This window comes from Centruroides vittatus, unplaced genomic scaffold (assembly GCF_030686945.1).
Source record: "Centruroides vittatus isolate TY-2023 unplaced genomic scaffold, ASM3068694v2 contig_1112, whole genome shotgun sequence".
NCBI lineage: Eukaryota > Metazoa > Arthropoda > Arachnida > Scorpiones > Buthidae > Centruroides > Centruroides vittatus.
This window is the reverse complement of record NW_027120714.1, coordinates 702,172-755,937: the sequence shown is the minus strand read 5'-3', so window position 1 is coordinate 755,937 and position 53,766 is coordinate 702,172. Positions and strand designations below refer to the sequence as shown.

The window sequence follows — 53,766 nt, the reverse complement described above, 5'->3', positions numbered from 1 at the left end:
CAAAGAATAAAAGAGCATAAATACTCAATAACCTGTGGCAGTGACAGCACGGTCCTAGCGACCTTTGCTAGGCAACAAGATATAACGGTGCATTGGGACAAGGCCTCCATTGTCAGAGCCACTCGATCCAGGCAGGCTATCAAATACTTGGAAAAAATGGAAATACATAAGGCGCACTTATCTACGCTTTGCATCAACCACCGGGATGCGGACGGCCTATCATCAGCCTGGAAATCTCTTGTCGACTAGCATCACGTTTTGACACGGAAAACGGGGCTTAAACCCGTCAATGCGCAGGCGCGGTTTTTTGTAAAATTTCGAACGCCGTTTTCGTAATTTTCGAATTTTGTTCGTTTTTGATACACGTTTTTGATACGGAAAACGGGGCTTAAACCCGTCAATGCGCAAGCGCGGTTGTTTGTAAATTTCGAACGCCTTTTTTTTTTTTTTTTTTTTTGTAATTTCGAATTTTGTTCGTTTTTGATATTTGTTAACTGACGAAGGCTGATTAATGCGGCCGAAAACGTTTTTATTCTAATAAAACTTCCTACTGGATACTTAAAAGGTGTAGTACATTTGAATACAAGCTAGACAGAGGATAAGAGATTTCATGAATACAAAAAAACAGCATTAAGGAAAGCTGTCTCCATTCGGAGATGGCACAAAAGCCCTTCCAGCTCATGATGTGCATCTTTCACATGGCCAACAATGGAAGGGTCTGAGACAGTTCCAGCCTTTATTCTGATGCATGAATGGCCATGCCTATTCCGTAAGTAAACAGACCTCAGAAGATCCTGTATAAGGTTTATGCCTGCCAGAATGAGCCAGATGTTGTCCCCAATCAGATTGACTCTGTCATCCTGTTGATTGGAATACTTGAGTGACTCAGAGTCCAGAATAGGATAAGAGGGCCAGAAAGCAGTCAATGAAGCCTGCCAGGTTAATCAAAAGAGATGGAGAAGATAAATGCTCAGACAAGTGGTGTGAGAATGAAGCAACTATCAGTAATTAGCATTGTGAGCTGGTTATATGTCCACTTAGCTGGAGAGTACACCAAACTAGTTAAACAAACATCAAAAATATTTAATGTAATGAACATTTTTCTTATATCAATCATCTTCGTTACAAACATGTCAGGTATGGACAAAAACATTCATTATATTAAATATTTTTGGTGTTTAACTGGTTTAGTGTACTGATGTGTACTGTTTTTAGATAATATATACCATCCTTTAGGTATTTAATAGCTGAAGAGGTCTGAATAGTCACAGCCTCCACTGTATGAACATTACAGTGGGGGTCAACCTCCATGACCTCACTATAGAGGTGTCCAGGATGACCACACTCAGCACTGGCTGAATGTGAGATTTTGCCACATCAGATCCAACCATCAGCCAGTCAGGCCACTTATTCTCTATTATACAGTATATTGAATATTACTGCCAGGGTGCTCTCTGCAGTAGTATTGTGTCCTTGCAGATTTGCTCTATCAGAGTTGAGGTAGCAATAAAGATGCATGTGCATCAGGTTTCTATCCTGTTGCTGGAGGAAGGAAAAAGCATGTGTAAGAAATGGTTGTTGGTTTGCCATGCCCTGGCAGTGCCCAGATTAAGGTTCCAATGGACTGAAAGACTCCAAGACAGGTGGGAATACTTGAGTGATTCTGAGTCACTCAAGTATTCCAATCAGCAAGATGACAGACAGTGCAACCAGAATAAAATCAATTGCATGAAGCTGGAGTTGATCAAGGAGGGAGAAACTTTGCCTCCATGTATAGTGAATGAGGAAGGCCCAATACAGTTCTCAAAGCTCTGTTTAAAAGAGGCACAATGTGGCACATGGCATTAAGGAGAACCCTCAAAGAACAGGACTCCAAAAGTTCTGCAATAGGACACAGGACAGTGTATTTAAGGCATCATATCAGAGGAACATGAAATGTTTTAGGAAAATGTTATATTAGAGATGCTTGATGATAGTAAAATTTACCAAAAGTGCTTGATTATTGTTGTCATTTGTATATTCATTCATTTAAGTAACACCAAAAGACATTTATCTTTTGTTTTATCAATCACATGAGAAAAAATTGTGTGTGAGATGTTTAACAAATATTTCTTGAGCTCTTTTTGAAAAGTTATGATAGTGAATTGAGAAATTGATTTTGAATTAATAAAACATTTTAATAGCTATAACACTAGAGATTTTAAAATTCAAAATGTTTTATATAAATAATTACTAATGTTTTGACATTTGTAAACAACACAGAACTAAAAATTAAAATCTATCGAATTACAACTTAATCCAGTAGAGAACAAGAATTTAATGATGAACTAATGTTTTCAACCTTATTCAAAGGCCATCATTATGTTTTATCTTTAGAACTTTAGAACCTGATGGATTAAGTTGTAATTTGGTGTGTTTTTATTAAAGTCTACCTATTAAATTTACAAACTGATATTGGCATCATAGAATATAATAATTACATTAAATGTTTTGTTATAAACAAACTAAATGATAGGACTATATAATTAAATATCACAATAAATGACTTTTCATGGAAACTGACTGCATAAAACTTACTACAATATCAGGAAGATTTGGATCCTGATTGATGTTTCTATGTCCATAACCTAAGGAATAATCAAATTCTATAAATTCAGGTGGTCTTAAATGTGATGGCCTTTCTTCTAATGCTTTCTTAAATAATTTACGTCCAAGTTCTAAAAATACCATCATATCATCACTTGCATGAAGAAATAGAAGAGGCACAGTTACGCTGCCAATTTTTGATTCACTATCAAAATTAGTATCACTGTGACGTGTTGGTTCGGAACAGTACACATCAAAAAGTGGCATATGTCGATGAAGAAATGAAAGAGGAAAAGTATACGTAGCATCGGCAATTGTTGTAAAAGGTGCTTCTAAAAATATGGCCATTGGATTATCGTTATTTTTTCCTAATTCTTCAGCAAGTTGTATTACTACACCAGTACCCAAAGAATGGCCCCAAAAAAATATTCTATGTCTCTTTACTTGAGTTTTTAACCACTTATACATTGCTCTTGCGTCTTGAACAAGTCCGCTAACGGATGGAGCTACAAATGACGAATCCCCGTATCCTCGATAATCAAAAGTTATTACATGTGCATCTACCTTTGATTCTGTAAGAACTTTATACAATGAAAGTCTATATTTTGCACCTCTATTTTGTGCATTTCCATGAAAATAAAGAATAACAGGTCTATCATCATCAAATTCATTATCTGGTGAGATGGGTTTATTGCATTTCATAGTAACACTCTTTGGTAACACATGCCAAACTCCTAAGTAAATTCCTGGTTCAGATTCTATATAAAATTGTCTAGTACAGTTTAATTCAAAATTTTTTGGATCCGATAAATAAATATGGAGTGGCCAATTGAGATTGTTCAGAAACACTGCTTGCCGACGTATCCAGGGACAAAAGTAGAACCATATTGGAAAAATGACATACACAAAAAACAAAGACATTCCAATACTTTTCACCATAACCTTAGTATAGTGTTGATTCCACCAACTCTTGCTATTCTTCAATAATTCCATATTTACATTTTTAGTTACATTGTCATTGCAATCAGTTTTTAAAACTGAATATTGTTTTTGCAAAATCCCAACTGAAAAAGAAAATACGTATAAATTAATATTAAATTGAAATATTATATTATATTAATTAAATTTAAATTATTATAAAAATGAAAAAAACCTGTACCATTTGATATCATCATTAATCACAAATATTAATAATTTATGATAAAATTATATGAAATAAAGAAAGGATATCCAAAGACAACATGGAGAAGATCAATCAAAGATGATTGTTAACAATTTGGAGATTTAGAGAGAGATTAAATGAATGACACAGAACAATCGATAGCAGGATCATGAAGGAAGCCCACAAAGTAATTTTCATTGTAATCGTGAGTCCTCTAAAACATACAAACATAATATTAATTTCTGGTTAACAAAAATAAACAACTTATTGTCAAATGTTTTACTATACAGCACAAATTCTTACATCTTAAATCTTCAAAGCAAGCTTCTTCTAGAATAGTAAAAAGTTCTCACAATATATTAACAAAGGAAAAACATTAAGAATATACACACCAAAACAGCAAGAAATTGTTTTAACACATTGTATTATTGATTTCTTCTGCTTCTGTCAGATTGGAAATGAAGTAACAAAGTTATAAACCTTATTTGTGAAGAGATTCTCAAAGTCCAATGTTGTGGAAGTCAATCTTTCCATCCATCTCAAACCTTGTGCAGACATACTCAGAAATTTTCTACTACTACATTCCTGAATACCCATAAATTTCCTTGTGATATCAAGGAGATAGGGGATTTGATTTATTAATCCTTGTTCTTCATGTTTGACAACGACCTATACAGAGTGTGTTGCCACCTTTTCAAAATTGCTGACCCCGACAGGGTCAGAAATTTAGAAAACTTGGCAACACTGTCTCAAACAGGTTGTAACCATTTTTGAAATTTGTTTTGTGTCAGCCAATCTTTATTATATTTACAAGTTCACTTCCTCTTTTTTGGGGCTTTCAATTTTCTTAAGTTGTCATATTAAATAATTAAAATAGAAATTACAAACTTGTAAACTGAAACTGTCACATTTGCTTTACAATAGGTTTGTTCTAACACAAGTCCCTAACCAGTTTGAATTTGAAACTGTATGAGGCATGCGCAATGTCATTTTACAGCCAAGAACTGAACAATGCACATGCCAGTTTTAAACCAGTTAGGTTGGTTCCAACACAAGTCCCTAATATTTGTCAGAGATAAAATTTTAAAATTACATTTTCTGACACTCTTAGCCTAGGGATAAGTTTGGGTAAGGGTGTGAAGTTAAAGTGTTTAACCGTTAAAATAAAATACAGTGGGTGATCGGTTAATGAACATAATCTGTTCCAAGACTTTGTTCGCTATCCGAATTGTTCGTTAACCGATTATCAATTTACCATAGGTTTTTATGGGAATTTGATTAATTCGTTCTGGAGACCCCAAAAAATAAAAAATATATACTTTCTTATTACGTTTATTTATATGTAATAATAAAAATACATATATACACAGTCTTGCATTTTTATTAGTTATGTTTTTTTTCCATTTGTGGGGGTTAAAGAATCTGTCTAATGTCGATTGCTTTTCCCTCTTCTTCAGGATTTTTCAGGAGTAATTAATAGCATTGTAATTGTAGAGATCCCTAAGCCTATTAATCTCAACCTGGTTTGGATGCCATTCTAAGACCATTGTTCTGACATCCTTCCACTTCTTCAAAAGATCTTTAATAGCAGATATCGACATTAATCCTCTTTTTCAGAGGAAAACATATCTTGCCAAGTTTCTTGGTGTTTTTCACTCGAGAGTTCTTGGCGTTCTTTTGTCATCAGATCCGTTTCAGGTTCCATTATGAACTCTTCAATGTTCTTTATTTCTCAGATGTGATTTTTGTTACTCCTTTAGCTGCTTGAATCTTCTTGATTATACTGTATCTTTCTTAGATAAGATTGAACTGTGCCCTACTGTAGACCTGTTTAAGCCATACTGCCTAGCAACATCAGACATCTTCTGCCCACTATCCTTTGCTATTATACTCTCACCTTTCAAAAATAAAAACGACACAAAACTTAACAAGTGCCAGCCTGACAGTCTCGCGAATACTATAAAAAAAATTGTTTCTGTCAGAAAAATAAAAGGCTAAAATTACAAGGGAGAATTTCAAAGTTTGGAGGAACACTATCCGATCAGTATATACTGCGTGAGTGTCGATGTTGATGTCTCCTGCACTCTGAAAAGTTTTGAATTGTTACCTGAAGACAAGGGAAGACCAATAAGTATTCATTATTTTGTCGCTTCTTCTCATGTTTGTTCTGCGAGGTGTTCGTTGTCCGAACGTAAAAGTGTTTGTTATCCAATTTGTTCGTTAACCGATCACCCACTGTACTCGCAAATATTTTTATAAATTCATTTTGTATCATCATAATTTCACAATTTCTACAAAAACTGGACAAATTAATAATTAATCCAGACCATGAATTTAAAAACTGGCTTGTCCAGGTGAAAACCGGCCTGGTGGCAACACTATATACAGACAAAAAAAGGAAATAGGCCAATAAGAGTTGTCAGAATTGGTCATAACAAACATTACTCTTCTCAATTTTGCACAGGATTTTATCAACATAAATATATTTGTATAATATATTCTAATTTTCTAAAAACTGATGATAACAATATCTCATTTTCTCCATAAATAACAATTCTTTTGGTTTGAACCTTAAGTCGGAACATAAAAACAAACCTCAAATCCATTTTTTGAACTGAGGTGATATAGAATAACACTCAAATTATCAAAATATTACATTCCCCATGTATGCCTCAGCATAGAAAAGGCAGATACTCTATAAAAACAAAAGCTTAAGAACAATGTTTAAATGCGAAGGATGCTAACTCGTCTCCCACACTTTTGGAAGTTTTTATCGATTAACTCTTTGCAACCTCTATCCTCTTCCTACAATCATAAGGGTTGTTTTCCCCATTTACTTTAGTTATAATTCAAAAAGTAACTGCTACAGTATATCACTCAATCACACACAATGTTGAACAGCAGCAAAAAGATTAATTCAACTGGAAAAAACATTTTTAATGATCATCAGATTAATGTTCCAAAAATCAAAATTTACAAATACTAATGGACAGAGAATAAAAATAAGCAAACACCAATGTATTTAAATATAAAAAAATGAAAACTTTTTACACTGCTACATCACTGACATGAACAAAATTTATGTTCATTTTGTATCTTTAAAACATTTTAACGTTTATTCGTTTACTTTATTATCCTTTGTAATTATTCAGTTAGTTTATTCAATTCACAAATATTATTGTTTGTTTTACATTGATATATTTCAAATGCTTTTTTATTTAAATTTGTGTATTCCTTTTTGATTGTATCCTGAAGATGATGTATTTAATTGATCCAAAATGTTAGATTTTAAAACAATTTCTTGCTGTTTCGGTGTGTGTATCATAATTTTTGATACAGCCTACATACAACAGAGCATATTAACAACATAGTAACAGCTTGATATTAACATAAAAAAAATTTAAATAATTAAAATCAAATATATAATGTATATATACTCTAGGTACATGTATGCTTCAAATAATTATACAGTACTTAAAAAACAAGTTTAATACTTTGATCTATTAATCTGCTATTGCCAGAAGCAAAATTTAAATGTTCAATTTAAGAAATACGTTAAAAGCTACAGAAATATATTCATACAGGTTTTATATCTGAAAATAAATAAATATATTATTTTCAGATATAAAACCTGTATGAATATATTTCTGTAGCTTTTAACATATTTCTTAAATTGAACATTTAAAATGTTACTTCTAAACTATATATATATATATTTTGTTTTTAATTCATAAAAAATTTGCTATATTATCTCTGAAATAATTTACAATGTAAAATGATAAGATCTTGTAAAACAACTTATAAGTGTCATTCAATTTCTTCAACAAAAACTACAAAAACAGGAAATAAAGCATGTATGTAAATTTTTTTTTATTCAGGTATATAATACCAGGAAACAGCTTATCTATCTACGTTTTTCACCTGCGATTTTATTTGATATTTTAATTTTAAAAAATCTTATAAACTTGAAAAAATTTCCCTGCCATTTATTACTTTTTACTGTAAATTATACTTTTATAAAAATAATACATATTAAAAATACATTAAATTATATGTAAGTCACATTTTAAATTCTGCTACCGCTATACTCTTATACCGAAAGAAAAAATAATCTTTTTAAGTTAATCAAAAAGGTAACAAGCTTAAATAGTTTCTTCGGTTAATGTAACCCTTGGTGCCAAGATGGCAGCTCGTCTCTGATTCCGGCAAGGAAACAGTGGGACGCACATTCTAACCTAACCTATTCTCATAATTTGGTTGCTAATAATTATGGTAATTTATTAGAATAGGTTAGGTTACAATGTGCATCCCACTGTTTCCTTGCCGGAATCCGAGCCACCATCTTGGCACCGAGGATTACATTAACCGTTTCTTTTAATATTTATAATTATAGCAGCATATATAACAATATATCAAATTGCCATCTCTCTTATAGAAAACATTTAATAATAGGCATATTTAAGGCCACCTTGTAATTAATGATAATTAAAATTATTTACACAACACTGATTATTTAAGCATTAATATTGTCAAAAAAAAATATTAGTATTTACATCTTTCATTAGATATGATTTCTTCGTATAAAAAACATAAAAATGTTCTAAAGCGGCAATCAAATGAAACATATTTAAATGTTTTTGAATAAAAAAAGTAGTAATTAAAAATGCTTGGCTTGTTTTTCTAAGTTTATATCTTAAGGAAGCCATGTAAGTTTTAAGGAAAAAATTTTATGATCGTTACTATTTATTAAATAAAACATTTATTACAGCCAGACTCTGGAATATATACACATTGCTTTGCAATCTAATAAATTATTTTAAAATACATCAATATATAACTGCTCAATTAATAAGCATTAAATGAAAAGTTTATATTTATCATTCTAATAAAATTAGTATTTGCTCTATCGATTTTATAACTTTGGAAACACAAAAGTCATTGAATTTATTAACATTTAATCCAGTGTAAATATAGCTAGTTCAATATTAATTTATGTTATAAAAATAAATATAGGAAGCATTTTATTCTAAGATTTTAAGAGATAAGATCATATGCTAAAATAAAATATTTTGTTTAGTTACAGTAATTGTTATTAAACTTTATTAGTTCCTATATTAAATGTTTTTATTGTATTTTAGTTAATAAGTTTTAAATTATTATTTAACTATAAATTTCTCAATTGTCTTTATATTAAAAAACTTTTAATGAGAAGTTATTTTGCTGCTTTTTTTATGAAATAATAATAAAGTAATATGAAATAATATACTGTACATCATTTTGTGATCCTGATACGTTATAAAAGCATTTCATTGATTCTGTAAATAGATAATTTAATTAAAAAACAGATTATCAAAAAATTAAAAAAACAATGGTATAAAAATAACACTGACAACACTAAGTGTTGTTTTCACACCATTGGTTAAAGCACATCTTTTGATGCATTTTCTATTCAATATCGGATACCGGTAATATATTTCAACTTATAATATGGCAGTTTTGTCACTAATGTCCATATTCACAAGCAAGGGTCAAAAGTTAGAAGTTAAGCAATAACTATTCATGTAGTAAAGTGAATGATTTTGGTTAACTTGGTTGCAAATTTGGCCATAACAGCACCAAATGTGAAGAAGTTTATTTATTGTTTCTTTAAGATTAATTTTTTTGGAGGATTTATAATAGCATTTCTCAGCATTTTCATGGCTAGAAACATCATTATGCTTTATTTGTACTTTTAAGCTGACAATACACACAATGTTTACCAAAACCCAAATTACAAATGTTTGCCATTTGGCAAATACGTAGTAGTAAGGATGAATAGTTTGTGGTAAATGTTTGGGACTAACCAAATATGCCCAAATGTTTACAGATGGGAATCGGCAAATGTTCGGACATATCTGGCAAACTCGGAATAAACTCTTTTCACCCACATCAAAGCAGACAAATATTCGTCCCGGAACATACAGAACTGCAATCCAGACATTTGACAAATAGGCACACATGCACATACTTGTTATTTGACAAGCAGTTCAGGAAATATTACATCTACAGGCAAACATTTGTCAGTTGACAAATAATGCATGTGTAGCCAACTTTACATATAATATAAATATAACTGTACTTCTTGTGTTACAAACCTATAAATTTACATATTTTAAACTTATCTTGACAAATTAATATAATGTATATTAAACAATAAATACTAAGACTAATAAATATAAAATATGAATTTTGACGACATGTTAATTAAAAGGAATTTGTTGCAGTCACTAATGTATTTTTTCATTACATAATTTGCTACCAGTTAATATGTAAGTTATTTTAATAGTAAAAACAAATATTATGTATACTTAATGAAGATTTTATTCCAAATACGGTATATGTGACCAGTGTTTTAACAGATGTAATGTGCTCTTCTGGCAGTAAAACAAGACTAACATCCCTCTTTTTGTTAATAAGTGGTATTTCTTTTATCAAATTAAAAATTAAATGAGAAAATTAATCCAGGACATAAGTTTTATTCAAATAAAGTACCATCCCCAAACACCTGACAAATGAACTCGAGTTTATTTTTTTATTCCATTTAAATCTATTTGTTTTTTTTAAAGTAAAAATTAAAAAGTAATGATGATAATATTTTTGTAGTGGCATATTTAAGTTCAAATTTATTTTCATTAAAGTAAATTTGTTTTTAATGTCTAAATTCACAGCACACTTTGATGCTGTTCACAAAAAGAGTGAAGAAATTCTTAAATTTATGAAAAATTCATCATAAGAAAACATCATGGAAATGAAAATGCAACAGAGAAAATCCAAAACAAGTTTGAAACACTGGTTGGAATAATAAAAAAAATTAATTATATTAACCCAAATTTGGACAAGATTTTTATAAAATATTACTTTCTAACTAACTTGTAAGGTTATTCAAATTCTTATGATTGTTTAGCTAATGAGTTTAATTTTAAACAATTTCTCCACCGGACCGCAATAAAAAAATATAAAATTTCAAATAAAACAAGAACTAAAGATACATAAAAAGAAAAAAACAAAATGAAAGCATGGAATAAATAAAAACTTCATTTAAAAACATTATTTGATAACCATACGGATGAATGATTTGGAGCAGACACCATTTTAATTTTGGCTTTTCTATATATATAATGCCCATTATTTTAGTATTATTCACAGCCATATTTTTTTGTACCGGAGAATAATTCCAGGCAGAAATGGTGTTTTAGGCACACGGTAATAACATTGTCGGCAAAAACTTTTTGATAAATTTCTCTAACACTGAGATAGCGCAGTTTTTCTTCTGCTGGAATAATTCCAATTTAATAAGCCAGATGAATAGAATAACATAAATTATTATTATTTTTCATTTTTTAAGTGAAAGTTATATCATATGGTCTTCCATATATCCCATACTATTGAATATATTTTAATGAATATGGAAAATAAATTGAAACTATTATTATTTGCGAAAATCAGTCAAAATGTTTACAATAGAATTAACAGTAGTTAACAATTTGAACAGGAAGACGGCAAGCACAAAAGAAGAGACAGTACGAGTACACAAAATCCGACTTATTACAATGTTGCATTCTGTTTTATCTTAGATAATTTCTTCCTGGTATTAAACCAATTACGACGACAATATTTCCATCAAAAATTCTCTCGAAATACAAAAAAAAAAAAAATGGATCGGACACCATTTTGTACGCTTTCTTTGTTATTTAATTAAGTAAAATGTGTTAAAACGTGCGATACATAAACAATTATTCAATTACGTAACATTACGAAGATTTTAACTTTTAACACCACGCAAATAAAAATGAAATCTCCTAAACCAATTACAAACAAATGAAAATATTTCCAAGTTACGTCACGAGACACCAGCGCGAGCGTATAACAATACAACCATTGTCTATCCTTGTGTTTACAGATATGTCAATTTCGTTTTTAAATTACAAAACTGCTGCGCAGTGCTATAATAGAATTTATAGAGAAATAGGAGGGTGGTATAACGATTTTTCGTTACAAACGCTAATTATTACAGCGAATTTACTGTGAGAGTGGCGATTCCGCGATTAATTGTACTTACCCGTTCGTTGGAATAATGCAAAAACCTTTTTTCCTGCATAATTGAGAGCGTAAGCGAAGAGAGCGAATTGACAGAATTTGCGTTTCGGCATAACCCGCTTTACAGATCGAGGCGATTCATTACTGTCACCAAAAGAAATATGGATTCCGAATCAACCGACCGTTAGCTTTCCTGTACGGCGACCTACTTTACAAGAATTTCGCTTTCTTGACTCATTACTTAACGAGCGGAAACACAAAAAAAATAATCAAAATAACAAATAACACTCCATTTTTTTTTACAAATATTTATATTGTGCACGCATTTTATTTCCTATTTATGGGTCTACCGCGCTATAAATAAATTGTAAATATACGCATTGACAACTGTTTGCGTTGAAATAAAATAATAATTATATATTTTAAATAATTTCTAATAATTTAAAATTTTTTCAATCTATGACTGAAAAATATCGATGTAAAAATATCTGATGTAATTCTTCCGAAAGATAATATTATTACGTTTTTCTTATTTTAAAATAATTTTAAATAATTCGAAATAGTTTTTGATTAACATAAAATTCCCTAGTTGGCCAATCGTCGCCATTTTTATAGGTGTCGTTGACCCTAACTACCGTAATTTAGATGCTATCTCCCTCCCGTACAATAGTTTTTATTATTATTATTATTATTATATTACTACTTAGGAACGAGACCCGACCTACGAACATTAAACCAAATTAGAAATTTTATATTTACATTTATTTTTTGTGATATTTTTACCCAATTAAAACGGCAAATTATGTCGCGTCAATCAAAATATTCTGACTTCCGATTGGTTACTTTAAACTATCGGTGTTAATTTAAAATTTGAAAAGTCAGTTTATTGTATTTAAAGTATTTACTCGAATAATGTTTAATAATAACGAACAGTTACGCTAATTAGATTATTTTAAACTGTTCTACATTAATTTAGAATAAAAACAGTGTAAAATAGTATGGAGTAAGTGTAGACGCTAGTGAATAATTTAATCGAGATCAGAAATTTGGAGTTTAATCATTAAATCCGAATACATTTAATTCTTTTTATTTATATTTTAATTACTTTAAGCATTTAAAAAAAAACTGCATAAATAAGTCAAATCTAGCCTACATCTCCGACGAGATAAGAAACCGCAAAATGTTTCGTACGCTTTAATGAGCAAAATTAAAAATAAATGAATTAGAAATTCCTTGTAAAATCTTGTAAAGATCTCGCTAATGGCCCGAATTATTCCAACGAAAACCGAAAGAAAACGAAAGCGAAGAAAATGCCCAAACGAGGAATAAATTTGACATTTCCCGCTACGGTTTGAGGAAAGGAGAAACGGGTCACGCGATATTAAATTATCTTACGCACGATTTAATAATCTTCCGTTTAAGTCAGTTGGAGATGAGACGATAGCAATTAATTTATTCGAAATTCCGAAAATTTAAATTAAGTTAATAACTTTTCTTTACGATAAATCAGTTTTCTATGAGGGCACTTCAACTTGCCAATAGAGGATCCAGAAACCTTTACGGAAACAATATGCCTTACAAAACTTTCTATTATCAGAAGTACGCGGCTTTACTGAGAAAACCCTCAGGAGGGCAGTTGCATCCTGCAAATCCCCCTAAATCCGTCCCGCAACTGGCTTACTTTGACGTGTAGTGATATACCCGACATACAATGATAAATTATTTGGTATAAGACACCTCTAGAAGCTCGTTGCAACGTGTTGGTGTGTAGTGAAAGCAGTGTTAGGAGGGTAGCGATAATGCTCTCCGCCTTACATTTCAAAAGTATTGAGAAAAGAGGAAGATAAATGGAGCGGATACGTTTAATTTCGCCCTCGAAAGATTTCCATTCTTTCACTTTTCTATCGAGAATAATCTGACCTAGTAGTTTCCGTGGCCTGAAGCCATTTAATTCGATTATGACCCGATCTCGTATACACGCGATGTAGTTCACGATTCAAAATACTATTGTTGATTCTGACCCAGAAGCTGATAGCTTAGTTAATAACGCGAGATATGTATCATATAACTAGGAAACAAGGTAAATGGTCTCTCATTATATAATTAGCAGGAAAATTAAGTGGTGGTTCCTAACGATAACAAATTGAAGGAAGCCACTCCACGCGAAACGCATCCAAACGTAATTTTGTAAAAACATTTTATCCGACGAAAAATCATTATAATTCTAGCGTGTGTATAGGGATAAATCAGTAGCTCTCAACCTTTACTTGACCAAATAAAATTAATAACGGCCACCTCTACACAGTGGTTACTTTTTTAGGAACTTCTTTCGAACAAAAACGCATACCTCCGAACAGCAGCCATTTTTTAATGTTCCGGTTAGTGGCCGTTGTTCGGAGGTTTGACTGTATGAAAGCTAATAAGCGAAACCGATTTTTCTATTTTGCTGTCGTCGTTCATCCGCAATAACTTGAAATTGAGATTGATATTTTATTTAATTTTTTTTGTACCGCGCATTTCTCAATAAATGAGCATTCATTTAGCGAATTTTTCCCGTTCTCATTTTCTAGATAGGCATTTATATATGCTATTTATATCTGGCAAAAGGGTGTTAAACGACAACAACCGAAGAACCGTGGAAGATGGATCGCGCGTAAATATTGTTTTCGTCATCGGCAAGGTTTCTCTAGCATTTTAGCAACTCTTCCTCATTGCCTCCTACCAGGGGTGCACAACTGCATACCCCCTTTCGGAAGTTTCACCCGAATAATGCCGGGTACCTCAGGCAGTAAAAACTTTCGTAAGGCGTATTGTTTCTTTTCTGCATCCTACTAAATATTTCTGGATACATTGTTGCCTTCTACTATTAGCATCTGACCGAAAATATAGTAACAAATGTAGTAACAATATGGTTTGGTTTGAAGGTCGAATAGCTAACTAATTCCGAGTGAAGGGCCGAGGTAGGAAAAAAACCCCATAAAGTTTTTGTGATCGGGCCCTCACCACTCGGCCATTCCAGCTGTGGGCCTGACCGAATCTATGTTTAAAAAGGTGCCTACAGGACGGAGCTGAGTTAAAAATGGAAGAGGTAAAGGCATGGCTAACCGTTAGAATTATTATTTCTTTCTAAAAACTGAAAAATTACGGCGAACAACATTGTAAACTGTGTAGCGACCTAATTGGTATGTGTTATAGTAATAAAATGGTAATTTATGATCCAGAACGAGGAAGCGCAACAGTAATTTGGATGTAAAATGTATCAATTGCTGTTACTGCATCACACAGTAGTAATGGCCGAACCAATTCTTTGTTTTTCATTTCTTTCTTTCATTTTCATAATAAATCTCAACTTCTCCTTACGAGTTAGTAATTATTTATATTTTCAACATAATTCTGCATTGACTATTATTTTAGAAAATGTCTATACGTATATTCAAACCTCGATATTGCGCTATCATCGTAAAATTCTTTCTGTCAATTAATCTTAATTAACAATGCGATTTTAGATCTAATTAATATATCTAATTCCTCTCACGTGAAAAAATTCGGTTTAGCGCCAACGTCAGAGGCGTACAGGCGGTGGCGCTAAATCAAAGTTTGATTGAATTTACTGATTATTACATTATCGAAAGACTTCGCTGTTTATTTTTGGATTTATAACGGAACGTTAACGTTAAAACCGGACTTTAAAGCGTCAGCTTACTTCCATTCCGGATCCCCCAAAGCATGAAAATTACCAGCAGGACCCGCCCGGAATCCACTCCAAAATGATGTTAGTGGATACATTTGGTCCCCTACTGTGAGCCGGCCGAACGCACCGAGAGTGTGATTTAAAAAGGCCCTCTTAATGTCCACAGCAGGCAGAGAGAGAAATCTCAATATATTTTTTTTTATCTCGAAAGTTATGAATCATATAAACGATTCATTGAATCATTTAGGAATTCAGAATTCCATCTCGTTATCTGACCCAGGATCCATCCAACCGTAATCCTACCCGGTGTAGTTTATACATAATTACTAAGATAAATGGTTGAATCCTGTTTTTTATTCTCATTACGTATTCTCGTGATACATCTTAACAGATGAGATGGATCGTTTCGTAGTTTGGCGTAACAATCCGTTCTCTTGGATTGGATCCATTCAGGAAAAGAGCAATCATTGTTAATAGGAAAACGTCTTACAAAGTGACGTCTTCCAAAAATTATGTTCCCGATTAATACATGAAAATACTTTATCAGATTTAGGAAGACACGAGTCCACTTTAGCGTAAATTCGATAAGATCCCGTTTTAGCGTTACAAACGCAATGCTCAAACACGCGAAAGACACAAATTGAAATTAGTTCGAGCGAAAAAATACACATTTATCACGAAATTTAAACGGATTCAAAAATATTTAACAAAATGGGTCCTTCGGATAGTCGCGAAACAAAATATCAGCCTACTATCCTAAAGGTTTTGGGTCTTTCCCGACCCACTCCTATTATTACGAGCAACACAGGTTAGAACGTTGTTCTCTACTCTTCACTCGTGTCAACTCCATCGAGAACAGAGTCTTCGTTTTTTCGACTTGACCTCGTGGGCACTAAGAGTTCAAAGGCCCTCTTAGTGTCCAATTTACGAGTTTAGCCAGGCTCGCGACGAAGTGACGGGGTGGTAAAGGACTAGGCTGGGTATATCGGGTCTTAGTACTTTTACTGAAATCTATCAAGTGGAACAACAAATGAGAATACGATTTTTATCATTTCAACAGGAATTTAAGAAATCATCAAGTAAAATAATACAAAAATCCATTAAAACGTGCCGAAGATAAGAAGGAATTAATTTGATGGTCGAATGGCCAAAGTGGATGGAAGCTATTAAAGGATCCCAGTTCGAGTTCGAATCGATTTTAAAATATTTATTGTTTGACCTCGTCTTTCGCCATGCGGATGCCCCCATTACGAGTCTGGCCCAATCAATTTTAGGTTTTTTTTTTTTACTTTTTCTGCCCCGTAAACATTAAAGCCTTTTCAGCAATCCATTATGGTTCGGACAAACCCACAATGGAACAGCTGAATTTTTCGACTCCTCCGGATTCGATCCCAGGTATCCGAGCGGTAGGCTGTCGCCTTAACCGCATTATAGATAAGAAGGCCTCTTAGTGTCTACAGACGCTACCAAAGAAGTCAAAAATGATTTGTTTTAGTTGTATGAGATATAGCCATGTTTCAAGGAGGCGTGTCTCGGGGTTTTTCTATAGATGGCCTCTTTTAAGTGCTAAATAGTGAGAAAAACTCAAAAAGTCCACTCGGCAAGGTGTTGATCAATGGCGAACCGAGACCAACTACTAGCGTTCAGTGGTTTTATCCACTCCGCCGCTGGTGGGGACTCGGAGAGGACGGAATTTACAAAATAAAATGGAAATGAGCGACGATCTATCTATTGAAAAATCTAAAAAAATATATAGGAATGTTATCTTCTAGAATGAAGAGTTGTTGTACTCGCTCTAAATAACAAATCGTCTCACACGTAAGTGTAAAAATGCATTTGGTACCCACGAAATTAACAGAATAACTTGTGTAGATCCCGTTTGGTACTCGAAATCCGATCATATCGAAGAAATCGAGGCCATTTACCTTTTTGAGACCTCGACGAAATAGAAACGCGATAGAACAAGTAATTTGTAATCGTGTTTTTGGGGCCTCCGTAAATACGAGGCCCGCGCCTTTATTTATAGATGCACAAATTAATTTTAGTGAAAATTTAAGAAATAAAAAGACGAATTTCGACAGAATTAATTAATAGTAAACGACTAAGTCATTTGCACTCGGATTGCCCTCCTTTCCGAATCCTGTTTACTCGCTAGAATTAGGTTAGAGAAAGTAAAATATATATAATAGAAAGTAAGAATTTGTGGGGAAGGAATTGAACAATGATTTTCACGACACTCCGGGATGTTGCAACGAGCTTCTAGAGGTGTCGTAAGATTCTCCGATACCCAATAATTTATATATTGGTGTCGGGTATGACGAACACACCGGTTACGGTGAAGCCTTCGGAGAAATCTCCCGAAGACCATTGTTCTAGAATTAGTGGATACGTATAACCATGAAGTTAGTCATTTTAAATTAAAATATGTATGTGGATTTGGAAGAGTGGTGTCTTACCTTTTCTTGATTTCATTGCTACAGGTAGTCTACGTGAAGAACTAATGTCGATAACAAGCAGAACAGAAAGGTGTTCCCATGACCGTTTTATACGTTATGTGGGTCGTCATAATTCTTTGGGTTTGCGCAAGATGATAACGATCAAAATTCTTAATTCTACATCGTAAATTTCTCTTCCAGATTTATAATTTTCTTCGTGCCACTTCTCATCGTATCCTTCGCGAGACACGAGAAATGTTTAATTTTTCGTCGCTACTAATCAGCGGCGGATTAAAACCTTCCGGGCCCCCCTCTACCTAATTTTACGACATTCTAAATTAAGGTCGAATTGTATGTATGAAATTATTTATAAATTATAATAATATATTTGCAACGGTAAAACTATCTTTTCCCTTAATTTCGGGGTCACTAGTCACGTACAATACCTCGTGTCTAGCGAAGACCCCGTAACGGGCGGACGGTCGAAACGGTTAAGGCATCAGTCCATGGCTCTGGGCCATCCGGAATCAAATTCGGGTCAAACACCAAAGGTATTTTTCGGGGGCGGTTTGTCCCGACATCCGGTCCCCAAAACACTGGTGGGGCCAAAACCCACCAGTGTTTTGGGGCCCAGTCCTTCCTCGGGAACCGAGCCAAGACCAAGATGGGTATATTAAAAAGCCTTCTTAGCGCCCACAAGGCGGAAAGAGAAAGAAGCGGAGAAAAAAAATGGCCCCCTTCATTCGAAGGGAATTTGGTCTATAATGATAAATTTCCATAAAATAATTTCTCGTATGCAGTAGAACCTCCATTAACGGCCGCTACTAAACATCGGCCATTTCCTCACGAACTTCTTTCAAACAAAAATGCGTACAGAATAACGCCAAATGCCACTTTGGATTAAAGCCATTTCTTATAATCCCGTTAGTGGCCGTTGTTCACAGGTTCGACTGTATTTTACTTTTATGTAGTTTCGTCTCCGAAATATAGGAACGAGTGTCTTCGTTGACCACGGACAAAGCTGCAACCTGTCTAATCCGACTGTCCCCGTAAAGTTACGGATGAGCAAGAAACCGAGATCTTCCAGGCTCGGTACTAGCTGACCTCTTTACGCTTCACTCGCCCTTTTGTTTCTTCACTCGAATTTTTGTGCTTCCGACATCTTTTATACGCGTCACGTTCGAATAATTTCTAGAGAAATTAATTTTGTATTTTTACGAAAAGTGTTTGTATAATGGCGAATTGGGAATCATATACAATAATTTGTGGCACCGATTAGGCAAAACAATTAAAAATCAGCAACTTTTCCAATGTAAACTTTGAGACCACGTCTTAGAAACCATGTCTTTTTACCTCGACAGTGGATGATTTTAATTTAGAATTCTAGTTTTTATTCACCAATGTCTTGGGTGTCTTTCTTTGGGTGAGCGCCTGGTTTACTGATTAATATTTTTAATAAGCAAACTGCAATCAAATTAGCACGCGAATCTTTCTGATGTAATATCATCTCACTCGCTTTTTTTATCAGTTGGAATTAGTCTACAGTAAAAAAAAATAATAGATCATTTTAAATTGACAATTCCCGATCCTGGGTCCACCAGTGGCCGAGTTATCATTGGTAGTGGGTTCGCGTATCTAAGGCCTAGATAGAGGTCAATTTCCCTACAAAAGTCCTCCCGGGAGGAATTCTCCTTGACACATACGGCAGCGCAACCAAACCTGATTATAATCCACTTTACCTCCCGGGTGGTCTTAAGTATTATATTCGTGGAATAATTAACACTAGATGCAAGTTTTAGAAATGCAGGCCAGATCTTGACACAACTCTGGTTTTTCTTCTCCGAGCACCTAGCCTCGAGTAGCAATAAGGCGTAGAGAATATCACGTGGTACAGATTCGTTCGGCGAGACCATCCACCGAACTAGCTTGTGATACGTAACACTTCCAATAAATTGGTACTGCTAATAACGTAACTCGTGATTAGCAGTCTGTGCAGGCACACTAGCACAATATATCAGAACTGATACCCAATCTACCAGATGCTAAATTTCCGATTATTTTACGTCAATTATTCTGATGAAACGAAAAAATACATTCGGCTTGCCTGATATGATGACAAACGTATAAAGACGGAGACAATAAAGAGGTTGAGGCCGAAGTTTTAAACGCGAAAACGTGTACGTCGGACGTTTGGCGCCGCTTTCCTGTAAGCCTGGAAGTTCGACAATGGCGTTTGGAATGTCGAGCATGATTCCACCGACTTTCCAAACACCATTGTCAAACTTCTAGGCTTACAGGAAAGCGGCGCCAAACGTCCGACGTACACGTTTTCGCGTTTAAAACTTCGGCCTCAACCTCGCTATTATGCGTCTTCTTCGGGTTTACAAAAACAAACTAGCAACAAGTTGCTCAACTTTTCCGCCGATAGAGCGCTCCCAAACTAACTCCGGTCTTTTTACCAAATTTAAAAACGTTAAGCTCGCTTTGTATCGCGGGGGTCCTAGCTGTAACTTGCTCACCTTGTACTGTACATTCGGCCCTGTACACTAAAATATTCGGTTCTGGGATATTTCACGGACTCGAAACCCCAAGTGACAAATTACCTTCAATTCCCGTAACGAATGAAAGCGAGATTTTCCTTCACCATACATTTATTTACGCATTAAGTAATACATTTATATCAAGAAGAGTACTAAAAAAAATTAACGTACACATTCAACAGAATCTCTCATTTGAAAGCTACACGATCTTCATCTTTTCTTCAAACAACTGGTTCAACGGCAACTGACATGAAAAAAAATCATCGTGATGGCTACGCTCTTAGTGATTACTCGGAATCTTCATGAAGATTGCATCCTTAACTTCGCTTCCTTCAAGAGGCCCTTCAGATAGGATATTTCGTTAGAGAGCTGCTGGACTCGACTTTTCAATTCCTGATTACGTTCTGCCAAAACGGTTTCTTCGGTTTTAATGGCCATCGATTCTTTGCGTTTCTTCTGACGGTACCGAGTGGCCGCGTCTTTGTTCTGTTTGCGCTTACGTTCCCGCCGAAATTCGCCCGCGGGAGGACGACGGTTGGAAACCGATCTCTTGTGATTTTGTGATCTGGTTTTGGTCTTGTGACCGACTTCCGGTATTTCGGATTCTTCTGACATTGCATTGTCCTCGTGCGAATCGAAACGAAAATGAACACACTCTGCTGCTCGTGCTAAATCTGTGTTGGATGAACTACATTGTGCCTCTATTTTATCGTAAGAATCTTTAGAATCTACGGAATCTAATGTTTCCAAACTAGAAACAGATACACTGGGCGATAACTGCGAATGGTTAAAATTGGGTGATAATGTGGGAACATCTACAGAATTTGCTTCTCCCTTTAAATACGATGCTAAATGATCGATTTCTTCGACTATCTCTTTTCCGGGAGATGGATTTTCGGGAGAAACCGATTTATAAAATGATTCCTGCTGATATTCCGGAGACAATGCAAAACTGTTGTCGGGAACTCTACCTCCGGGCGAGTCCGGAGTGGCCGCAAACTCCGACGCCTCTTTGGTCGAGCCATCGTTCTTATCGGATTTAAAATTCAAAACTTCTAAATCGCTTTCCAGTATATCCGATGGAGCGCCCATCATGATGTCCAGAATGGTAGCTGGGTCTTCAATCATCACGTCTAGATCATCCAGAAGACCCGACTGACTTTCTAGATGCATGGTGGACAAGTCCATCTTTTCATCCATCCACTTCGCAAACACGTCTAAAAGTACAAAAAGAAATTCTCAATCAAAACATTTCACTTAATTTATACATTACTTTTTTCTACATCATTGCATCAACAACTTTTAAATTTATTTAGCGCAAAGAATTGAGTTATTGTAATGAAATCGACTGCATGTCAATTTGCATTTTACTTTTGCAAATTCTTATTCTTATTGTTTCATAGTTACTGCTTAAAACTTGTCTAAAACACATTTGGTCGTTTTTTAGCTGTCATTACAGTTTTCGTATTGGAATTTCGAACATTATAAAATTCCGAACCAGGGTTTAATATGTAATGTATACAGAAATAATACAATAATGAATTCCACCAATAACACTGCACCGTCTTATATAAATTACAAGCAGACTGTACAATTCAAAAATGAAAATGTTACCACGGCATTAACATATCGCTTTTGTCTAGTCTCTTATTGCATAAAAAATGCCCACCGGTGGGTGTAGTGGTTCGCGCCTCACCGATGGGCTATGTGGAATTTTCCGGAATAAGACCTATTTTTCAGAATTTCTCTCCGGGAGAAATCACACGTCGCATTGTTGCATTATACCATTCTCGAACAACTTGTTTCTCAAACTACAGCCTCTGGCAATCTGACCTGCAAACATTTGGTCTATCATTTAGACACAAGCCTTTTAGAATAATGGAATAAAAAAAATATTTGTGACTCGCCTACCGGCGACATACGGTATACTTAATTTCACCATCAATCAAAAAGCTTGGGCTATTACCAAACTATACTATTAGTAACCAGCCAACAATGCAAAAAAGAACTTATTTTTTTTTTATCTAACAGATTGTGTTGTATGTTAATAAAAGGATATTTTTGAATGTTCTAAATGACAGAAATTACTCTCATTAGCCTTTCATTACAATAAGATGTACTTATAAACAATAAGCAGTCTTAAATATTTTTCCTCTTAAACAACAATAGCCATAGAAATATGTTATTTTCTCCATTATTTCGTTCATTATTGTGTTGTCGTCGATTAGATAAGGATCTCTCGACAGTCAGAGGAAGTTCGATGATTAATGATTACTTTACGAAAACAGTTTCGTTTTCCTTATGTTGAGATAAATCTGCTAAGAATTTACAAGTTAATATTCAATACTCATTAATGTCGGTATTAATGGTTAGTCTAATAACAACCATTAATACATTAAATTTGATGAGATTCGAAGATATTTCTATCTTATGCTGATTTCTATCCACTAGATTTATTACTATTACCGGTCGATTTCATCAACCTGGGATAAAATTAATAGAGAGAGCATTAAACCCGCTTAATAGCCAGAAGTGTTTTGTCAAACTTCTTTAATGCTAACCAAATATTAAACTGATTTATTTTAAAAATCTAATTTTGAGACATTTTAACAGCTTCTTGAAAGTTAAAATTGAGATGGAAGATTTACAGAGAGTTTAATGAAGAATTGTCGTATATCACAATAAAAATATTGGACTCTTAATGACGTCTTAAAATCAAGAGTGAAGTTTCTTGTGATTTTTCCCCATCTAACTGTTATGCAATCACCTCATATATTTTCATTTTTGAATAAAGTCAGCAAAAAACTCTTCTCTAATTTGTGTAATTTGAGGTTCTTACTAGTTGAGAACTTTGTTCAGTGATATTGCAGTGTTTACTCACACAAGCTATTTTTAAAAGAGACAATCACATCTGACACAACAAAAGCAGAGAGCAGTTAAAGAAGTGGCTCATTTGAGCCAAAGAATGTTGGTGGAATGAACCTTGTATAATAAAAAATTAATTCTTTTAACAAGTTGTCGAAAATGGTGTATCAAGTGCTATTTTATTGAAAGGGTGGGTGGGAAACTGTCCACATGTATTTTTGTTCTATACTTTTGTTAGGTCTACATACACAATTTGCATCTGTTACAGCTCTTCATTCAACAATTCATAATAATAAACGAAGAAGCTGACAAATGGAATTTAAAATTTCTTATCATGAGTATGCCGGGAAAAAAGTACAAAAGCAAATAATAATACTGTGAAGAAATTTTCACAAGGAGGATTGCTCTATTTAAAGATTTATTTATATATATTGTGTTGTATTTAAACATGCTCATTACATATTATTATTATTATTGCATGCACCGTCAAACCTTAAAAATTTTACTGAATAAACGTATCACTTTCAAACATAAGTAAAAATACGAAGTATCAGTTTTCCATAAAACTTTTTAAAGAAAAAATAGACAATTAAAATCATGTCTATTTTTGAAAAATAAATGGACTAAAACCACTTAATATCATTATTTGCTATTATAATTAAATATTCTGCATGAATTAAACTATATGATATAAACAGAAGAATAGTGGTGCTAAAAAATAAATTTTCTAGAAATCTGATGGATTGTTTTTATTTACAAGTTAAACACCTTTGCAATATTAATTACCATCCAGCTCTAGAAAAATGCTGTTCTATTCTGTACAAGGATAGAATTTGATGATGGATGCTAACATCCCAAAAAGACAATTTGCAAATAAAAAATATCCAGCAATGAAAGTTGCATAACTTTCCCAGCTATTATGAGTTTTTATTAAAAAACTCTTTTATATTAAGCAAAAATAAAATTGTGTTGCACCATCTGTTATCAGAATTTATTATAAAAACCTTTTCTTGACTATAAAATGGAAAAAAGCTTAAGTTTGAGGTTACGGGCGAGTTATAAAAAAATGTAAATGTTAATAACAAAAATCTTGATTAAGTCCTACTCCTCTCAAGATACATGACCCCCCCGTTCGACCTTTCATCACCAAACTTTATCATCATCAATGGCCCTCATATACAAGCCACTGTGCCAAATTTAGTTTCTTAATCTTAACCCCAACCTGAGATATTAAGCGAAATAGACACCAACAAGGACACATGGAATTTTTTGTTGGTTTTATGACCTTTTGGGATTTGGGAGGTCTCGGAACGTGGAGATTTGCAAAAAACTCAAAGGGTCAAATTTAACATGATTCCAATACTTTGTTATGTATACATAACAGCTGGAAAAGTAAAATGTATTGGAACTCCTTGAAAACTTTTGAGACATTTTAACAGCTTCTCAATCGAAACATCTTATCGGATATTCTGCATGAATTAAACTATATGATATAAACAGAAGAATAGTGGTGCTAAAAAACAAATTTTCTAGAAATCTGATGGATTGTTTTTATTTACAAGTTAAACACTTTGCAATATTAATTACCATCCAGCTCTTTGTAAATTCCAATCTGCCAAATTATGTACTTTTCTGTTTATTATTGAATTTTAAACTTAAAATATGGTTATGATCGATAAGAAAATAAGATTTATCCTTGATCAGAAACTGATTTCATAATTTTATTAATGTGGTAAATTAATTAAAACTGCAAAGAAAGCAGCATTAATTTTTATTTTTCAGTTTCATATAATTTTTATTATATTTTCTCATTTTAAGACATTTTGTTTTTACTTGTCCAAAACAGAGATGCATCTTATAATTGATGGCACCTTATATTTATAGTCAAAAACAACAGGCACTAGTTGCAACTAACCTTGTGGTGGTGTTTGCACCAGTAATAAATGTTTTTGGTTTATGTTCAATGTTGTGCAAAAATCGCATTGTTTCTTTTTACAATTTTTTGAAAATAACCAAAATCCTAGTCTGCATAGGTATTCAAAGGAGTTTGGTCTGAGCTAAAAAGTTAAAAGTTCCAAATCTTACGTATAAGATTTGGAATTCATAACTAAATAAAAATTTTTAGAATATTAATACAGTAGAGTGTCGTTAATCCGAATCAATTGGGGACTGGGGTTGTTCAATTTAGTGATTTGTTCAAATAACCGATTATGTACGAAAAAATATATTAACTTGTCCGATGTTCAAATTTTTCTCCATTGCATGTCGCTTCGTGTTGAATTTTCGTCAATTTTAAGCCTAACCACAATTTTTATAATAATAATTGAGGCTATTGTATCATTAAAAATTATTTCTTTATTTTGTACAAACAAAATAAATATATTGAAGAATATAAAAACATGAAAATTATACTTTAGAAGTAAATCTAGTATCAAAAACGTTCAATTCAGCATGACACAGTCTGACTGAAAATCGTTCGGATAACCGGCGATTCGGATTACCGGGGTTCGGATTAACGACACTCTACTGTATCTAAATTTTTTCAACATTATCTTTGAATTTTGTTTGTTTACATGAGTTGAGTTTCTCAATTAAAACATGACATATGTATGTTTGTACTTTCACATCTAAATTTGTGAAGTAATTTTTAAATTTATTCTTATAGACAAGCTTTACCAACCTGATTTTGCATCACTGTTGTTTCCATCCACTAAGTCGGATGTTAACAAATCATCAAGAGAACTGCTAAAATCAAAGATGCCGTCGTTGTTGTTGACAGAATTCGCCCAAAGCCCCCACCTCTCCCAATCTAAATCCAATATTTTGCAAGATTCCATTCTTCTCGTCGACGATGCCGAATGATAAACGTGAATAAATATCTGCCAATGGAGCGGCAGGAAAAAGGAAAACTGGAGACACTCCAAAAAACCTAATGTAAAATATACAAGATTTAATTACATAAAACTAAATTATAAATCAGTTTAATAATTAAAATTATTATGATTACTAGGCATTACTTTGAAGACGACAGTAACTCAAATTTTTTGGTTGCCCGATATATCAAGCAATCAAAAAGTGTGATTTTTAAGTGTGAAAATCAAGCGAGATGTAGAAGTGAATAGAAATATTTTATTCAGGAAAGCAAGCACTCTCACAATTTATAATCATTTTCCAATGTTATATACAACTTTGTAAATACCAATCTGCCAAAATGCCTATCTTTAAAGCTAAGAAACATTTCAACTCCATTCTGTTTCAAAATTATCATCTGCAAGTGATTACTTAGGAAAATAATGACACAGTCAGATGATGCAATGCCTGAGAAAATATAGAAAATCGGTAAATTTCCCAAAAAGTTTTGGAGTTTGTGTACTTTGAGATCTTGCTCCCACATAGAACAAGTGTCCTAAAGAAGAAACAAAAAGTGTGAAGTATATGTGAAAACAATACGTCCAGCTTCCAGATTTCTCTTGGTAGGGTAGATGTACCAGTTTTGGCCAGTGTAGTACCAGTTCTGGCCAGAAAACAAATTTAACTTAAAAATATAATCACAAATGAAACAAACTTTTATTGTTAACTGTGTGAACAGTTAACAATAAAAGTTTGTTTCATTGGACAGATTTGAATATACGGTGATTATATTTTTAAGTTAAATTTGTTTCCTGGCCAGAACTGGTACATTACCCTAATCGAACAATTTCTGTCACTTACACAAAACTTGTCTGTCTGTACACTCATGGTTTCAATGAAATAACATTGGAAAAGTGATTGAACTTATTTGTTTACTTGATCTGATAGATCAAGTAAACAAATGGCTATTATTTGCCAATTTTAAAATAAAAAATGAAATTTCAAATTTAAATCCAACAATAAGCTATTCAATTTAAGATTTAACAACATTTATAATTTTGAATATAGACAATTGAACAAATTTACACATTAACATTAAATTTAAGAGAGTTTTGGAATTTTTCATCCATTAGAGCTAGAGACTTGCTGTAAGTTATAATACACAAGACTTTGGATTGTTTCTATGACTGTATTTTAACAGAATAATGACTAATCACAAATTTCCAGCAAACAAATAGACAATTGTTTATTTGTTTGCTGGAAATTTGTGATTAGTCGTTATTCTGTTGAACTGTAGTTCCAGTTTGTGTATGCAGTTTGTTTGACTGTATTTTAGATTAACTTAAGGATATTTATTTTATAATTTTTTAACTTTCACTAAAGTTTATGTACTAACAAAAATGCAATTTCTTATATTATAAATATATATTTTGTATACACAAATTTTTGCTGAACATATTTCAGGATTCAAACAAAACATGAAAATCAAACAATTGTTTTTATTTGAATGTTTTGATAACACAGTACCAAAAATACCCCTTTCATTTGTATGTGTTATTACTATTATTATTCTAATAACTTTCTCAAATCAATTTTGTGTAGTGGATTTGTAAGGTTTTCCTTTATCCTTCAAGCCAAACCCAAGTTCAATTACTTTAATTTTTCCTTTTTAAAACAACTCTTTTCACAGAGATCTCAGAGAACCACTCATCTTTTTTTTTTTTTTTTTTTTTTTTTTTAAGGGGAGAACTAATCATCCATTATTATTCTGTAACAATGAAGCGGTGGGAAAGTTTCGTCTTTTTGGATAATGCACTTAACGAGGATTTTCTTTTTATACAAATTATACACAGCAGAGGTCTTTCATGATAATATATTACTTATGTTAATGATCTATTCAGAAACTCATCAATACGCTTCATTGACTGTATTCGGCACAGGGTATTCAGAGTCAGTAGTTATTTGGACTTCTAAATAAAGATTATTTACTGCCGTCTAAAGCACAGTTTAAGAAATTTGCATAGAAATTAAATATAGTGTTAAAAGATAGTTTGAATACTTGTTTTCTCACAAGTTCAGGCATACAGAATTTTTAAAATCATCATTTTGTGGGGTCACATGTTAATCAAAACATCCAGTTTTCTTTTTCCTTCCGTTTTCTTACCGATTCCTCCCTTATACCAAATTATAATTGTTTCCAAACTTACAAGTGACATAGCCAACCTATAAATTGTCATTTGTTGTTGCTTTATTAAAAATTATGACTTGATCATTTTACCAGATGATTTTGTTTATTATGTGACCATTTATAATATTTCTTCACTTCAACTTACTCTATTATTTATTGTTTTGAAGCAAGTAAATGTATAATATCAGTTTAAATAATTTCAAATAAATCTACTTAATTCTGACAAAAATTTTGCGTATAACTAGATTAATTACAAGCGGAATGATAAGCATATTCAAGTAAATGTCACGGAAATGTTATCGGATAGCAACTAAATAGGACTCTGTGTTCATTGAGTGTGTTCAATATCCTGAAATGTAACCAAATCCTCTTCAAATAATATCAGGAATTCTAGAAATGTAACATAGAAAGCAAGAATTTTTTTCCATAAAATATATCTTTGTAATATAAAATAATAAAGATTCTAGTTTAATGAAAACAACTGGCTCCTACTTGTCAATCCAAAATAACTGGTCAAAAATGACAAACTCATAGCTATGACTCGTTAAGCAAAATCTCATACAGGTTATTTGTAATTTGAGAAAACTTTTCAGCGATGAAGTGTCCATTTCTTCACATTAATCTTTTTAAAGTTCTTTAAACAAATTTTGAATTCTGTTGGATTAATATCAATGTAAGATATTTATCTTGAATCAAATCGAAGCATTGATAAAAATGCTGCAAAGAGTTCAATAACTTCCCTGGCAAAAAAATTTTGAATTGTAGTGGCGCCATCTGTTACGATATTTTATTAAAAATCTTTTTATTATTATTAATCACAATAAAATGACAAAAATCTTGATTTCGAGAACAGACAAGTTTTATAAAACATTGTAAATGCTAATAATGAGTAAAATCTTCATTAAGTCCGGCTCCACTTGAGATACAACATATGACCCTCTATCTTCCTATCCCTTGACTTTTAATCACCAAAATTTAATGGCATCATTCCCCCAATACTCAAACCTACCTGCAAAATTTCAGAAAATTTTGACAAAAAGCACAGAAGTTATTAAGCTTTAAAGTGGGCAAACAAAATTGTGCTCCCATACTAACAACTGCATAGGGAAAAAAATCCCCAAATTTTTTTTGCACTTCAATGTTTCAAGGTTCTATCTAGAATCCAAAAATGTAAAAGTCTTGAATGTCATTTTTTGACCGATTGCCATACTTTTCTTGTTGTTATATATAACAGCAGGAAAAGTAAATATTGAAATATCCTGTGAAAAAAACAACTTATTTTTGCAGACTTATTCTATATATATATATATATATATATATATATAGTAGTTTGGATTAAAAAACAAACTTCATTTAGTTTATACAATGCAAGAGTTTCCTAATGAACAAGGAAATAAAAGCTATATTTACACATATTAATAAAGCATAGCACTCAAATTTCAAACTTTTGTTACTTTTCAAAATATTTAAACACCACCACAGGGTTCACTTTAATAAATACTGGCTTTTGTTTGTTTACACAGAAAATTATGAAATTTCCTAACTATTTTTTAACAAAACTATAAATATTTTAGCATTTCAGAAATTTTTACTGTAAAAATAACTAGCAAATGCAGCAAATAAACTATCCATACAGTTAATAAAGTTGAACTTTGCACTAGTTTCCCATTAGTTTGCTAATTTTACAGTTATTTCCTGTAAAGTACACAATCTAATGACCACTTGATTCCTTAGAAATGCAAAGCCTCCGACCGATCTAATTGCTCCGTTTCTAAATAATAAACAAAGGCTTTAAAAAAATAATGTTGTAATTAAATACTTAATTTTAATTATTATCCAATTTAACTTTAAATTAACAGACTTCGAATTTAATAGACAAAGAAAATTTTTTTAATGCTAATTGGTAAATAGAGCACTCTAAAAGGATGGGTCAATGAGTCGGTATTGGTAGCAGAAACACTCGGTTACATTGTGTAGTTTCTTCGATATGTTTATTAAACTTTAATTCCTGCGTTAAATCTATATTTTGGAAATGTTTTAATGGAGAGTATAAATTACTCAATGTACCGTACATAATATTTTATTCATACAACAGACATTATACATTAAAACGTTGTTAATGTATAATGTATGTTGTAAATTCGTTATTAATGTATATTTGAAAATACATTTTAAACTACAGTGACAGACACAACTTTTCCTAATTATCAATACACAGTGGTTCTCGACCATTAAATTGAGGACCTACTGCATAAATATTAAACACGTCTCTCTCTATTTAAAAAATTTACAAGAAAATAATCTAAGAAATACAGAAATTCAATCTTCTATCCTCATCACACCTTGAGAACAAATGGGATTATGACAAAACATAAATCATTTCCTTAAAAAATTTTGTTTTTTTAAATATAATAATTGCCATCCTGGCTATTTTATTAATGTTTGTCAAATATAAACATGTTTGGCATTAATTAATGTTTGTCTTTAATATCCATAAAATAACATTGCATATTGTCATAAAATTTTAAACATATTTTGAAGGCACTAATCATCATTTGGAAGCCATTGAATTTGAATATTGGGAGAAAAATCAAAATGTCATCAATTTTACAATTTTAACTTGCCTAATCAAAATTTTCCTTATTAAGAATTGATATCTTATCTATTTAATGCAAAAATAGAAATGGAGGAAATGCATTTACATTTTTAGAGCAGAGTTACACACTCAAAAATGTAAATATAGATTATTATGTTTGTTTTATAATTACTGTGCAAATTTAGTATTTATCTGGATAGTTAACATTACAGTTAAATAAGCACTTTCTTTATCAGTTAAGATTGATATAAGCAAATCATGATTATCACAAACCGTTATATTGTCATTAACATATATGCAGCAATAAACATGATATGCTTCTTGGTAATACTGTATAAATGTAAGATTACTAATTACAAAATGAAAAAAAGTCACAATGTTCACAGTAATTTTGCCACTACATACAATAAAGAGCAGGAATAATAATTTTAAATCTCAATCCCTTAAACAATGGCTCTTGACAAAAATTATCTTTTGCAGTAGACATAGCATAATTTTCTAATTAAAAAAAAAAAAACAGGCATTCCAACCTTTTCTACTGCCTTCGTCCTTTGAATTTTTAAAATGCACCTTTGCACCTCCGTAAAAATAAGCTACTTTAATAAAATAAAGTCCTCTTATATTCTGTCAGTGGTCCCAAAACCACGGGCCACCGACTCTTGGGAGTCTGCAAGATACCCGATGGCTTATTTTCTAAAAATGTTTTTACTTAATTACTTGCCAAATATTTTTTATAATGTTATTAAGAGCCATATTAAACTTTGATTGTTATTTTAACAAATTTTTTCAAATTAATACATTTGAAAACCATCAAAATAATAATATAAGACATCTGGATGCTTATTATCGTAGTTTATTAACTAAAATCTAATGGCCAAAAATAGGAATCTGCCAAAATGTGTCATTTGTGAAAGGGTCGGCAACTTTTCAAAGTTTCGGAACCGCCAATCCAAGCTATTAAGAAAAAGTCATCTGTATTCATTCACCAATATAAAACATTTAGGTCTAGGTTAGTAATTTACAATAAAAAAAAAATACATTTTTATTAAGATCTTATTTTACAAGACAATCTGTTCAAAATAAAAAAACAAAAACAAAACTAACACACAAATTTCTTCACTGATTTAAACTTTATATTCTAAAAGAATGTTCCCTCACAGAAGTCTTATATCCCAGATGCATTACCACATTAGTATATCAAGAAAAACTAATTAAATAGCTATTAGATTTTATCAACTTTTTTCTTCATATTGAAATCATATGTACAATTTAACAAACATTGTCAAAAATGTTATACTCTCTTAAAGCAGAGACCATAAATCAGTTATTTTCTACCAAAATACTTGATTAACCTGAAATACTCTGTTTATATTCTACTGCCGCTACTACCAAACAAACTAGAAATTAATTAAACCGACCATTCCAGTTTCAACTTTATATTTTTTTCACTTTCTACAGTTTCATTCCAATACAGATATTCAAATAACACAACGATATTATCCATTTTTTAACTTTAACGTTAAAAAAAAAAAAAAAGCATTTCTATCTCTTAGTTAATAACATTAAATAGATAAAACCTTAATTTTGCCAACTGACCAATAAATTTTTAAACTTTACTTTCTATTTATAATTCTATAATCTTTAAATAAACAGGAAATATTTATAACATGGAAGAACTAAATTCTTCGGCGGTATTCGTTCAACCCTGTTCATTTGGAACTGTCGTAACTGCAACAGAACCGTTTATATCACAAAGTCACAATTTGCATTTCTTTCTCTAGGTATTCCCTTTCTCACATCAACACTCTTCCCATCATCCTGGCAAATGGTGACAAGTTTGCGCGATGGAAGTATTTGGCCGGCTTCGGAGATGCCGCAACAAGCTCTCAGACTTCGGCATGCTAGGCAAATTTCTCATCGCCCGAGACTTCCTCTGATAGACAACTGCAAGGCAATGAATCCGGACTGCAGGCCGGGCAATCCGAAATTTTCCGGCGGTCCATTGACCGTTTCCGTCACACGCCGATACCAGCCAAAAGATGTCGATTCTGCAGATGCATGCAGCCAAAACAAAAGGGTAAACTTTGGCAGGAGAAGGGGGAGTAACCTAGAAAAACATACAAAGTGGGACCGTGCAACATAATGTTCTTCACTGATTTAAACATAGAGTGGCATGGCTATTATGGTAATTCTAGTCATACAAGCAACAGTAGAAGCTACTTTTAGTTTATTGGCTTATATGTTTATACACAGACAAGATATCCAAAAATAGTAGGCTGTTTTTTTTTTTTCAACCTCCGACAGTCCATAGAACAAATACAAAATGAATTTATTACCAAATGTTTGGTACACACACGGTTACTTTTCGACATAATCACCGTGAAGATAGAAGCATTTGTCATATCTGCGAATGAGCTTTGCAATCCTCTCTTCGTAGAACGTCACCACCAGTGAATCTAGATGGCCTTAATGTTGTTTTGAAGATCGTCATTAGAATCAAACCTCTGCCCTTCTAGTAGCATTTTCAGTTTGGGAAAAAGGTGGAAATCTTCACACCTTTAATGTGTAAAGACTTCCACCTAGCTTGAAACTTTTTAAACCCAGCACATAGCCCCAATTTAGTGCCAAGCAACTTCCGCCTTTCCCCGAACCGAAAACGTTACTAGGAGGGCAGAGGTTCGAGACTAACAACGATCTTCAAAACAACATTAAGGCCATCTCGAGTCACTGGCGGCAACATTCCACGAAGAGCAAATTGCAAAGCTCGCCCACAGATACGTCAATGCCTCAACCTTCACAGCGATTATGTCAAAAAGTAATCATGTTTCTACCTAACTTTTGGTAATAAACTCACTTTGTTATTTACACTTGTCTTTGTTTTATGGACCATCAGAAGTTGGTCCATAAAACAAACAGCCTATGTAACTCTACCGACACAACTTACCTCCGCCAATCCATGTTTATGCACCACGCAGAGCTAAAAACTTGGAAATTTCTTAATTATTATATTAAAAATTGGCGGATTTTTACGAATTAATCGTCAATTTGGAGATATTTTATAAAACGTTTAAAAACTCGACAGAATAATTTTCGAGCTTATTCGGTGCCACTCGCTATATGAACTCATTCTACACAAATTTAACCATTCCTAAGTGCATTTAAACACGTCCAGATACTAAAAACGAGCAATTTATATGCGCAATTTTCAGCGACTTCCGCCATTGCTCCGATAGAAAGGAATAAAAATGAATTAATTTAAGAAATACTTACGCCATTGTAACTGGTTGTAGTTGTGCGTTGCACCGTAAGGTGCTTCGCCGTGTAAAAAACTATTGTTTCATTTTGTTTTTCTCTATCCTAGCAGCTAGAAGATTTCTCGCTAGTTTCGATATGGCGGACATTGAGAAAGAGAATAAAGTCCCACCGTCGACGTCGTCATGGATACGGAAAAATGCGCCTGACGTCACTGAAAAATTTGCAAGTAATACTAGTTAAATACGCTTAACTAAAGTATTATACTCTTTAAAATATACACTTTCTATATCACTAAAACGCGTGCTAAGATTAAATAAACTGGATTTAAGTTATTTAAATGTAAGAAATATATATAAATATTTTTTGTCGCGGAGTGATTCGACCGTATCTCGTCTTCGATTGCATCAGCCAAAGAGAAGGCGCTGACGTCATTTTTTGGTGTTTGCGTAACACCGGTTAAAAATTTGAAATCTTACAAAGGGTCGACGCGAGAAAAATACCCTTCTGGTGTTTTCGAATGTAAAAAAAATATTCTGGAATTTTCGTTTTAACCTGTTTTTATGTAAATGTATTGTAAATAATTGTTTATTTTTATCGAATTAGAGCGTTAATCGAGAGAAAATTACGAAATTTAATTTAAAAACAAAAAATTTTCTGTTTATTGAACTCGAGTGTAGAGCAATGTACAGGTAGAAGCGGGTTGAGGAAATTCTTTGCAAAAAAACAAAAAAAAAACCAAAATGACTCATCGTCATCGTCATTTTGATAGGTAATAAGTGTCAACGCGCGCGATAATTTTATTTATTATGATTAATTTTCGTTGTAACAAGACAATAATTTGCTGTTATAAATACTAATATATATATATATATAACAATGGTAACAATTGTAATTTTTATGTTTTTCTTTTTAAGTATTAGCCAACACATCACACTTCGTGCAAATAGTTACGCAATTTGCAGCGTAACCACATTTTAATAACGAGATTTTCTGTTTTTATCTGTGGTATAAGAATAGATTACGTGTCTGCATCGGAAATAGTATAACTGGGTGATTTGTACGCAGATCAGGGGCTTATTTAGGGGGTGCTTATGCAGCACTCCCAATATAAGCCCCTCTTAATACCAAAAACATTGATTTTGTTACTTTAAAATAAAAATAAATATAATAATGCAAATCGCGTGATTTCAATTATATAAGAGTAGGTAATTCAAAGATAATTGAGTGACATTGTCGAAAAGGGGTGGACTTTCTACGAGAAACATGCTCCTACTTAGGTATTTAACTGCTTTCAGGGAAAGTCTTGAATTGAAATCACGTGACTTCCGGTACATACCGGAAGTTCGTATATACTAAGCTTTCCATATCCGGTTTCAGATTTCATCTATCTAACTCCGTTTACGAGATTAAGGAAAGACCGACGGACGGACGACAATGAGAATTACGTATGTCTACAATTTATTCAAATTGCAGCCAAATAGTCTAAAAGATTGACTTTTTTTTATGTGAAAAAGTTAGGAAAAGCCAACGCCTTATCATTTTTATTCAGTATTAATAAACAGAAGGATAACAACGCAACTACTGTATTTATATTTTTGTATTGTTATATCGAATCTATATTGTTAGAGGCGTTTATTATCGAAGTATACCGAATAGAAAAATCAAGATAGAGACAAATCCTTGTAAAACAACGTTTCGGAATGAACGTAGACATCGATAAACTCATAAACCAACTGTTAGAAGTTCGTTACCAACCGGGAAAATTTGTACAACTACCAGAAGAGGAAATTATCCAGTTGTGTCGAATTACCAGGGAAATATTCCTTAGCCAACCCATCCTTTTAGAACTCGGAACTCCCATTAACATATGCGGAGACATTCACGGACAGTACGAAGACCTCTTGAGACTCTTTTCAGTGGGAGGTTTTCCCTCCGAAAGCAACTATCTGTTCCTCGGAGATTACGTGGACAGGGGAAAACAATCGACCGAAACCATTTGTCTACTGTTCGCTTTTAAAGTGAAGTATCCCGAGAGATTCTTCCTGTTGAGGGGGAATCACGAAACGATCAACATCAGCAGAGTCTACGGATTTTACGACGAATGCAAGACACGTTACAGCGTTAAACTATGGAAGGAGTTCGTGAAGTCTTTCGACACTCTTCCTCTGGTGGCCATAATCCGTCAGAAGATATTCTGCTGTCACGGAGGATTGAGCCCGGAATTATATTCGTTACAGCAAATTCGGGAGCTGTCTCGACCCATATCTTACACGGGATCGGGAATAGTTCGAGATCTTTTGTGGGCCGATCCGGACGGAATGATAGACGGCTGGAGCCACAACGAAAGAGGGATCTCTGTCACTTTCGGAGAGGACGTGGTGGAGGAATTCACAGAGGCACACGGTCTGGACTTGATCTGCAGAGCTCACCAAGTGGTGGAAGACGGTTACGAATTCTTTGCCAGACGCAAATTGGTCACCCTCTTCTCCGCACCCCGATATTGCGGAGAATTCGATAACGCGGGTGCCATGATGTGCGTCGATAAATCCTTAACTTGCACGTTTCGAATCATACGTTAAATCCGAAATCGCCGTTGAAGAATGAATAAAGAGAAACGAATGATTCTAGTTCCTAATTAAAATCTGGTCGGCGATCGATTAAATATACTGTTGTAGACATTCGGATAAAAATCGAACTGTTAAAGTTATCAATAATCTTATTTTTATTATATAAAAGATAGAATGATGAGAAGAATAGATGATGGTGATGATTTCCCTTATCATCATCTCTACTTCTGATTATCGTCACTTCTATCGCATCTCGGCCCACCACTGAACACTGGTAGTGGACTTTTCTTCGCGTTCTCTTTGTGGCACCCCTTTGACAGATCTCCTACGTGTTCTATTTTATAGCATCATTCCATTCGACTCGCCTTATATACTCTTAACTGTACCTAATACATTTAAATTATTTACATAGATTAAATTCATTCGTCTCACCCTCAAGATTTTTTCTCCTTCTTCCCTTCTAGAAAAATTTGATCGGAAAACCACACTTTTCCTCTATCGAATCTCTGTGCTGTACGTTATCAGAGAGAATCTCGAGAAGCAGTGGCGTAGCGTGGGTGTCAGCCGCCCCCTTATTTAGGTATTTTTACAAGATATTATTATTTATTGTGAAATTTTGCCGCCCCCTATAAGTGCCGCCCGGGGCGGGCCGCCCCTGCCGCCCCCACTACGCTACGCCACTGTCGAGAGGTCACGACCTTTACTGAAGATACACAAGGATCAAAGCCCGTAGGAAATTCTCGTGTGGATAAGCAAATCAAGACAAAGTAATCCGTCATTATCTCTTCCCGCGTTCGTTTCACAATTGCTTCCTCGCGCAATTGTAATCACGTGTTTCCCACATTGTGTTTTAATTTCTATTTGTTGTCGTTTCAATTGGACTTTATCTGACGTTAAACTAAGTTTTTCTGTTTTTAATTATCATTTTCTTGGCTTTAATTATGAAAAATATGAATTAAATTTCTGTTCGAGTAATTTATGGCAGCGTTATTTTTTTATTCTCTCGCCAAGAATTCCACTTGGGAGAATAAACAAAAGATAAGAAATAATTGATTTTTGTACTGACGAATGCTACATTTAAACATTTTTATGCTTTCGTAGATTCACAATAAAACCTACTTATCGAGATTTTTCGAAAATTTAAAGCATTAAAAGAAATGAAATTATGATTTTATCAACTTTTCATACGTATAAACTGCTCGATTTTCTTCGTCTTTTGCGCTTTTTAAAAAAAAAAAAGAATTATTCTTTATCTAGTTTTATAATATTTAAGCATTCTTTAGGTGTTTTCCTGGTTTTTCGAAGTGATTTTTATAGAACTTATCTCATTTTAATAATGAAAATGTCTAAAAATGATAATAAATTCAGCGCCAACATACAAAATAATAAGGATAAAAATAAAAATAGAAGAGATTTCCGATTTTGATAAACGTTTTCTACTTTTTTCTTTCCAATTTTTCTGTTTAATTAATAAAAATTCTGTGTTTTTACATCGTTTTCCTTCAAAGAAAACTGCTTAAATCTAAAAATTCCACTGTTTACAGAATGATCCTTCTATAATAAATATAGAATATATTTTCTAGAATATAGAGAATATACATTTATTTTTTAAATATCTGCAAGCAGTTAAACATAAGAAATTTACTTAAACTTTCATGATTCACCGCGCTTCATCTCATCACTTTACAGGACACCAGTCATTGGAGTCGTGCATCAATGGAGAGAATAACAATGCCCCTCTCGTTATAAATTAACATAAACTTGTACGGGTTTGTACAGATTAAACACGAGATTACAGTCGATTATACGAGACCTTCCACGTTAACAATTCTCTAATATACGTAATTGACGAGGCTCGAAGTGGCGGTGAATCATCAATTATTTAAAGAATGGCCACGTGTACGGGCAAAAAATCGATAAGAAATCGAGCGTAAATATTAATGATTTCTCACCGAATATCATAATGGAGCGATTAATTAATTAATTCAAAATATATTTTAAATATTAATTAACCTTTCTTTAATTGTCTGACGATCGTTTTGAAGGACACAAGGAAACGAAGGTCAGAAACTGCAAACTGTAGGGCAAGATCCATGGCGATTAATGCGTAAAAATTTAATATTTTAGGGCAAAATTACGATAATTTGTAGTTTATAAGATGCAAAAACAATAATTTTTTTTTTTTCCAAAATTTCGAAGAAATCCTTGAAAAAAGTCAATCGTAAAACCTCCTTCCTTCCTCGTAACCAATGTTTAAAGAAATTCTAAAAATTCTAATATTTAATTTATTATTCTTTTTACAAATATAATAAAGATATTAATTAATATAGAGAATAATTTTTAATTTCGAACTTAATTAACTAATATATTAAACGGTAGATTTTCATCAAGGATAACAGAAAATCGATAGGAAATTCTCTTATCTCTCGGTCCATTAATAATAATTAGAACCTCTTCAATGGAATCTAATGGACGATAAATTGGCTCTTTCTAGAGTTAATTAATTCATTTTTGTGACTCACGTCACAAACGGAAATTACAATTTCTACTTGTTAAAAAATGATCCCCCTATAAATATGTCCGTGGCACGTACGAAAAGTCAGTCCTCCTCGCTCCTATTTTCTTGACTCTTCTCCATCTTTACCACTCCATCCCGAAGACCCAAAGATTCTGAATGTCGATCCTCGTGTTCCCGACAGATCTCGAGCTTTAATCCAGATAATCCTCAGGATTCCGAATACCGATCCCGATCATCCCGAACTCCCAAGAGCGGTATTTATGAAGTGGGTTTTGAAAACAGGAACCAGTTGGACTCGATTCCGATGCCAAAATCTTGCATAGATCATGTAAAGGTACGTAAATATAACCGTAAAATGGCAGAATTTAATTAAAATTTCTAGAAATTGTTTAAATTTTTCGAGGAAAACAAAGTTTTAATTCCGATTTCCAAACTGGAAACGCGTGAGAAATGGCGGATTTCTAACAACTTTGAAGGGTTTCTTTATGCTAATTATTAAGATTTGAAGGTGAAAATGTAGTTTTTTAATATTCTTCTCTTGTTAAAATTTGTATTTATAAAGTAGATGACCTTTTTTTTTTCAATTTGTGACCGGTTGATTCCGGTTTCTTACGACCTTAATCTATATTCAGCTTCCATTAACTATATATAGCGGCATATACTTCTATATATAATTTATGTTTATTAAATTATATATTAACGTATTTATAAACTGAAAAAAGTATTTTATACATTTAAAATTAAGTTTTTTTTTTTTTTTTTCCTTTTTAAAGAATTTCTTGATGATTTTAACATCCAAACCCCCAAAATGTTAGAAATACGATCCAATAAATTATTACTTTAAATAATATTCTTCATTTAATTTTTTAAATTTATTTTTAAATAACGATAATATTTTATTATATAAATATTAAATTTTGAAATTCAAATAACCTTCCGAACTTCCTGTAGAGGGATCGAAAACAGGAAATGACGACATTACTAAAAGGCGATGACATCACTACCGACGTCATATCCCTTATCTATCATTACTACAAATAACGAGATGATGGCTGATCACCAAGAGTGCCTTTTGTATAATTTATAATTTTAATCGTGTTTTATTATTATTATTATTATTATTTTTAATCGGAAGTTTTATTTTTATAAAATTATTTTTTAATTTTAATTCCTGATGACGTAATTTCTTATTTAAATATTTTGACTATAAAAATATTTTAATTTATTTACGTCTCGTGTATATTTAATTATTTTTAAATTGGGAATTATTATTTTTTTTTAATTTATTAAAATTATTTTTCGTTGTGGAAGTGATTTATTGTTTTTAAATAAGAGAAGGCCGGATTGTGCATTGTTAATTATAACCACTTGTGTCTTGATATTTTTTTTTCTTTTTAGTAAAATCTTTTAAATGTTTAATTTTTATTTTATAAACATTTTTATCATTATTTTAAACTGTTTTATGACGTTCTTCTGTTCGTAATAAACAGAAATTATGTTTAGTTTTATAAGTTATCGTCAGATGGCGATAGCATGTCTTTGAACTTAATTTTAAAAAATTCGAAATTACTGTTTATAAATTTTGAATGTTTTTTTGCCTTCATTTATATTGATTAATATTTTTTAATTCTAAGAAATATTTTAAAAATTATTTTATACGTTGTATTTTTTATTTTTTTTACAGTTTTATAATTAAATAGGTCTATTTGTTTCTTTTAAAAGTCACTTTTAAATATTTATTTTTAAAATTATTATTATCTTTTTAATTTTAAAATATATTTTTCTGTTTTATTTTTAAAAAATTAAAAAATGACAAAATAAACCATTGTATGTTTTCTTGGCAATTAACTACCACCATGAACTAATTAAGTGCCAAAACATTTTTCGAATTATGTAATTGCTTACGTTGTTTTTATACATTTGTATTTTTTTCTTTATAAATAATTTTACTTTAAATTTTGTTAAAAATAAAAATATAATTTTGACCAAAATCAAATTTGCTTTATAAATTATTTCTAAATAGTTCACATTTTCGTTACGAGATGGCGGCGTTGCGCAAAACTGGACAATCGATATCTTTCGGCGTTCGAAAGAGTTATTTATTTTTAAAAAAAATAATAATAAATTCGGCGTTAGGCGAAGAATTTATTCGTAATTCCGGATTATTTTTCGATATTCGGCGTTGTTTTAAAATATAAGAATATTATTTTATTTTATATATATGTTATTATTATTTAATATTCGCGTTTCTTCGGGGGGAGGCGAGAATCGAGTGGAGCTAACGTAGTCGGCGAGTTTATCGACGAGAGTTTGGCATCCACCCACAGATCTCATCCACTGCAGAGGAAGGCTCAATAACGCGCTCGCAAAACCGGTAATGCGGTGTCTGGCCGGTGACGTCACCGAAGAACTCACCTAGGGAAAGAAGGCGGCGATAAATACGAAATGGGAAAAAAAATCACCGGTCATCTCGGAGATTTGACGCATCGATTAGGAAAACAGATCAGAGAAGCGATAAGTTTTGGGGCAGCGTCAAACCCGACGGTACAATGGACGAACCGCACTGTGACGTCAGAGGAGAAGACACTACGCAGTCTCGGGTTTTAGAATCGTTGCCTCGGTGAATGAAGACAACATAACGGTTACGTTAAGCGCTTCGGATGGTCGACGAGCAACGAGAAATATAGAGGAAGGTGGCGAGACAGGATGGCAGCAGAAGTCAGCTTCACCAAGAGGGCAGCTGCCGAACTTAGCAGGTGTTTCAACGGGTTGACAGTCAGGAGCAAATCGGGTACCACCGCCGGTAGAACACAGAACTACACGGTTAATCGAACGGACAGTTCGATCTTAGAAAGAAGAAGGGCACACAGAGCTTCCAGGATACGCGACTACCTGGCCACCATCGTCAAACCCTGTTCCACCCTGGACATGTGGCAGGATGCGGGATTCCTGGTCAGGTTGTTCTCTTACGTGGCCACACGAGACAGGCCCGTTCTGGCCCAGGTGTGCCGAGCGTGGAGGGACGTGGCCTACCAGCCCGGTTACTGGAAGGGTCTGATGCCCATTTTCAACATGAGAGAGATCAGAAACTGCGGAGGAACCGACGGTCGGAAGAAGATGTACCATTCTATCGAGAGAAGGGGCCTGGAGGCCCTGTGCCTTTTCGGTACTAACGATAACGACGCTTATCACCTGGCAGCTCACTTCCCGGCTCAGTTCGTCAAACACGTGAGACACCTGTCTCTGAGATGCTCCAACGTGACTGACAAGGGTCTCGAGACTCTGTTGGCCACCCTTCAATTCGTTAATCAATTGGAGCTGTCGGGATGCAACGAGATCACGGACGCGGGATTCTGGGCAAGTCTCTCGCCCAGGATCGTATCCTTGACACTGACCGACTGCATCAACGTAGCGGACGACAGCGTTTCTGCCATTGCTCAGCTCTTACCTTCGTTGTGTGAACTCAATCTTCAGGCGTACCACGTGACAGATTCGGGTTTGGCCACGTTCGGGCCGAGACAGAGCAGTTCTCTGTCCGTCTTAAGACTCAAATCCTGCTGGGAGATAACAAATCACGGTGTGTTGAACGTGGTTCACGTATTGCCCAATTTGAACGTACTTTCTCTGTCGGGTTGTTCTAAGATAACGGACGATGGCATCGAGCTCTTAGCCGAAAATCTCAGACTCCTCCGTGTTCTCGACCTGTCCTGGTGTCCCAGAATCACGGATTCTTCTCTAGAATACATCGCCTGTGACCTCACGTTGTTGGAAGAGCTAACTCTAGACAGGTGAGAACAAACCCTTTTCCGTTAATAACTCCGCTCGAGGACCATCCATGGTCGCACGCGCTTCTTCTTCCTCCCCTTATTTATGGCTATAAATTACATTAAAGTAACCTTCCGGGGAGGGAGGAAAATGCCATTATTTTGAATCCTCCGAGGTTTAGTTGCCATAACAACCCTCTCGTCTCCTACGATTCTTCGATGGGTCAAGGTTCTTTTACCATTAATTCGACGGTAGGAATCAAATCCAATAACAACTGTCGTCATGGTAACTGATTGGCGGAGGTGGACGGACTATATTTAGAAACCAGAGGACCTGGATTCTCTTACCTGGATGCCGCCGTAACCGGATATAATTTGCATACTCCGGATACGTCACCAATACATTTCCTATATAATCACCACGCGAGTGTGGTGTACGGTTTTTTTTTTTTTTTTTTACCAGGGTACGAAATGTTTCGGTACGGGACACAGAAGTTTTACATGGAAGCGTAGGAAATGCGCTTCGAAACGGGGTTTTGGTACAGTGCCAAAAATGCTCCAGAAAAAGAGAGACCATCGGTTACACTTACATCACTCGACTACTTCTAATTAATTACAATTAAAATGTAAATTGTAATTAACGAGTTACAGAGCGATTATCCGTGATTAAACGGCCGCGTTTAGTTGGTTTAACCGGACGGTTATCGTCCAGAAAGGGGGGCACTCTTGAGGGATTTTGTAGGAAGCCCCATATCTGTTACGATTATTTCATCTGGAAGCTATCGATTGTTCTTCGGTTAGACGATTTTCGCCAAAGAAGACACACCCAATTCTGTAGGTTAATCGTTGCCCAATTTGAAAAAAAAAAAATATATATATATATATATTCGGGGAGAATGGCAGAATTCGGACCCCTTTCGTGACGTCTCCAAAATCGCGTGTCGTCATCTAAGTAAAGTAATATGTCTACCGACGCCTTTCCATTTCGATTAAGTCGATTTCCTTTTCTGTTCTGTTCCTTTTCCTTCCGTAAACTATTAATAAACCAGGATATTGACCACGCGGCGCGAAACTGCGCGTTCTACGTTCCGTAACACCGCCATGTACCGTAAACGGTACACGGCGCTACGACACCGTTTTAGTAGGTAAACGTGGAAAGAAGAGAGGGAAAATGGGAAAATTTCGGGAATAACGCTTGCTGCAAAGGGTTAAAAATGATGACGTAGTACACTGTAATGTGGTACGCTACAATGGTCTTAATTTCGGAAAATTTTGGAGCAAAATGTAACGTTAAACGGTTTGTATTTTTTTTTTCGGATTGACGACGATGGCGGTTTGGGGGTGGAAGTTAAGCCAAGTTACGAGGGGTTAAAGGCCGCCGTTTTAGAATTCCTATAGGGGATTGGTCAATTGTTCGATTGGAAATATTTAATTGTTTAATTTTAGTGAATTTCGTCTCGTTTTATTGGTTCTTTTCGAATGACGAAGAGGACGTCTCCGGAGAATTTCAACAGATTTAAGACACGACATAGCTTTTATCACTCTTATTTTTCTTTAACTTGTCTCCGCCATTATTCTGTCCAACGAGGGAATAAAACCGGACAAAAAAAAAACAATATATATTTTTTGGCTCTAAAACATTTATTTTTATTCTGTTTTTTGCAAAATATTTCTTAAAGTTTATGTTTCTTTTAAAAAATAAACAATCCAAATGGAATTGTTTCTCGTATTTAGGTCACAGATTCGCTCCTTCGTAAGTAAATTACTTCTATTATGTATATTGTCAGAAAACAATTGTTTTCAATTGTTTAAATATTCCTCTATGATCTAATTGAATCGTCGATAATTCTTTGTTTTGTTGTTTTTTTTTATTATTTAAAATTGTTTTGATTCCAAAATTCCTTTAAAAAATCCCAATTGTGGAATATGTCCAAGTGCGAAATGTTAAATAACACGTGTTCTTCCGTCACGTGTCATTAGTTAATTTTTTTTTTTTTTAAATTGTTTTGTTCGAGGATTTTTTAGTGTTTAAACACAGTAGAAATTCGCCATTCGATTGTGACGAAATACACGCATAGATAATACACACAACAACAGGCGTAAACGTAAGACGTGCTTAATTAAAATACACACTCAAACAAATAGACGTGTATGTTAACACCACGCGCGTAAATGCGCGTAGAAGTAACTTATACATACAAACACAACATTTACAAGTACAGTATACTACACAAGAGCACGCACACGAAAAGGACAAAAACACGTATCTAACCACAATACGTGGTGTTATAGATACACACGCGTACAGTTTTTAGTATCCTCATTTTTTTTTATTTCATATACCGGGTATTTTGTATACAAATCGAAAACACGGATCGACCCCACTCGACGCAGCAATTGTTTTACTTCTATAGTAGTGTCTAGTACAGTAACAAAGTCACACAAGAAATACGTGGAGGGTATTCGAGGGAGAAACACGAGATTATTATTACGCAAATGTAAACAAAAAAAAAAAAATAATAATCTTTGGGCAAACACCTCGTTGTTCCTCTTTTTTTTTTTTTTTTCTTGTGTTATTCTAGTGTCGGAAGAGAGTACAAATATTCGTTCGAATGTAATCTGCGGAAATATTTGCACCCCGCTAACTGAGTACACTTTAATTTTAGGAGAGTCACACACACGAGAAGTCAGACGCGTTTGTTTGCTCTCTGATCGATTAACGTCACGTGATCTCCTGTTTAAAAACGTCATCGCCAATAATTCCAAATAACGGTTACATTCCGCGATTTTTTTTTTCCGAAAAATATCGTCTCCATTTTCGTAAAAAAGAAAAAAAATTACATCCTATAAATTCCGAGAAACGTCGAGCGGACAGACACACGAACGGACAATGTAAACATTCCGACGTCCGAAGCTCGGAATTAATTATAAGTATGTAAATTATCTGTAGTTTACTGTTACGACTCCCAAGCTAACTAGAGGTAAATAATTATGGTAATTTACTTACCTCTAATGACAGTTACTCGTAGTTTAGCCTTAATTATGACTTTCGAGCTAACTACGATTAACTAAAGGTGAGTAAATTACTGAGTAATTTGGCTTAGAAGCGGCAAATCGGGAATGCGCCTTTTTTTTGTGGTTCATTCCCGAATTAACTCAGTAAAAGGCTCATCCCCGAGTAATTTACAATAAAAAAGGCTCACCCCCGTTAAGTCGGGAATGAGCCTGTTTTAGTAGTGGAAAGGGTAGCCAAATCATCTCGCAACTTGTAATTAGCCCGAAAGTAATAAGGAGCGTGTAACTGAAATGATAATTTAGTTACGTCGACTGTTACGCAATAGATAAGCAGTTTCCCTGTTGTATAATGTCTTTAGAACCGGAATTTTATTGACATATCTTGTAGTTTAGCATCAGTTACGAAATGTCGTAACTTAAATGGTAAAATGACACACACAACTTGTCTGTTTGTCTGCGTTTTTTTACGGCGTAACATTCGATACTTAAAATGTGGCGTAACATTTAGTAACTTAAGAATGTAATTTTAGAGCGAATCGTGATGAATTATCGAGTTTTATTTTTGTTTTTTTTAGCTCGTTTTCGACGTAAGCAATTTTTTAAAAAATGCAGTTTATATTTACGTAACGACGGGCGCCTCTAGTGGCAGGCAGAGCCAATAAACTGTTTGTTTCGTATGAAACGGATTTTGTCATTGGCTGGCTTACCGAGCTGCCCGCCACCTGGACTCGAACTCATCGATCTTTATTGCGTTCCTATCAACAAATTACATTAACTTAGATCTTGATTTAATAAAATTAATTTTGAAAATTTATATTAAATTTTATATTTTATTCTACTTTTTAACAATGAAATTACGTAATTATTTTACGTTGGCATTCCAGAAAAAGAATGTTATACCCCCGAAAAAACGGGAATTTTTCGTCCATTTGAGGGAAAATTTAATGTTTAAACAGAATTAATGACGTATAAAAGTAATCCGGTGCGATTTATTGTTTAAATTCTACAAAAAAATGGGCGAATGATACATCAAATTTGATTCTTGTAAGCGACGCCATTTTGAATTTAACGCCATCTTATGCCACTTTAATGCATTCCCCCTAATTAAATATGGTGATAAATATCAACAAACGATATTATTTGTATGAGAAAATCAAATTTTCGAACCCTTCTGGCTCTTTTGTATGCATTCTTCTTACGCCCAAGTCCGAAGATACCAATTTTTATGCAAATTAGGGACGAGATAATTGGACATTTACGATATTTATCGAACAATAAAGAGCATTTGAATTCAATTTTGCAAATACATATCAGAAGATACGGAAAGGTTCATACATTATTTATGCAATGTGCGATAGGCAAATAGGAATTTGAATATCTTTTTTCTGCAGATATTCGATTCTCTATTTCCTGTAAGTTATTAACAAATCAATAATAAAGTGTATTTATGTACTACGTACGGTCGAACCTCCGAACCACGGCCATTAACGGGAACTTAAAAAAAAGGCCGTTGTTTCGAGGTTATTTTGCATGCAATTCAAAATGGCCGCCGTTGTTGGAGGTTCGACGGTATATTATTGAACCTTACGAACTAGAAATAATACGAAGATATTCTGTATTATTTTTATTGCTTCTCCGAATCTCCTTATCGTAACAATACCCCTCCGAACAATACAGAAGCCTTAGATCCATACGGATTTCCTATATGTACGGACTTTACTCTTATACATCAATACAGCGCGAGTACACCTCGTACATCGATACAACCGTAACCTTATACAGAGTATTGTGTAACGTATCGATCTACAATACAAATAGCTTACGAAATAACGAGCTGCAGATGTAAAATTGTGTTAATTTACGCGAGTGCGATATGGATATCGTATACAAATAAGGTTATTTGATCGCTACGATTTAATCGACGTTACGGTCGTCATTACCGTATACGAGAAACAAACGGTTCTATGAAAGTTACGTGGTCAATTAACGAGCTTTAAAGTATATTTGCACGAAATTTCAAGCGTGAAAAATTGCATGCAATGCGTTACATCAGCTTCTATTTGAGGTCTCAAATCGTCATCTGTTCTTTTCGTTTCTGTGTTTCGGGTAGTTCTATCATCACTTTATTTAATATATTTATTAATTATAAGCATTAACATTTGATTTTTTTAATAAGTTAAAGTAATAATCAGTCGAAACGACGAAAGAAACGGTAAAAATAGATCCATTTGCAACGGAGGATCAAAGTTCGAATCCGTTAATACCCGAAGGTTTCGCCCGTTTATACTTACGTGGGAAACAAACTAATGTTTCAGAAGCTTTTTGTCTACCCACGTCTGTTAATCAGACACTTGTTTCTTTACAGCCGTTGTTTACTCGACAGTAGGAAGCATTGCTCTCGTATGACGTAGAAGACCGATTGATTTGTGTCTTGTTTTTTAATTGAAAATGATCTATTTATAGAATACGAAATAGATCGAGAGTTCATCACACGTTTTAGATTCGTCTTCTGCCACGTAAATGGCCAAACGTAAACGGGAAAAGTACGTTTTAACGAGTGATTGATTATACACGAATACTCGAGTTGCTTGTCAGTCACTCGTTAATTGTATTCTTCCTCTCGGATTTCTCGATGTAGACAAATGTGGATGCGATTCTTCGAAATTTCTCTCTACTTTTCTCAATTTCTTCACATTTCTCATCGAAAAGTTTGAAAAATAGAATCACGTCTTCGTCGATAGAACATTGTTGTAACATCGATCGATAACAAATCTACTCGAAGTACGAGATTGTAATTTTCAGAATATGAATCTTCCTTGTATATATTATATATATATATATATATATATATATATATATATGTATTTTGATGTTTTGATACGGATTAAATGAATTCGATCCACGATTTTATCGAGTGAAACGGTCATTTGCGTGTTTTAGTATCCACATTTCTGATGGTTCTTCATTGTTTCTCGCATCGTAAACGACTTCTATTGACATCCTTCTGATTTCCTACGTGATGCGCTTCCATCTTAAATAATTAACTATACAAAATGCTTCAAATATTCTTTCGATGATGATAAACTACGTAGTAAATGAGCTACGTTAGAGAATGATGTTCCGAAGCCATTAACCTGTCGAAAAATGAGGAGGAATATTTACATTTTGAACCAGAATTGTAATATAAGCAATGTATTTAAAACACGCTTCGCGACTTCGGTCTGATTTGCAATCCCGAAGTTCTTTCGGTTTTCTTTTTGCTGCAACACTTTTATCGGATCGAATAGTGCCATTCAAATGATGGCTCCGGAGCCATATACGAGTCTCTCGGGGCATCCGTACGTAACGAAATGTAAAGATATTAGTTTAAAGTCTATCTTAACTACCGCAAAGAAATACGGTAGAAGAAAATCGAGTTTAGATGCATCAGGAAAGGGATAAAGCTGTAAACAGAGAGATGCAGATCGAAAATTACCGTCCAAACTTTCCATTAATTAGCCCGTGGTAGAAATGAAGTGAAGATAAAATTCAAATTAAACACCACAATTCGATTCGGTCAAATCCTAAAATAGCAATCCGGATTAAAGAAATTGCCTTTGCTTCAATATTTATAAATCCAATAAGAGTAAAAATCCATTTTATCGGATTTTCTCGAGTCCAATTTTATGTAAACCGATTCTTAAAATCTTAAAGGAAACTCGTTATTCTGTATCCAAAAATATAGGAAATTATCGTTATTCGTTCATTTCCGGTAGTTAACGAACACGAGAAAATTGATGTCTCGATGAAAATGTCATCCCCTTCTTCTTCTTCTTCTATCTTGCGAGGTAAGAACCCTCGTCTTTTTCGTTATACCGAGGAGAAACACTAGCCAAATTGTCTTAAACCCGCTCTTATCTCCCGCCTTCCTAGCAGCGGGAATGCGTGGAAGATTAAATTTCCTCACACGCCATCTTATTGTTCTTACATACGATGCAATTTACAGCATAAAAAATGTATTCCTACCAAAATTTGACCGTTAAAGAGATTTTGTAACTTGTTTTCTAAATTACAGATGCGGTCAGATAACTGACGTTGGACTGGGTTATCTCTCCACGATGGCCAACTTGATGGTACTGTATCTGAGGTGGTGCACACAGATTAGAGATTACGGTATTCAACACTTATGCAGAATGAGGAATCTACAAGTTATATCTTTAGCAGGTACGAAATGTATTATTATTATATTAAATTCTATACGTGAAGTCGCTTACGGGACGAAGCACAAGAGGGCCCTAAACCGCACCAAAATAAAGGGTACGTTCCAGTATGTACCGGTGAACTTGCCAAAGAATATCGGAACGCATTGCGGTTGACAGATGCATACTAGAATGTCGAGAACCCGAACGGTTTAGGGCACGCCGGTGCTCCAACCGGATGCGACCCGAATTATTGTGGCAAGTGTCTAAGAGGAAAACCTGTTTTGTCTGTTTAGGATGCCCTCTAATAACGTCTGCGGGTCTGTCGTCTCTGGCGCAGTTGAGACACCTTCAAGAACTGGAACTAACAAACTGTCCTTGTGTTACTAAAGAACTGATCCATTTTCTGCACGAAAATCTTCCCACGTGTCTCATCATTGAATAAGTTCCGATAGAATAGGAAAGATCAGCATATAACTGTTGCACTATAAGATAAATCAAAATTTGTTTATCATCCTATAACAGCAAAGTAGTTTAACCTTTTCATTCTATTACCATAGTTATTCATTTTTCTATTTTGATTTTTTCGAAACTTTCAGGTCGTCTCGACGTATACACCCGCTCGGACCAATGACGGAATATAATAATAATTTAAATACCCAGAAAAATAAATCGAGACTATTTTTATTAAATTGATAAAGTAATAATCGAAATTTATACTAATGTTATCTCGTCTCCGCCTTCAAATTAGCTTAGAGTGGCTAGATCAAAAATCTCGACCATAATACACCGTAGATCCTAGTCGTTTATCGAAATACGCTCCACTTTAACACTTCCTAAGCAATACTAGTCCATAGAATACAGTATACGATTTGATAGGATAATCAAATACCGGTTCAAATCCTTTATTTTCGATTTATACGTTCACCGTTGCTCGGGGCCATCTTCGTACTGGGGTTCTCTCCAAGGACCGGGTCGTGTTCCTCGAAGATCCCAAAACACCACGGTACAATTTGATATCGGATTCAAACGAACACCTTCATTTCGATACATTAACAACACAATAAGTCATTGTCTGTATTTTTTCCATCGAAACTCTACGAAATTGGAAATTTAAATCACAATTCGGTTGGAATTTCTTTTTCTTTCACATTCGTCGAACTCTTCTCTCCATATTCTGTCTGCAGCAGTTTTGCATCCGAGATATTACACAATTGCAATTATCAAATATTACAGCAATGATTTAATATTAAAAGATAAAAAGTCTATTAAACTTATAAAAATAGAAATATTCAGCATTATAAAGTTTCGGTTAATGCTACCTATGGTTCCAAGATGGCGGCTTCTCTCCGATTCCAGCCAGGAAACAGTGGGGACGCACGTTCTAACCTAACCTAACCTATTCTATTACCATAATTATTACCAACAAAATTATCAGAATAGGTTAGGTTAGGTTAGAACGTGCATCCCCACTGTTTCCTGGCTGGAATCGGAGAGAAGCCGCCATCTTGGAACCATAGGTAGCATTAACCAAATTTTCTAATATAATATTTTAATGAAAGCAAGTAAAAAAAAATGACTACGGTATTTAAAAATAAAAGTACAGTACGTAATAAACAAGGAAATTGTAAAAATCGTTTACAAATAACTGAAGCGCTCGAACTCGGTCTCTCCCGTATTTTATTAAAATAGCTTAATGGTATTTAAACCGTTAGCGAATTCGTCTATACGTTTGGCAATGATGATGATAATAATAATAATTTGATTCCCTTGGTTTAACAGACTTGGATTTACACGTAAGCCAAGGCCTCACATTTTAAAAATTAATGTTTAACTGAGAAGAAAGGGCCTTTTATATCTTAAGACAATGGTTTTCGACCTGGCTTTCGTGGTATTTCAGAAGGACGTGCAAGGTCGTCCCCGATATTTATTGGATGTTAGGTGTGCCCCCCACACACGCGCGCGAATGGTGCCAGCTTCGAAAACCATAGCTTACGGGCTAAGTAAAGATGTTTGGTTAAAATACGTTACGTAACACGCGAATAAATTTAATTTAAGTAAAATTACACGGAGAACGAGCCAGAGCCGGCATCTGTCGTTTGTAGACGAATGGTTTTTGCAATTCTAACCATTCTAGTGTGCTTCGCAAAGTGTTCATTTTGTGTAATGTAGTTTAGTGGTAAAAAGTACAATGTAAAAAAGTAATACGAGATATTTAAGATTGCTCTACGTGAGGTAAAATTATTTTGTAATCGAAGACAAATATTGTAAAATGTGATTTCATAAATTAAAAAAAGGAAAAAAAAAACAATGTATATAGGCCTATAATCCAGAAGAAAATCTTTAAAAATTGTTATTAAATACAGTATAACTGTTGTGAGTCTACATAAAAATCATTACTATGTTTCATATTTTAAATGTTACGTGATTTTTGTTACGTATTGATTTCTCGCTCGACCAAAGACGTTACACACTTCGTATGCCTCGGTGACCATTTATAATTGTGGGAATTGCAAAAAGTTATGGTTATTATAGAATCTAGGTATTATTATTATTATTATTTCCAAGGATAATTTTAAATAAATTAAGATCTACCTACGTACGAACATTTTCATAAATCTGTAATTTAGTTCTAAACCAGAGAATTGCAATATTGTTTATGGAATTCCTCTGATCTGGCATTCTATTATCGTCTAATGATGTAGAAAGATTTGTTTACCGGAGTAAATCCTTCTAACGAGTAGAAGATTTTATAGATGTTATCTGTTCGGATTAACTGTTGACGTACAAAAAATAAACGTAATTACCTACCTGTACACTAACCTAAATATTTACAACTTTTGATTTTACACAATTAAATCTACTTTGGATTCACTTTATTCGTATACAAGAAGATACAGTCGAGCAGATAAATCGATATTTACACCAGTAAGAAGTCATTCTGGCAAATTAACAGATTCGACACATCTAAACCTTTCATTTATCTAGTTATATAGTCTAGAATTATAATAGAATGTCTCCACTTTATTCCTAATACTTGCACACGTTTGCAATTGCCGGATGACTGAAACCATTATATACAATCGGTGTTTTAATATCTATATTTGCAGTACTGTGTTACCAGACACATTGCAATGTCATATTAGAGGAATTCTATACGTGATATTTGTTATTATAAAAGTAACCTGCAGTTACAAGTGTGAATTTTGTCGGTATATTCCCAAAGCGTGCCTCAAGACTGTTGGCAGATTCTAGAGACTTGTTATCTGTATTGTATGTATATATATATACATGTACATGTTCACGGGGTTCTCAACGGGCTTCGTTGATGCAGCACAATGTTTTAACCCGTTCGTAGGGGAATAAAATGTTCTGAGCTCCTTAGATATTGGCCTTACAAATTACTCCACTTGTCCCCGGTAGAGAAACGACCAGAGTCGACGGAATGTGGAAAAAGTCACGTTAAAAAAATTGGGAACC

The 53,766-nt window shown here is 33.7% G+C and overlaps 4 protein-coding genes across 6 annotated transcripts; 2 read left to right on the top strand and 2 right to left on the bottom strand.

Moving 5' to 3' along the window:
- Positions 1-2,271: 2,271 nt before the first annotated feature.
- LOC136977001 (lysophosphatidylserine lipase ABHD12-like) lies at positions 2,272-20,562 on the bottom strand. 3 transcript variants are annotated; one of them, XM_067272429.1, is made up of 3 exons: positions 20,470-20,562; positions 3,746-3,962; positions 2,272-3,650 (listed from the first exon to the last, which is right to left on the bottom strand). In XM_067272429.1, the coding sequence occupies exons 2-3, from the start codon at positions 3,759-3,761 to the stop codon at positions 2,533-2,535; spliced, it is 1,134 nt and encodes a 377-aa protein (XP_067128530.1). In that variant the 5' UTR covers positions 3,762-3,962; positions 20,470-20,562; the 3' UTR covers positions 2,272-2,532. The 3 variants fall into 3 exon arrangements, with proteins under 3 accessions (XP_067128530.1, XP_067128522.1, XP_067128513.1); XM_067272421.1 differs by lacking the exon at positions 20,470-20,562 and adding an exon at positions 11,847-12,071; XM_067272412.1 differs by lacking the exons at positions 3,746-3,962; positions 20,470-20,562 and adding an exon at positions 11,847-12,081.
- A 21-nt stretch (positions 20,563-20,583) lies between these two features.
- Positions 20,584-34,422, bottom strand: crc (bZIP transcription factor crc). Its single transcript, XM_067272481.1, has 3 exons — positions 34,260-34,422; positions 26,036-26,284; positions 20,584-21,707 (listed from the first exon to the last, which is right to left on the bottom strand). Exons 2-3 carry the CDS (start codon positions 26,190-26,192, stop codon positions 20,791-20,793), a joined length of 1,074 nt encoding a protein of 357 aa, XP_067128582.1. The 5' UTR covers positions 26,193-26,284; positions 34,260-34,422; the 3' UTR covers positions 20,584-20,790.
- Positions 34,423-35,820: 1,398 nt separating this feature from the next.
- LOC136977072 (serine/threonine-protein phosphatase PP1-gamma catalytic subunit B-like) lies at positions 35,821-36,871 on the top strand. The gene has a single exon (XM_067272514.1). It carries the CDS (start codon positions 35,945-35,947, stop codon positions 36,821-36,823), a length of 879 nt encoding a protein of 292 aa, XP_067128615.1. The 5' UTR covers positions 35,821-35,944; the 3' UTR covers positions 36,824-36,871.
- A 4,719-nt stretch (positions 36,872-41,590) lies between these two features.
- LOC136976972 (F-box/LRR-repeat protein 16-like) lies at positions 41,591-51,285 on the top strand. Its single transcript, XM_067272376.1, has 3 exons — positions 41,591-43,117; positions 50,163-50,311; positions 50,583-51,285. Exons 1-3 carry the CDS (start codon positions 42,036-42,038, stop codon positions 50,729-50,731), a joined length of 1,380 nt encoding a protein of 459 aa, XP_067128477.1. The 5' UTR covers positions 41,591-42,035; the 3' UTR covers positions 50,732-51,285.
- Positions 51,286-53,766: the final 2,481 nt, after the last annotated feature.

Bases quoted from the DNA above. Each gene is read 5' to 3' on its own strand.
- LOC136977001 (XM_067272412.1), bottom strand. From the start codon at position 11,937: ATGCCGAAACGCAAATTCTGTCAATTCGCTCTCTTCGCTTACGCTCTC. The intron at 3,651-11,846 runs GTAAGTACAATT...TTTCTTTTTCAG, and splicing joins TGCATTATTCCAACGAACGG to TTGGGATTTTGCAAAAACAA.
- crc (XM_067272481.1), bottom strand. From the start codon at position 26,192: ATGGAATCTTGCAAAATATTGGATTTAGATTGGGAGAGGTGGGGGCTT. The intron at 21,708-26,035 runs GTTGGTAAAGCT...TTGTACTTTTAG, and splicing joins CAACAGTGATGCAAAATCAG to ACGTGTTTGCGAAGTGGATG.
- LOC136977072 (XM_067272514.1), top strand. From the start codon at position 35,945: ATGAACGTAGACATCGATAAACTCATAAACCAACTGTTAGAAGTTCGT.
- LOC136976972 (XM_067272376.1), top strand. From the start codon at position 42,036: ATGGCAGCAGAAGTCAGCTTCACCAAGAGGGCAGCTGCCGAACTTAGC. The intron at 43,118-50,162 runs GTGAGAACAAAC...TCTAAATTACAG, and splicing joins GAAGAGCTAACTCTAGACAG to ATGCGGTCAGATAACTGACG. The intron at 50,312-50,582 runs GTACGAAATGTA...TTGTCTGTTTAG, and splicing joins ACAAGTTATATCTTTAGCAG to GATGCCCTCTAATAACGTCT.